This window comes from Urtica dioica, chromosome 5, assembly GCF_054948205.1.
Source record: "Urtica dioica subsp. dioica isolate 48M chromosome 5, U.dioica_male_clone48M_v1_H2, whole genome shotgun sequence".
NCBI classification, from domain to species: Eukaryota; Viridiplantae; Streptophyta; class Magnoliopsida; order Rosales; family Urticaceae; genus Urtica; species Urtica dioica.
In genome coordinates this window covers 31,060,294-31,132,382 of record NC_142760.1, presented here as the reverse complement: position 1 = coordinate 31,132,382, position 72,089 = coordinate 31,060,294, and the positions used below count along the sequence as shown (strand labels likewise).

Below are 72,089 nucleotides of genomic sequence, written 5' to 3'. Positions count from 1 at the left end.
ACAATATCTTATTTTCATTTAATATTATTCTCTTCTAATATTCATGAGAGAAAATAAAGGACAATATCTTATTTACTTTTAAATATTATTTTCTCATAATATTCATGAGAGAGAATAAATGACAATATCTTATTTCCTTTAAATATTATTCTCTCCTAATATTCATGAGAGAGAATAAATGACCATATCTTATTTTCTTTTAAATATTTTTCTCTCTCCTTTATTTAAACTAAAGAGAAAATATTGGTAACTACCAATAATGGCATGTACGAATTTCTACCTCTCGGCCAAGGAGGATTTCGCGTAAATCTTGTGCCGGGATCCTGAAAAATTCGTGCACCTCATGTACAAGCCTCAATTGCTTAAAACTCAATTAATTATTTATTTACTTGGTCCAACAATAAACAAATAAGTAATTGATTAATTATATACTTGATTAAATAATAAATAATTAATAATACCATAAATAATTATTTAATTATGCAAATACTCAATTTCAGAATTGATGTTGTCAATCACAATTACAGCTAGTGAGATTATAATAATGAAAACATTATTATTTGAAAGTTCTTATCCGCCTTTATCAAAGCCGAATCGGAGACTATGGACCTAGTATTAGAAGATTAACAAATCCGATAAAAAGACAAAAAAAGTTCTTTCTCTTTTATGCATCAATTTTTATAATCTTGGTCAGACTCCACCTTGCAAGCCAAGACTGAATCCTCCTTGGTACTAGAATTATATTTACTCATCGTGACAAGTGTCCACTGATATAGTCAGTTCGTGATCAAGATCCTCCAGGTTCAACTCGTGTCGAGAAAAGTCAATTATTCCGTTATACTTTTCTTGACACCTATAAGCCCTAAGCATTGTTGCTTCCCCAGCGAAAGATTATTCTGAACGTACAAACTTCGGAAGTGCGCGCAATCTATCGATTTTGGAATCAACCCTTAGGTGAGAGAGCATTTACCATCTTTCAGGAAGGCTAGATTCCATATCTGTAAATCATTTCCTACTCGAACCATGTTCCGCAATGCTCTCAAGACATAAGCTGTAACTAGCATTGAAATTCTGTTTAGTCACAAAGGCAAGATGTTGCACACAATGTTTTGACAATGTGTCCGACAACTTGATTGAACACAAAATGGATAATCAACAAACAGTGCGACAAATAAACGACACACAATATGGTTACCCAGTTCGGTGCAACATCACCTACGTCTGGGGGCACTCTGCCAGTGGAAAGGATTTCACTATATAGTAGTCAATAGTACATAACCCAAATCACTCAAACACTCAATCTTTCTGGAATAGTATTTGGTGAATGACACCGCTCTTATCAAAACACAAAGCCTCCCAATCCGCCGGTCTTGCACGTCTAGGAGCTCTAAGTATTTTGATAAAGCGTCAAGACTGCTAATGGGGTAGCGCGGGGCTTTTATAGCAGCTATACAATTACCTGGAAGTGTATCTAGGGTTTCCTTACCCATTCTCGCAAGAATATCACACAGTAAAGTCACCAGCGAGGCAATCTGGAAAAACCGAAAACTTGCAAGAAATACTGTCTGCGCACAAGAGGAATGATGTCTTACTAGAAGCTAGAGCATGAAGACCGACATCTTCATAGTCAATCCCTTCTTGTTGGGTATAACCCTTTGCCACAAGTCGTGCTTTGAATGTCTCGACGTTCCCATCAGGACCCCTTTTCTTCTTGTATATCCACTTACACCCTACGGGTTTAATCCCTTCAGGAAGGTCTACAAGTTTCCCGACTTTGTTGACATACATCGAGTGCATTTCAACTTTCATGGCGTCAAGCAAAAGGTTTGATTCAGAACAAGCCATCGCTTGGCTATAGGAAACAGGATCATCCATGTCAGAGACGGCTACAAGAGAGTCTCCATAAGACATGTACCTGTCAGGCTTTTGAGTAGCCCTCCCACTATGTCTAAGTACTACTTGACGAGATTCTGATGAGTTAGGTTGTGTTTCAGTTGGGGTAAGAACAGTTCTTACAGATGAGGTAGAAGCTTCTCACCCAACTTTTCTTCAAGCACAATTTTGCTTCTAGGTTTTGCATCTTTCATAAAGTCCTCCTCAAAGAAACGAGCATTCGTGCTAACGAAAGTCTTATCGTCCTCGGGACTATAGAAGATGAAACCCTTGGTTTCCTTTGGATATCCCACAAACAAGAACAATTCTGACCTACTAGCCAACTGTTGGAATTGATCTAGGGTTTAAGAGAAAGATTAAACGCTTCGGGAAGCGGCGGAATTTTAAAAAATTTCTTTTCAAGTAAAAACAGTTTTTACTAACCTAGACAAAGAAGCAAGTACATGTAATTAAAAATAAATATGAGCTAAGAGTTTACTAACCTTTCTTGAAGCTTGAACTTTGAAGAAGCTTTTGGAAAGTTTGCAACGCTCGTCTCCCCTCACAGCACGTCTCTCTTTCTTTCTTCGGCACCTCGAGCAACCACGAAAGTTTCTATCACTAAATCACTCGAAAAGAAGGAATCAGTGAGTGGGCACTTTTAAACACTACGACTTAAGAACGAGTCTCGAAGTCGCAGAGCTAAACACTAGGTTGAGTGAGGACCTAGGTGCCAAGACAAGAAAAAATCGAAAATAAACTAGAGAGAGGGAGAGAGGATTTTCGGCCACAATGTCTAGAGAGAGAGTCTCTCAATCTCTAACTTGTGTGGAATGAATGGAATGAGAAGAATGAGGCTCCTATTTATAGGAGAGGTCTTACCTTCAATAAGGTAGTTTCCTCTTCTATAGAATATCACATATTCATGAGCAAAATAACCCTTATTTCTTATTCCATTTGGGCGCCCAAGGCAGCCTTCTAGAAGGCTAGGATTTGTTTCCTTTTTTGTTCCTTGGCTTGCCTATTGCTCTCTTGGCCGAAATACCTTGTGCATCCTTATGCAAATTTGTTTCCTCTTTTTCTTTTGGCAAGTATCTAAATACATTTATACACAAAATAATTTCCCTTCCTCTTTGGGTAGTGGGCGCCTATTATGTCTAGAAAAAGGCTTCTAGAATTTTCTTCACTTGTTCATGACAACATAAGAAAAGGCCCATTTAGAATTTTCAATAAAATTCTTATGAAATGAAATTAATTCACAAGGCCCAATGATCAAGTCATGGCCGAGTGACATTAAGTCATCAAATGAACTTGTCAAAAAATTTATTGACATTCATTTCATCCTTTATCTCAAAAGACAAAAATACCCTTTTAACTATTTTCGTTCTTGTTTTGACTTAGCTTCCAGTTTAACTATTCCTATCGATGTGATTCGTGACAGTGACCTCATGGACCCAAGTGAACAAAGCTTGAGCTAAACACTTGGACTCAAAAGTTCACAAACCTTTTCCAAGTTTAGCTTAATGCCAACTGACTCCACTAAAGAGCTGACACTGAAAATCTCTCGGTTCAAATGAATTTATTTTCTACTCAAGAATTCGACCTAATTATGATGAGCGGATCAACTGAATATTATCTATGTTTACCCTTCATGAATGTCATCAGCTAGTCGGGATTTACTAAATTACCATTTTACCCTTCTAGCTGTTATTTCCTCAACTCCTTTGTCGCTTGTGAATAAGTTAGAAACAATGTATTGACGAGGAGCTAACAAGTCACATTGTTTCATCCAAAAGAGTCAGGACTCAATTTGGACACTGGCCAGTTCATTTATTCACACTCCAAGGAACAAAGCATGAGGTGACATACATTGCATTTCAGCAATCTTGTACATGAATTCCATATCTATGAGAACTTCACAAAGTTACTCATGACAGACTCACAACTTAGTACTTCACCAATAGGCCTTGTTCGGAATCACATAGTGAGTCCGAACTTTGACTTTCTCAAATGAGAATACTAAGGTGTGAAATGGCATGTCTCATTTCAGGATTAAGGTAAGCATGATGCAATTCATACATAGTGACTTCGAGACATAAGAGGTTAAATGGTTTGTTCTTATATTGTCTCTAGAAGTGCACTGGTCAATTCAGTACCTTCGGAAGATACCTAGAAGAACTATAGAGTCCCCAACTCTCAATGCCTCATAACCAGACATCATAGATTCTTCTAACAATCATACTGAGGTCAATAGTCCTTTGACCCTAAGATTGCGAATATATCGTTTTAAGCAAACTACGAAGAGTTTGTTCATGCAAATCTACATTTGTCTCTTCGTAAGTTGTTAAGTTTGTTTATGGACTAAAAGACTAAGGTTTTATCATAAAGCTTCAAACAAAGAAAGAATGAATGAACGTTTCAACTTTATTAATGAATAGATAGGCAATTACAAGCAAGAGTCTTCGTGAGACTTTATTACATCAAATGTACAAAATAAAGACTACAACTCTTCTTGTGGGCACCATTGACAACACCAACTTGCTAGTCTTTCGCCTTAGCACGTGTGCAGGGCAACCCCAAATTCTGATGCGGCCAAGATTCACTTTACGGCCAGTCCATCATAAGGAGTACCAGGAACCGTTTTAGACGGAACTTGGTTCAGAATGTAAGCGGCTGTTTCGAGGGCATATCCCCAAAAGGAAAGAGGGAGTGATGAGTAACTCATCATTGATCTAACCATCTCCATAAGAGTTCGGTTTCTTCTCTCTGACACTCCGTTTTGTTTAGGTGTGCCAGGTGCGGTAAGCTGAGAAGCGATACCTTCTTCTTTAAGAAAGTCATCGGTGAAGGTAACGAAGTATTCGTATCCTCCACGTGCCTGTTGGTTGAGCGGACCACATACATCAGAATGTACTAGTTCCAGCAACTCAGTGGCTCTTCGACCCTTATCGGAGAAAGGTCGCTTAGTCAGTTTTCCTTCTATGCAGGATTCACAAGTAGGCAGTGAACCTATTGCAGAGGCTTGGAGTGGACCATCCCTCACAAGTCTCTTAATCCTATCTAGACTGATATGACCAAGTCTTAAGTGCCATAGGTATGTTGATTTTGTTAGATCGGAGGATTCAGAAAGTTTGATCCTTTTTGGCTCCCTAATTAGATCATTCTATTTCGGTGTCTAAAAGAGAAGGTTGAGTGGGATAGATGTAAAAAAGAGCATTCTTCATACATGCATCAGTGACAAAAGAATTATCAGGAAACGAAATACGAATTCCATTCTTAATGAACTTTAAACAATAATCTTGCTCAAGAAGACGAGCAACGGATATTAAGTTCTTCCCAAAGGTAGGAACAAAATAAACATTATTCAAGTTTAAAGTGCGGTCTTCAAAAGGCAGCGTCACGGATCCCACAGCCTTCGCAGACACCAGGCTCCCATCACCCCATTTGAAACAGAACTCGCCTTCCTCTAAGCTTTTGGTTTTCTTGAAACCATTCAAGGAACAACAAATATGGTTAGTAGCAGCGGAGTCAAGAATCCACGTTGATACATTATCAGCTACTAAGCATGCTTCGATAACTAGTACAATACTATGTTCCTTTGCTTTGAGATAGGCAGGACAGTTCTTTTTATCGGCCTTGTAAGGTCTCTTCACAGTTCCAGAGGCGGAGGCTTTTTGCTCAGTAGCATGTGCCTCTCCTTGATTCCTCTTTCTCTTAGTGAGACCTACAGCAGTGTGAAGTTCCTCCATAAGCTTGGTAACAGTGTACTCTAGCTTGTTAATGGAGTAGTCCATCTTGGAGGTATCAAGAGATGCGGGGAGAGTTTCTAAGATCACATCTATGACATTCTTCCCATCAATCTCAGATCCTAGGATTTCCATTTTACTCAGATGACTAATGATGAATATCATAAAGTCTCCAACAGGAGTCCTAGCCTTCATGTGACAGTTCATAAATTGTCGGACTGCTTTTTGCCTTGCTTAACGCATTTGCCCTCCAAACATCTCATGGAGATTGGTGAGCATGTCGACGGCAGTCTCGATGTCACGATGTTGTTGTTGCAACACATTGTTCATTGATGCTAAGATATAGCACCTCACAATCTCATCGGAGCAGAGCCAGGCCGTCAAGGCGTCCTTGTCCTCTTGAGTTGAATCATTATTCGTCAGAGGAGGACACGGGGTGGTGAGTACCCATTTGTGCTTGGTAAGGATTATGTCGAGGTTATGTTTCGAATCTACGTAGTTTTCGTTTTCGAGTTTGTTCGAGTAAAGGATGAAAGAGAGAGAGTTTGGAGACATATTGCCTATAAAAGTTGAAACAAGTTTATGATTAGTCTTTGGTTTAGGATTTAGGTTTGTTTAAGACTTTATAAAATCCAAAGGTGTTATAAACCAAACGATAATTTACTCCTTCGAGGGAAGGCCGCAAAAAATCTCCATTTATAAGTAAATGACACATCATTAATGCTTAGCCAAGATGTCAATACATCTATTTTGACTAGCCACCTTTTAAATTAGTTTGATCACTCACATCCTTTCGCAGAGCCTCAAGGGAGGATTACTAGGGATTGAGCCTAAGTGTGCAACCAACCACTTAGTCCAAAAGATCAACTTTGAAAAACAATCCCCCAAGGGGAGGCCTTGCCATCATCGTCTCACTCTCGGACGTAGCTCATTGAGCAATGATCGAAGCAATAACGCCTTGGAGTACTCCCATTTAAGTGAGGGTCGCAAGAGCGGCTCTTAGTCCCACGTTAATTGCTTCTTTCATTAGTGTTGGGGATCGTGGGTTACAAACAACAAGTATAACCCTCCCACTTAGTTTTTGGAGTTGGTTCATCGACTCTTATAAGTTCGGAAACAGATTTCCTAGTTAGAGAGCGACATAGCGGACAACTAGAAGAGAATCCTAGATCGACATGTTCAGAGCAGTATTAGTGCATAAAGGCACAAGGTACATACTCGATCTTTTCCTATTTTCTATTTCGGGAAAGTGCGTGAGGGAAGTGTGAACTTCAACTCACTCGAACACTTGAAAGTTTGAGATTACACATCTTTTTATTTTTCGGCTTGTCTACAAAGAGACCTCCCACTCAAATTTTCAAGAGCATATAGATTTTGAACATATGTGATATAGATATAGTTTTGAAAACATTTTGAAAACTTATTTGATTTGGATGACAAAATATTTTCAAGTTTGAAAGTGAAAACGGTTTTTCAAAATTCAAACTAGTTTTGTAAAAACTCAATTTCAATTAAACTTTTCAAAAATCAAAACATTTTAATCTTACACATCATGTTTATAATCATATGAAAAACATTTTTGCTCAAGAAAATTTTCTCATTAGAGTTCTATAACTCATGGTAGTGGGGTTTAAAAATCCGGATTTCTAAAAAACTGGAGTTTCAGTACAGCCGCGCACCTCGGAGTAAAATCACCATATCTGGCGGCTCCGATGTCCTTTTGAGCCGAAACCGGTGGCATTGGAAAGAGGACAGACAGAGCTTTAATTTGATTCAAGAATCATTAAATTCCAATTTCAGATAAGAGAGTTATGCCACTTTTAATGCGGGTTTACTCCAGCTCGAAGAAAAAGAAATAATTAAAGCTTGGTCCTTTTTAGGTGCGAAAAAGAATCGAGTGTAACAGAACGTTTTATGAAGGTTGTTAAAGCTTTTATTTGTGTTTTATCAGCAAGGTAATAACAAGGCATAAAAGAAATAACAACAAGCATAAAACGATTCAAGTAAAAATAAGAAACTAGTAAGACAAGGAAACTAGTCACAAAATTTTACTCGAAATTTCTCAAACCTTTAAAACACGTTTTTCAATATAAAAAATTAAAAACTTTTAGAACTGATTCTAATGTGTTTTAAAAACATCCCAAACTCATAGAAAATCAACATGATATTTAATTTAAAGGCAAGAGCAATAAATTAAAAAAAATCTAAGATCACAATTCTAACTTTTCACAAAATTAGTTAACTTTCGAAAACGATTTTCAAGCTCATAATTTTAAATACATGTACATGCTAATCTTTGACCATAGCTCTGATACCATTTGTTGGAATCGATCTAGGGTTTAAGAAAATAATTAACGCTTCGGTAAGCGGCGGAATTTTAAAAAATTTCTTTTACAAGTAAAACCAGTTTTTACTAACCTAGACAAAAGAGCAAGTACACGTAATTAAAAACCATTATGAGTATAGAAGTTTACTAACCTTTCTTGAAGCTTGAACTTTGAAGAAGCTTTTGGAAAGTTTGCAACGCTCGTCTCCCCTCGCAGCACGTTTCTCTTTCTTTCCTCGGCACCTCGAGCAACCACGAAAGTTTCTATCACTAAATCACTCGAAATAAAGGAATTAGTGAGTGGGCACTTTTAAACACTACGACTTAAGAACGAGTCTTGAAGTCGCAGAGCTAAACACTAGGTCAAATGAGGACCTAGGTGCCAAGACAAAAAATTGAAAATAAACTAGAGAGAGAGAGGAGTTCGGCCACAATGTCTAGAGAGAGATTCTCTCAATCTCTAACTTGTGTGGAATGGAATAGAATGAGAGGAATGAGGGTCCTATTTATAGGAGAAGGGTTGGCCTTGGAAAGAAGTAGTTTCCTCTTATTTTCCAAGCCTTTATGAGGAAATCTTATTTCCTATTTTTCCCTTGCTTTGCACGTCCAACATGTGCTTCAATAAGCCTTGGATTTGTTTCCTCATTTAGTTTGTCTCTCTCTTTCCCTTGTGTTGGCCGAACTTATGCTTTCCTCATAGAGGAAATTTGTTTCCTCTTTTTCTTTTGGCAAGTATCTTGATACATTTATGCACAAAATAATCTCTCTTTCTCTTGGGTATTTGGGCGCCCATTTCACATCTAGAAGGAGCTTCTAAAAGCTTCTTCATTTGTTCATGACAACATGTGAAAGGCCCATTAAGAATTTTCAATAAAATTCTTATGAAATGAAATTAATTCACAAGGCCCAATGATCAAGTCATGGCCGAGTGACATTAAGTCATCAAATGAACTTGTCAAAAAATTTATTGACATTCATTTCATCCTTTGTCTCAAAAGACAAAAATACCCTTTTGACTATTTTCGTTCTTGTTTTGACTTAGCTTCCAGTTTAACTATTCCTACTCGATGTGATTCGTGACAGTGACCTCATGGACCCAAATGAACAAAGCTTGAGCTAAACACTTGGACTCAAAAGTTCACAAACCTTTTCCAAGTTTAGCTTAATGCCAACTGACTCCACTAAAGAGTTGACACTGAAAATCTCTCGGTTCAAATGAATTTATTTTCTACTCAAGAATTCAACCTAATTATGATGAGCGGATCCACTGAATATTATCTATGTTTACCCTTCATGAATGTCATCAGCTAGTCGGGATTTACTAAATTACCATTTTACCCTTCTAGCTGTTATTTCCTAAACTCATTTGTCGCTTGTGAATAAGTTAGAAACAATGTATTGACGAGGAGCTAACAAGTCACATTGTTTCATCCAAAAGAGTCAGGACTCAAGTTGGACACTGGCCAGTTCATTTATTCACACTCCAAGGAACAAAGCATGAGGTGACATACATTGCATTTCAGCAATCTTGTACATGAATTCCATATCTATGAGAACTTCACAAAGTTACTCATGACATTCTCACAACTTAGTACTTCACCAATAGGCCCTGTTCGGAATCACATAGTGAGTCCGAACTCTGACTTTCTCAAATGAGAATACTAAGCTGTGAAATGGCATTTGTCTCATTTCAGGATTAAGGTAAGCATGATGCAATTCATACATAGTGACTTCGAGACATAAGAGGTTAAATGGTTTGTTCTTATCTTGTCTCTAGAAGTGCACTGGTCAATTCAGTACCTTCGAAAGATACCTAGAAGAACTATAGAGTCTCCAACTCTCAATGCCTCATAACCAGACATCATAGATTCTTATAACAATCGTACTGAGGTCAATAGTCCTTTGACCCTAAGATTGCGAATATATCGTTTTAAGCAAACTACGAAGAGTTTGTTCATGCAAATCTACATTTGTCTCTTCGTAAGTTGTTAAGTTTGTTTATGGACTAAAAGACCAAGGTTTTATCATAAAGCTTCAAACAAAGAAAGAATGAATGAACGTTTCAACTTTATTATTAATGAATAAGCAATTACAAGCAAGAGTCTTCGTAAGACTATATGACATCAAATGTACATAAATAGACACTACTACTCTTCTTGTGGGCACCATTGACAACAAACTCCCACTTGACTCAAAGAAGATGTGAGTAGTCCTACATGCCTAATCCCTCTCGAAGTTGGTCGAAGACCATGTTCGCTAGGGCCTTGGTGAATAGATCTGCCAGAGATCTACTTCACCTCCACGTCTCCGCGTTGCGCGATCTCTCGAATCAAATGGTATTTCCTCTCAATATGTTTAGAGCGCTTATGGCTTCGAGGTTCCTTTGAGTTAGCGACAGCCCTACTATTATCACAATAAAGGGTCGTGGGCTCGTCGACGTTTGGAATAACTTCCAAATACTTAAGGAATTTTCTAAGCCATACAGCCTCTTTGGATGTTTCACAAGCAGCCACATATTCTGCTTCCATTGTGGAGTCAGCAATGCAAGATTGCTTAATACTCCTCTACACAACAGCTCCACCATTAAGGATGAACACAGATCCCGAAGTGGATTTCCTGGAATCCTTATCCGCTTGAAAATCGGAGTCGGTATATCCCGTCATAGTCAGGTCAGTACCTGAGTATGTAAGCATCAAGTTCCTAGTTCTTCGAAGATACTTAAGAACATGATTAACAGCAATCCAGTGCTCGGGTCCAGGGTTGGATTGGAAACGGCTAACTACGCCAACGGCGAAACAGATGTCAGGTCTAGTGCAAAGCATAGCATACATGAGGCTTCCTACGGCAGAGGCGTAAGGAATTTTCCTCATGTCTTCAATCTCTTGTGCAGTCTTGGGAGAATGGTCCTTAGAGAGTGAAACTCCATGCCTAAAGGGTGTTTGGCCCTTCTTGGAGTCTTGCATCGAGAAGCGATTCATTACCTTATCAATATAAGATGCTTGAGAGAGCGACAGGGTCCGGTTTTTCCTATCTCGAAAGATTTGGATCCCCAGAATGTACGCGGCTTCTCCTAGATCCTTCATATCGAATTGTTTTGCCAGCCAGACCTTAACCTCAGATAACTTACCCACGTCATTACCAATGAGTAGTATATCATCGACATATAGCACCAGAAACACAACATTGCCTTCGTGTATTAACTTGTAAACACAAGGCTCATCTATCGACTGTTCAAAGCCAAAGCTCTTTACAGTTTCATTGAATCTAATATTCCATGACCTAGATGCTTGCTTTAATCAATAAATGGACTTAAGCAACTCACAAACCTTGGTCTCTTGACCTTCTTCCACGAAACTGTCTGGTTGAGCCATGTAAATGCGCTCGTCAAGATTGCCATTCAGAAAGGCTGTCTTGACATCCATTTGCCAAATCTAATAGTCGAGAGCTGCAGCTATGGATAGGAGTATGCGGATGGATTTAAGCATCGCGACTGGCGAGAAGGTTTCTTCATAGTCAATCCCTTCTTGTTGGGTATAACCCTTCGCCACAAGTCGTGCTTTGAACGTCTCGACGTTCCCATCAGGACCCATTTTCTTCTTGTATATCCACTTACACCCTACGGGTTTAATCCCTTCAGGAAGGTCTACAAGTTTCCCGACTTTGTTGACATACATCGAGTGCATTTCAACTTTCATGGCGTCAAGCAAAAGGTTTGATTCAGAACAAGCCATCGCTTGGCTATAGGAAACAGGATCATCCATGTCAGAGACGGCTACAAGAGAGTCTCCATAAGACATGTACCTGTCAGGCTTTTGAGTAGCCCTCCCACTACGTCTAAGTACTACTTGACGAGATTCTGATGAGTTAGGTTGTGTTTCAATTGGGGTAAGAACAGTTCTTACAGATGAGGTAGAAGCTTCCTCACCCAACTTTTCTTTAAGCACAATTTTGCTTCTAGGTTTTGCATCTTTCATAAAGTCCTCCTCAAAGAAACGAGCATTCGTGCTAACGAAAGTCTTATCGTCCTCGGGACTATAGAAGATGAAACCCTTGGTTTCCTTTGGATATCCCACAAACAAGAACAATTCTGACCTACTAGCCAACTTGCTAGTCTTTTGCCTTAGCACGTGTGCAGGGCAACCCCAAATTCTGATGCGGCCAAAATTCACTTTACGGTCAGTCCATCATAAGGAGTACCAGGAACCGTTTTAGATGGAACTTGGTTCAGAATGTAAGCGGCAGTTTCGAGGGCATATCCCCAAAAGGAAAGAGGGAGTGATGAGTAACTCATCATTGATCTAACCATCTCCATAAGAGTTCGGTTTCTTCTCTCTGACACTCCGTTTTGTTTAGGTGTGCCAGGTGCGGTAAGCTGAGAAGCGATACCTTCTTCTTTAAGAAAGTCATCGAACACTCCAGACATATACTCACCACCTCGATCAGATCGAAGGGTTTTGATCACTTTGCCAGTTTGCTTTTCCACTAAAGCCCTAAAGACCTTAAATACGTTAAAGGTCTCGGATTTGTGTTTGAGCAAATAGACAAACCCATATCGTGAGTAATCATCGGTGAAGGTAACGAAGTATTCGTATCCTCCACGTGCCTGTTGGTTGAGCGGACCACATACATCAGAATGTACTAGTTCCAGCAACTCAGTGGCTCTTCGACCCTTATTGGAGAAAGGTCGCTTAGTCATTTTTCCTTCTATGCAGGATTCACAAGTAGGCAGTGAACCTATTGCAGAGGCTTGGAGTGGACCATCCCTCACAAGTCTCTTAATCCTATCTAGACTGATATGACCAAGTCTTAAGTGCCATAGGTATGTTGATTTTGTTAGATCGGAGGATTCAGAAAGTTTGATCCTTTTTGGCTCCCTAATTAGATCATTATCTATTTCGGTGTCTAAAAGAGAAGGTTGAGTGGGATAGATGTAAAAAAGAGCATTCTTCATACATGCATCAGTGACAAAAGAATTATCAGGAAACGAAATACGAATTCCATTCTTAATGAACTTTAAACAATAATCTTGCTCAAGAAGACGAGCAACGGATATTAAGTTCTTCCCAAAGGTAGGAACAAAATAAACATTATTCAAGTTTAAAGTGCGGTCTTCAAAAGGCAGCGTCACGGATCCCACAGCCTTCGCAGACACCAGGCTCCCATCACCCCATTTGAAACAGAACTCGCCTTCCTCTAAGCTTTTGGTTTTCTTGAAACCATTCAAGGAACAACAAATATGGTTAGTAGCAGCGGAGTCAAGAATCCATGTTGATACATTATCAGCTACTAAGCATGCTTCGATAACTAGTACAATACTATGTTCCTTTGCTTTGAGATAGGCAGGACAGTTCTTTTTATCGGTCTTGTAAGGTCTCTTCACAGTTCCAGAGGCGGAGGCTTTTTGCTCAGTAGCATGTGCCTCTCCTTGATTCCTCTTTCTCTTAGTGAGACCTACAGCAGTGTGAAGTTCCTCCATAAGCTTGGTAACAGTGTACTCTAGCTTGTTAATGGAGTAGTCCATCTTGGAGGTATCAAGAGATGCGGGGAGAGTTTCTAAGATCACATCTATGACATTCTTCCCATCAATCTCAGATCCTAGGATTTCCATTTTACTCAGATGACTAATGATGAATATCATAAAGTCTCCAACAGGAGTCCTAGCCTTCATGTGACAGTTCATAAATTGTCGGACTGCTTTTTGCCTTGCTTAACGCATTTGCCCTCCAAACATCTCATGGAGATTGGTGAGCATGTCGACGGCAGTCTCGATGTCACGATGTTGTTGTTGCAACACATTGTTCATTGATGCTAAGATATAGCACCTCACAATCTCATCGGAGCAGAGCCAGGCCGTCAAGGCGTCCTTGTCCTCTTGAGTTGAATCATTATTCGTCAGAGGAGGACACGGGGTGGTGAGTACCCATTTGTGCTTGGTAAGGATTATGTCGAGGTTATGTTTCGAATCTACGTAGTTTTCGTTTTCGAGTTTGTTCGAGTAAAGGATGAAAGAGAGAGAGTTTGGAGACATATTGCCTATAAAAGTTGAAACAAGTTTATGATTAGTCTTTGGTTTAGGATTTAGGTTTGTTTAAGACTTTATAAAATCCAAAGGTGTTATAAACCAAACGATAATTTACTCCTTCGAGGGAAGGCCGCAAAAAATCTCCATTTATAAGTAAATGACACATCATTAATGCTTAGCCAAGATGTCAATACATCTATTTTGACTAGCCACCTTTTAAATTAGTTTGATCACTCACATCCTTTCGCAGAGCCTCAAGGGATGATTACTAGGGATTGAGCCTAAGTGTGCAACCAACCACTTAGTCCAAAAGATCAACTTTGAAAAACAATCCCCCAAGGGAAGGCCTTGTCATCATCGTCTCACTCTCGGACGTAGCTCATTGAGCAATGATCGAAGCAATAACGCCTTGGAGTACTCCCATTTAAGTGAGGGTCGCAAGAGCGGCTCTAAGTCCCACGTTAATTGCTTCTTTCATTAGTGTTGGGGATCGTGGGTTACAAACAACAAGTATAACCCTCCCACTTAGTTTTTGGAGTTGGTTCATCGACTCTTATAAGTTCGGAAACAGATTTCCTAGTTAAAGAACGACAGAGCGGACAACTAGAAGAGAATCCTAGATCGACATGTTCAGAGCAGTATTAGTGCATAAAGGCACAAGGTACATACTCGATCTTTTCCTATTTTCTATTTCGGGAAAGTGCGTGAGGGAAGTGTGAACTTCAACTCATTCGAACACTTGAAAGTTTGAGATTACACATCTTTTTATTTTTTCGGCTTGTCTACAAGGAGATCTCCCACTCAAATTTTCAAGAGCATATAGATTTTGAACATATGTGATATAGATATAGTTTTGAAAACATTTTGAAAACTTATTTGATTTGGATGACAAAATATTTTCAAGTTTGAAAGTGAAAACGGTTTTTCAAAATTCAAACTAGTTTTGTAAAAACTCAATTTCAATTAATCTTTCAAAAATCAAAACTTTTAATCTTACACATCATGTTTATAATCTTATAAAAAACAATTTTTCTCAAGAATATTTTCTCATTAGAGTTCTATAACTCATGGTAGTGGGGCTGAAAATCCGGAATTCTAAAAAACTGGAGTTTCGGAACAGCCGCGCACCGCGGAGTAAAATCGCCATATCTGGCGGCTCCGATGTCCTTTTGAGCCGAAACCGGTGGCATTGGTCAGAGGACAGACAGAGCTTTAATTAGATTCAAGAATCATTAAATTTCGATTTCTGAGCAGAGAGGTATGCCACTTTTAATGCGGGTTTACTCCAGCTCGAAGAAAAAGAAATAATTAAAGCTTGGTCCTTTTTTAGGTGCGAAAAAGAATCGAATGTAACGGAACGTTTTATGAAGGTTGTTAAAGCTTTTATTTGTGTTTTATTAGCAAGGTAATAACAAGGCATAAAAGAAATAACAACAAGCATAAAACGATTCAAGTAAAAAAAACGAAACTAGTAAGACAAGGAAACTAGTCACAAAATTTACTCGAAATTTCTCAAACCTTTAAAACACGTTTTTCAATATAAAAAATTAAAAACTGTTAGAACTGATTCTAATGTGTTTTAAAAACATCACAAACTCATAGAAAATCAACATGATTTTTAATTTAAAGGCAAGAGCAATAAATTAAAAAAAAATCTAAGAAAACAATTCTAACTTGTCACGAAATTTGTAAACTTTCGAAAACGATTTTCAAGCTCATAATTTTAAATACATGTACATGCTAATCTTTGACCATAGCTCTGATACCATTTGTTGGAATCGATCTAGGGTTTAAGAAAATATTTAACGCTTCGGTAAGCGGCGGACTTTTAAAAAATTTCTTTTACAAGTAAAACCAGTTTTTACTAACCTAGACAAAAGAGCAAGTACACGTAATTAAAAACTATTATGAGCTAAGAAGTTTACTAACCTTTCTTGAAGCTTGATCTTTGAGAAGCTCTTAGAAAGTTGCAACTCTCGTCTCCCCTCGCAGCACGTCCCTCTTTCTTTCCTCGGCACCTCGAGCAACCACGAAAGTTTCTATCACTAAATCACTCGAGAGAAAAGGAATTAGTGAGTGAGCACTTTTAAACACTACGACTTAAGAACGAGTCTTGAAGTCACAGAGCTAAACTCTAGGTCAAATGAGGACCTAGGTGCCAAAACAAAATCGAAAATAAACTAGAGAGAGAGAGGAGTTCGGCCAAAGTTCTAGAGAGAGAGTCTCTCAAATCTCTTAAAGTTGGATGAATGAATTGTGAAGAAAAGGGGCTCCTATTTATAGGAGAGGTCTCACCTTCTATAAGTTCCTCTTCTATAGAATATCACATATTCATGAGCCAATTACCTCTTTTCCCACTTGAGATGCTCGGCCAAGGATGCCTTCTAGAAGGCTTGGATTTGTTTCCATTTTTGTTCCTTGCCTTGCCTTGTCTCTCTCTTGGCCGATTACCCTAAAGCATCCTCATGCAAATTTGTTTCCTCTTTTTCTTTTGGCAAGTATCTTGATACATTTATGCACAAAATATTCTCTCTATCTCTTGGGTAGTAGGCGCCCAACATGTCCTCTAAAAGGAGCTTCTAGAAGCTTCTTTATTTGTTCATGAGAACATGAAAAAAGACCCATTAAGAATTTTCAATAAAATTCTTATGAAATGAAATTAATCCACATGGCCCAATAAGACTAGTATTGGCCGAGTGATGCATGTCATCAAATGACCTTGTCAAAAAAATTTATTGACATTCATTTCATCATATGTCTCAAAAGACAAATATACCCTTTTGACAATTTTCGTTCTTGTTTTGACTTAGCTTCCAGTTTAACTATTCCTACTCGATGTGATTCGTGACAGTGACCTCATGGACCAAAATGAACAAAGCTTGAGCTAAACACTTGGACTCAAAAGTTCACAAACCTTTTCCAAGTTTAGCTTAATGCCAACTGACTCCACTAAAGAGTTGACACTGAAAATCTCTCGGTTCAAATGAATTTATTTTCTACTCAAGAATTCAACCTAATTATGATGAGCGGATCCACTGAATATTATCTATGTTTACCCTTCATGAATGTCATCAGCTAGTCGGGATTTACTAAATTACCATTTTACCCTTCTAGCTGTTATTTCCTCAACTCCTTTGTCGCTTGTGAATAAGTTAGAAACAATGTATTGACAAGGAGCTAACAAGTCACATTGTTTCATCCAAAAGAGTCAGGACTCAATTTCGACACTGGCCAGTTCATTTATTCGCACTCCAAGGAACAAAGCATGAGGTGACATACATTGCATTTCAGCAATCTTGTACATGAATTCCATATCTATGAGAACTTCACAAAGTTACTCATGACATTCTCACAACTTAGTACTTCACCAATAGGCCCTGTTCTGAATCACATAGTGAGTCCGAACTCTGACTTTCTCAAATGAGAATACTAAGGTGTGAAATGACATGTCTCATTTCAAGATTAAGGTAAGCACGATGCAATTCATACGTAGTGACTTCGAGACATAAGAGGTTAAATGGTTTGTTCTTATCTTGTCTCTAGAAGTGCACTGGTCAATTCAGTACCTTCGGAAGATACCTAGAAGAACTATAGAGTCTCCACCTCTCAATGCCTCATAACCAGACATCATAGATTCTTCTAACAATCATACTGAGGTCAATAGTCATTTGACCCTTAGATTGCGAATATATCGTTTTAAGCAAACTACGAAGAGTTTGTTCATGCAAATCTAAATTTGTCTCTTCGTAAGTTGTTTAGTTTGTTTATGGACTAAAGACTAAGGTTTTATCATAAAGCTTCAAACAAGGAAGATTGAATGAACGTTTCAACTTTTTATTGATGAATAAGCAATTACAAGTAAGAGTCTTCATGAGACTATATTACATCAAATGTAGAATATAAAGATTACAACTCTTCTTGTGGGCACCATTGACAACAATAGGGTTGTGTATACAAAGTGACATTAGGGCAATGAATGACAGAGATTTCCCAAACAAGCAAAGGAGAGCAACTGGGCAAGAGCAAGTACAAAGTCCAAACTAAGAACCAAAATGGCATAAGAGCCCTGTATACGCGTCGAATGAGCCAACCAGATAAATGGGCCCATGAATAAAAAGAGAAGAAATTCCAATAATAATCATCCGTACAAAACACCTTATCATAATCAAGGGCCCTCATAAGACAATACTAGCCTAGACCCCGTAATTGATATTGAACAATAACACACAACTCAAGTGAGGACCGAAGATCATCAAATAGATCAGCATCCAAAACCTTAGCAAAAATGTCAGGTAGTTGATTTTTAGAGATAATCATACCACTGATGTTGTTGCAGAACAAAGTCTTGACATCTAGTCCGACACCATACTCAGCAATCATTTGTTTCAACCACAAGAGTAGAGTGTTGCTGCTGCCAGCTGCAATATATTCAGATTCTGAAATGCTTTTTCTATCAACTGCACTTCCTGCCCAGTCAGTCTCACAGTATCCCACAAGAGTAGAAGTAGCATCAAAGGAATATAAGAGCCCAAAGTCAGCAGTTCCAGAGATGTACCTTATAGTGCGCTTAGCCTGAGAGAGATGGCTAACTTTAGGATTAGCTTGATACAGAGCATACACACCAACAAAGTAAGTAGTATCTAGACGGCTGGCAGTGAGATATGAAAGGCTTCCAATAATACTTATGTACATGCTTTGATCAACAGATTCACCAAGATCATCTTTAACAGGGTGATTTTTCTAAGTTCTTGTAGAAGGAGCCCATTTTGAGGCAAAGCTTCAGTTTCCTTGTCAGGGAACGACTTATCAAGAGGAGAATCATCTTCAGACACAATATCGTCCACTGTGTCACCATCATCTGTCCTGACATCTGTGCTACTAGGTAAAGCTTCATCCTCATCATCAGCACTTTTAGAATCATCATAAACGTCATTAACAACCACATTTATAGACTCCATCATAGATTTGGTGCGGTTGTTAAAGACACGATAAGCACGACTGTTTTTGGAATACCCAATAAAGATACCTTCATCACATTTGGGATCAAGCTTACGACAAGGATCCCGATCAGCAAGGATGTAGCACACTGAACCAAAGACATGGAAGTACTTGACGTTTGGCTTTCTCCCCCTCCATATCTCATAATGAGTTACAGAATTACCCAGACGAATGGTAACTATGTTATGAATATGACAGGCTGTGTTGAGCGTTTCAACCCTTAAAAGAAGAGGAATGTATTTGGCAAGCATCATTACTCGAGCCATTTCCTGAGGAGTGCGATTCTTCCTTTCAACAATCTCATTTTGTTGTGGGGTGATGGGGGCAGAAGATTCAGGAGCTATTCCTTCTATGCTTTCTCCCTTTTCTCTTTGCACTTGCTTCCATAAAATTTCAAGCACAGCAAAAGTGTCAGATTTCTCACGAATAAAATCAACCCAAGTGTACCTGGAGAAGTCATCGACACAGTTAAACACATATCTCTTTCCACCGAGACTTTCAGTCTGCATAGGACCCATCAAATCCATGTGTAGGAGCTCCAAAACACGTGAAGTGGTAAGATGTTGCACCATCTTGTGTGACTTCTTGACCTGTTTTCCGATCTGACAATCACCACAGATTTTTCCTTCAACAATCTTAAGGTCAGGGAGCCTGACAATATCCTTCTCAGAGACAATCTTGTGCATGATTTTGAGATTCAAATGACCGAGTTTTTGATGCCATAGCTTAGCTTCATCTGCCTTGGACATGAGACACTTGGTGACTTGAGAGTCTTTGACCGGGGACCACATGTAACAGTCGTCCGGAGTCCTGGTTCCTTTCATAAGCTCATCATGTTCCTTATTTATCATAACACACTCATCACGAGTAAAATTAACACGTAAGTTCAAGTCACAGAGTTGGCTAATGCTAATAAGATTAGCAGTGAGGCCTTCAACAAACAAAGCCTCTATTAAGCAAGACAAACCATGATAATTAAGTTGACCTTTACCAATAATATTGGCCTTCACTCCATCACCAAAAGTAACATGGAAATTAGAGTAAGGTTTTATGTTGGATAAAAATGTCTGAACACCTGTCATGTGCCGAGAACAACCACTGTCAAAGTACCAATCGTTACCAGTGGAGGTACGCTGGGAGGTGTAAGCAATGTTGGCGCGATAGGACGCATTTTTCACTCTTCATTCCATACGAGATGGGGGGAACAACTTGGTTGAGCTTGTCTGTGGGAGGATTGATGCCGATGAAGATTCCTCCCATATAGGCGATAGCAAAATGGCCGAATATGACCCCTACGTCCACAGTGATGGCAGACCCAACGAGGTCTGTTGACAAGAGACCTGGTTGGTCTATAAGGATGTTGCTGATGCTGATTCTGGAACTTGTCACGACCAGATGTCTGAGACATATTTCGCGGCATCTGGGCAGCAGACTTTTGAGGGACAAAAGTAGTCCGAGACGTGGAAGCACCGTGAGTATACCCAAGCCCCTTCATGTTCTTTGCAGGCTTTCCAACTGTGAGAATTTTATCAAGACTGTCGGTGCCAGAGTACAACATCCTGACAGATTTTGTTATCTGGTCAAGTTCCCCATTTAAGCGGTTGACTTCACGCTTTAGATCGACAATGGTTTCTAGGAGCCTTGTCTTATCTTCAGTAAGAGCCAAGATGATAGCACTTTTCTTGTCAAGAACCTGAGACTCTTCAACCCATTTAGTATGTAAGACGTTATAAGCATCATTCATAGCATCATCAAAAAATTCATCATCAGTAACAATTTTCTTTGAGGAACCAGCAACTTCTCTAAAAGATTCAGAGATATGAATAGGAATAGAAGTTGTGAAAGCAACAAAATTGCTTATCTGGTCAGAGTTGCTATCTTTTTCTTCCTCATCAGATAGAGTGACATCGTAACCCTTCTCTTGCTTCTTTAAGTCTTTAAGAAGTTAGGAGACTCTTTCTGAATATGCCCAAAACCTTGATACTCATGGAACTGTATACCTCTCCCTTTTCCAGCAGTATTGTGAGATTGTTCACCACCTTTGCCATTTCTGTGAAAATTTCCATTCTTCTGAAACTTTTGCTGAAAGTTGTCTGCGACATCTTGAAGGACATTCTTCCCGGTCACCTGGCTGAATATCTTCATAACCATGCCATAGTTTTTGGCCAACATATCTATAGTATAATCAATCTCATTATCCGAGTCAGAGTATACCTGCTCCTTCTGATCAAGGATAGAGCTTTTGAGAGCCACTCATTTGTGTTTATTCTCGATATTAGGAAGAGATAGCTCGAAAGTCATGAGAGATCCCATAAGTTCATCAAACTTCAGCTTCTTAAGGTCATGAACCTCCTCTATGGCAGTGATCTTCATCTTGAATCTTAGACCTAAAGCTCTCAAGGTTTTTCTGACCAGGTCTTCATCCGTCATAGGTTTTCCAAGAGAGTAAGACTCATTAGTGAGATCTCGAATACGCACATTGAAATCGGCAACCGATTCATCTTCAAACATGGTGATCGCTTCAAAATTCATAGTGATATATTGAAGCTTCTGCTCTCGCACTTTAGTGGTTCCCTCATAGGCAACAGAAAGGATTTCCCAAGCTTCTTTGGCACTCGTGCAGGTGTTTATAAGCCTGAAAACATTTTTATCAACCCCGTTAAAGATAGCATTGAGAGCACGAGAATTACCCAAGGATGCCTCATCTTCTGTAGGACTCCAGTCCTTCTCTGATTTGGGACCGGTCACTGCCCCTTTATCATCAACAGTTACGGGAGCTTCCCAACCTTGGATCACAGCTTTCCAGGTCGTGTTGTCGAGGGATTTCATAAAGGCGCTCATTCTAGCTTTCCAATAACCATAGTGGTTCTAGCAAGAACTGGAGGACATAGACAGACCCTCCTTCTCTGGAACTATCTATCTCTGATAAACAGAATAAAATACCTAGGAAACCACCCAAAGATCTATGAACCTGGCTCTGATACCAATTGAAATTCTGATTAGTCACAAAGGCAAGATGTCGCACACAATGTATTGACAATGTGTCCGACAACTTGCTTGAACACAGATAATGAATAATCAACAAACAGTAAGACAAATAAACGAAACACAATATGGTTACCTAGTTTGGTGCAACATCACCTACGTCTGGGGGCACTCTGTCAGTGGAAAGTATTTCACTATATAGTAGTCAATAGTACAAGCAAGGTCTTATATGATTACAACACAAAATCAACGCCCTAGAGACTATTACCACGAGTGAATACCTAGACCAGGGACTCCCCCTGAATTTGAGATCCTCCTCAATTCCACTCTTCGAGGAAGCGCCTATGCTTGGATGACTTCAGTCTTCAAACGCACGTGAGTCTTCAATCACGTAAACACAGAACCCAAATCACTCAAAGACTCAATCTTTCTGGAATAGTATTTGGTGAATGACACCGCTCTTATAGCAGCTGTACAATTACCTGGAAGTGTATCTAGGGTCTCCTAGCCTTGCACGTCTAGGAGCTCTAAGTATTCTGATAAAGCGTCAAGACTGCTAAGGGGGTAGTGCATGGCTTTTATAGCAGCTGTACAATTACCTGGAAGTGTATCTAGGGTCTCCTTACCCATTCTCGCAAGAATATCACGCAGTAAAGTCACCAGCGAGGAAATCTGGCAAAACCGGAAACTTGCCAGAAATACTGTCTGCGCACAGGAGGAAGGATGTCTTACCAGAAGCTGGAGCATGAAGACCGACATCTTTCCATACAACTTGCACTAAAAAATAAAGCCAACATATAACGTAACAACAAGCATGATAGTGGCCTTTTAGCGAATGACTCAAAGAGTGCGGTAACATAATCCAGTGTCCATGATCACTTCATAATTTAGATCAACTCTCATTGTGATCATCATTTGTGATCTCGGTTAGTGCGTCGTAACGGTCTTTAAACAACACATCTACAAGCAAGATCTGTCTGGTTCGTACACTTACCACAAGTGTAGAATGCTCCCACTAAGTGATCAACCTTCACTTCTGTTCCACATATATGATTTCAGATTCAGCTACCCAGGCATGAACCAATCATCGACTAGTTTTAGTTCACTGCCCGAGCTCAGATGTCGTGCATGTGACTCATTTCGATACGGAGATGATGGGTTGATGAATATTTGATAAATCTTAATATACAAGAAATAACGATTTCGATTCGAATAATTTATAAATGTCAAAAATTTATTTTATTAATATTTCAGTGAAAATTTACAAAAGCATCTTCTCGTGGACAAGAATTCCTTACAGATAGAGCCACAACTGATTGTAGATCATAGTTCTTCCAGCTCACTACTCCACCACAAATAGTGAACAAGTAACCTGTAATAAGAGAGTTTCTGGTATCTATGCTTCCTGCATAATCTGAATCCACAAAACCCTCAACTTGGAATTTTGATGAGTTATTGCAGCTATAGATAATACCAGTGTTCACCGAGCCTCTGATGTATTTGAGGATCCATTTTACTCTTGCCAATGAGCTTTTCCAGGATCATTCATGAATATGCTCACAAGACTTATGACATATGCTATATCAGGTCTTGAGCAAATCATAGAGTACATGAGACTCCCCGTTGTGCTTGCATAAAGAACACTGCTCATGTGGGACCTTTCTTCTTCAGTCTCTGGTCTTTGACTTGTAGAGAGCTTGAAATGTTGAGGAATAGGAGTGTTGACAGGCTTTGACTCCAACATATCAAACCTCTCCAGTACCTTGGTCAAGTACTTCTTCTAAAAAAGACCAAGTCTCTTGAGAGCATTCTATTTCTTTCAATTTCCATACCATATATCACTTTGGCTGGTCCAAGATCCTTCATCTGGAATCGTTTGCTGAGAAGACTCTTGAACCTTTGAATATCTTCCTTTTCCATGCTCACTATCAATATATCATCTATATACATTAGAAGATATATCCAGCACCCTTTTATCTCTTTGAAGTATACACACCAGTCATATTGGCTTCTTAGAAAACCAATCTCCACCGTGAACAAGTCAAACTTCAAATACCATTGTCTAGGTGACTGTTTTAAGCCATACACAGACTTATGAAGTAGACAAACCTTCTCAGTCTTGTTTCCAATCTCATAACCCTTAGGTTGTTGCATGTATATGACTTCATCTAAATCTCCATATAAAAAAGGTGTTTTCACATCCATTTGTTGTAGCTCCTAATCAAACATAGCAACCATAGAGAAAATGATTCGAATTGACATGTGTTTAACCACTGGTGAGTAGATTTCATTGTAGTCTATTCCTTCTTGCTGAGAGAACCCTTTGGCTACAATCGAGGCCTTGAACTTGGCTTCTCAACACCTGGAATGCCTTTCTTGATCTTTAAGATTCATATCGAGCCAACAATCTTCTTGTCATTTGGTTTATCAACCACAGTCAAGGTCTGATTTTCCTTTAGAGATTTCAGTTCATCTAACATGGCTAGACTCCGTTGCTCTCTATTCTTACTGAGACAAGCTTGCCTGTAGGTTCTTGGCCCATCCTCCAGAATATCATAACCTATCATGAGAGCATATGCAATGAGATCATAACCAAACCTCTGAGTAGGTTTAGGTACTCTTTTAGCGCTATCTTTAACAAGGTTGTAGTTGGTCTAATCATTAGATTGATTCCCTACTTCACTTGCTTCTTCATTCTCATGATCCTCAACCTGTTGATGAAGTTGTTGGAGTTGACCTTCAGCAGTTGTCTCTTGTTGATGATGATGTTTGTCTTCAACCTCTTCATGTGCAGTTGGGAGTTGGCCACCTTGAGTAGTTTCATCTTGAAGCTCTACCACAATTGAAGATTGAAGTTGATCATCTTCTTTAGATAAACTGTCAAGATCTGTAGCAGCCTTTCTTTCACCAAAGTCTTCTTCTCTTAAAGTTACATCCATGCTGACTATGAATTTATTGTGGCCTGATTCAAGGCACCAAATCTTGTAGCCCTTGTCACCATCTAGATAGCCTATAAACACACATTTGAGTGCCCTTGGTTCAAGTTTTCCCTGCTTGATATGAGCATAGGTTGTGCATCCAAAGACTTTGAGTTTGTGATAATCAGTTTCATGGCTTGACCATATTTGCATGGGGGTCTTCAAGCTGATGGTTATAGATGGACACCTATTGACGAGATAGGTTGCAGTTTTAACAGCCTCGGCTCAGAAAGTCTTTGGAAGCTTGGCGTGTATTAAAAGACACATCACTCTCTCCATGATGGTCATGTTGAACCTTTCAGTAAGGCCATTCTGTTGTGGGGTGTGAGCCACGGAGTGATGCCTTTGAATGCCATTCTCTCTGTAGAAATTGTCAAAAGCCTCATAACAATATTCCAGTGCATTGTTTGATCTCAATTTCTTCACCCTTTACCACTCTATGTCTCTGCCATTGCCTTCCAAGCCTTGAAAGAACTCAGGGCTTCATTCTTGTGCTTGAGAAAATACACCCATAACCTTCTTGAGTAGTCATCAACAATGCTCATGTAGTACCTGCTTCCTCCAAGAGATAAAAATTTTGCTGGACCCCACAGATCAGTGTGGATATAGTCTAAAACACCCTCAAATCTGTGAACCATTTGCCAAATTTGACCCTGCAAGCTTTTCCATACACACATTCTTCACAAAAATCTGTAGTGGTTATGTTAGTGGAACCAAGTAACCCTTGTTTAGCCATTTCAGACATTCCTTTACCACGAACATGACCCAGCCATAAGTGCCAAAGCCTTGAGAGATTTTCCTTTGAAACGCTAGCAGCTAAACTAGTTATAGGTTCACCAGTAAGAAAATATAGACCATTTCTCTGAACACCTTGAAGAACATCTCTATTATCCTTAGATACTGTCAACAACTAAAGATCAGCAAAACGTTCTCCTCGTCATCCAAAGGCCAACAGCCACGTCGAAGCAGTCAACTAGAATTTAAAGGGCAATCTAAAAAAGAAGCTCAAAGACAAGAAAGGCGCATGGGCCGAAGAGCTACTATTCATCCTATGGACTTAACGGACGACTGCCCGGAATGCCATCGAGGAAACTTCATTCTCCCTTGCATACGGGATCGAAGATGTGGTGCTGATCAAATTCAAAATCCCCACATTCCGAGTTGAGACTTTCAACGAGGAAAACAACGACGAGGTCATGTGCCTAGAGTTGGACTTAATCGACGAAAAGGGGTCAGAGGCACTCACCCGCCTCGCTGCGCAAAGTCAAAAAGTACTACAACTCCAAGATCAAGAGGCAAACCTTCTCCATCGGAAGCCTTGTACTCAAGCGAGTGTTTCAAAACACCAATGTATAAGACGTCGGCGTCCTTGACCCAAATTGGGAATGGCCCTACAGAATCCGCCAAGTCATACATGACGAGACCTATGACATCGAGTACATGAACAGGACCCTGATCCATCACCCATAGAATGTGGAACACTTGAGGCGGTACTACCAATAGTGGATGAGATACTAAATATGCTCGATGTTCGATCTTTCTCTTCCATAGATTAGTCCAGATTGCTATAAGGATTAGCAGCGAGCAGGGAGAGCTTACGTGGATTAGGTTATACGTGAAGTTAAGAAAAACCCTTTTTCTGGAAGAGAAGATTTTAGGATTCGAATAAATCATATCCGGGTAAGTGGATTTTAGGCACCTATAATATCAAGAAATATTATATATATATATATATATATTATATATATACATATATTGTACGTGCATCTTTATGTGCTTTCTAGTAAGCAAGAGTAGGATAAGCCAAAAGATAAGTCACTATCAAGAATAAGGGCTTTAAGTCACTGACGAATTGGAAAACGATATTAGTCCGACTAACAAAATTGGCTAGAGGTACTAGGAACTCAAGCCTTTGTTACGTGTTTAATTAGCCTCCCCCAAGAGATCCAGTCCTAGTGAACTAGGTTATGAGAGACTGTGGTTAAGACTCGTATTCAAAAGCGATGATATTTATGTTAGGATCTCTGGGAGTCACATCCTAAGATCTGATAAGTCACGAGTTAATAAGAGAAAAGAATATATGCTAAGGTCGGGATCGAACCCGAACAAAGCAGTCTCTCATGCTAAGCTAATTAAAGAGAAGACATGGAATGGTACCATCTCCGACATATACCCCATGTTAGCAGGTACCTGTTATCCTTCGTAGTGGTACCACATGGGGATTAGGCAGGATATTGTGACCCTCCTGTCCGGCGCCAATAAGACATGTGTCGTGCGGATATCATTAAGGGATCCCGAGCAGGACATGTATTGTATGATGGGAATTGTCGAGACCTAAGCAGGCAAATTCTCAAGTAAGTAAGAGTTACAAGGACCTAAGCAGGTAATTCCATAGATTATGATAAAAGTAAGTATGTTATGATGTGAATCACCGGGAACTAAGCATGTGGATTCTTATAAGATGAATCTATCGGGACCTAAACCGATTGATTCTTAAGAAAGGTGGATTTATCAGGACCTACGCCGATACTTCTGCAAGTTATGTTAAGATATGAACTCTATGTTATGTATTGCTTATGTGTTATGTGCACGGTGCATTAGTTACATAGATATCCACTTACTGAGTCTTTCGACTCACGGTTATTATCTTGATATTATGGATAAAGGCAAGACTAAGGAGGACTAAGCAGAGCTTCAGCAGAACTCGGTAAGTAAGTAGGCGTGTGCATGTACGGTTGCCGACATGTGGATAAGTCAAGGGCGAATTGGTTGCTTTGTGTTTGAAAGTCGAGTCTTTTTGTTTGTAAAAGTTTTAAAAATTGTAGGAAAAACGAAAAATTCGCTCGTATTTTTGAGACGTTTATGTAAATATTTTAAAAGTTTTCTATAAAATATTTTCCGGAAGCGCTTCCACCATGGTTTTCATGTATTTTATTTAATGATAAGCAAGATACGAAGATCTCTGCCGCGGGTCATGACAGAGTCGCTTCGCTTTGCACGTTTCTTGAGATTACTTGATACGTCCTGGAGTACGTTGAAAAATTAGAATTTGTAGTTGAGATTCCGTAAGTTACTCGATTCGGGAATGTGGAAGAGTTTCAGGTTCATTATCGGAATTTTTCGCAAGTCCGTTTAAGGTTTGAGAATTTAATTTATTAATTCCCGGTCTTTCGAAAATTAATCCTCACTTAAGATCCGTAAGCATCCCTACCGAAAACACTAAACTTAAATGTCGTTGAGACAATAATAACTCCAGCTTCCTACAATTGGTTCACTCTAAGAACTAGCGACTATTAAAGCCCTCTCTCATTTTAACCACATCCATCCCATGACTTGAGCGCTGTGAATGAAATTTTATTAGTTTATTTTTCATGAGTCTTAAATAAAAAATCAGGAACCTCACAACCCAAGATTTCCAGATTATTAAGTGAAATTAAATTCCTGAACGTTTATGAAAATAAACCACAGTTAAGTTAATAGAAAATATGACTTCTAGATCTACGACTTAACTTTAGAGTACTAAATGCTACTAAGGGAATGACGATACTCACAAGTTAGATCGTAGTTTACTCTTCTGTATCTCCGCCCTCGACAATTTCGATCACGTCGGCTTTTGCAAGTCTAGACTCGATTTGCAAAAACGATGCAAGTTTCAAACATGGACGAAAATCATACTCGAGTTCAAGAACAAATAAGGACCACTCAATACTCGACGGTACTCGAGAAATCTTGCGATTTAAGCGAACTTGCCACTCAAGGCCGGAACGATTGCTAAACCGAGGAACCAAAACCAAAACAACACAACACAATTACGTATTCTCATATTTAGCCAATTCAATCAATTCAGTGACTCAACTAACAACACAAGATTCAACCATAATCTTATATTCAAGCTGCTCAAACAATATGATTTCAAAAGCAAATCCAAAGTTACAAATTCAATCAGCAAGCCAAACAATTCCAGATTCAAGACATAAATTAAATCGGCACATAGCCTTAATGCTCACGAGAATCGTCACTGAACTTAAACTACGTCCATACCAATTTTGAATCAAAACTTCGAATTTAATTCCAGATAACCCAAAATCAGAAATAATCACCCAATACACATAACAAAATGAAAAAGTAGTCGAACTAAGCCACCTGAAACGTTGAAATTGTAATCTAGCCAACGTTTCGTCCAAATTTTCACTCTAGCAAAATATGATAACGTGTCTTAATTATGTAAGATGTTAATTACTATAATATCCTCTATTAGAATTTGCTTACAAAACTTGTAGTCCACGTTTGATCAACCAAAATTTTCGAAGTTAATACACGTGTATATATATAGAATCTAAAAAAAAATCCTATATTTGGCAAAGTTTGTTATTGAGCGTTTTCTTATTTTTTTCTAATTTTTTGTTAATCTCCGCTGCTTTTTTAATTTCTGTTAATTATCGTAAATTTACATATGTGCAGGTAGAGGTCGATGGTGTTATCAATTGATATTTCTTTCCTTTCCTTTAATACGCATTTAATACTGTGTTATTCACAAACCGATCAAATTTTCAATACGAATTTTCGAAGTTAATACACGTGTATATATTTAGAATTTATAAAAAAATTCTATGTTTGGAAAACTTGGTTATTGAGCATTTATTTCTTTCTAATTTTTTGTTAATCTCCGATGCTTTGTTAATTTCAATTAATTTTCGTTTATTTTACGCACGATAAACTTCAGCTGGCTGAAACGTTGACTAGTATTTGGTTTCTATGATTTATGTTACATAATGGTATTTTCAATATTTTCTAACCGTTTATTTCTGTAAATGGCTAGATTACAAAATTTACCAAACGTTGGCTACATCCTTAAAACCATGTTTGAAAATGGCTACGTTGCTAGATTACCCTAACAAAATTTTGGTTCTCATATTCACATCACAACGGTAACCACGGCACAAGACAAAAATTCACGCTCGTCCAAGACAAAAACACGAGAGGAAATCTCGGAAAAATTACAAATCATCATCGAATCGACATAGAATCCAAAATTAATGAAATTAACTAGAAAATAGCTTTCAATTTCAAAACCAAGACCAAAGAAATCTGAAACCCTAGCTTTAAATTCATATTTTCGAACTCAAATCAAGATAAATTTGAAATTAATCCCATAACATAAATCCAACCAGATTCAACTACAATTTTAGACCAAAACAAGTCCAATAACGCTTCAATTGCACGAATCAAGTCCATAAATTAAAAAGCCCCTAATCTAAAAAATGAACCCTAATCTCGGATTCAAAATTGAGAAAAATTCAATTCCTCACCTGATTCCGCAAGATAGAATTTATGGGTGGAGATTCTCTTCTTCTTTTCCGTCCAAACGTACGCCGGATATCCTAGAGCACACGACCGAGAAGAGAAGGAGAATAAGGGCTCAAACCCTAGAACTCTCTTGAAGATTTTCGGAGAGAAAAATGAGAAACTGAACCCAATCCTTACCTCCAATGGCTTCCCCGATGTTCTCTCTCTCTTTTCCGGTGGTTTTCCTCGGTCCGACGTCTCTGGCTTACTCGCGGTTGTTTTTCTCCTCGGTCGGAGCGCGGGCATGGTCTTGTGCTTGAGGTTGCGCGAGAAGATGGGGTTTGTGGCTGAGTTGGTCGTGCAAAGGAGGTGGTTTGGTGGCTGGGTTGGTGGTTGTTCGCGAGCTTTGATTCTGTGGCGTGAGAGTTCGCTTGTTTTTATTTCTTCGATTTACTTTCCCTATTATTTCTCTCGTACTTTGACATCTCTTTCTCTATTTCTTAATCGCAAAATTGCTTTATTTCATTCCACCGACGGTCTTATTCTTACTTCATTTCACCAACAGTCATTCTCTCATCGTCGCCACTGCCAGCCTTAAATGGCTCCTCCTTCGTATTTGTCTCCTCCATATTCCATTTTTTCTCTTCAACCTAATCAAATTCTAGGCATGTCTGTTGCCGGTATATTGTAGCCGTCACTTTTGTCTGAGTGTGGAAAACAAAAAGAGAGAAAAGTCGATATATATATATATATATATATATATATATATATATATATATATATATATATAGAGAGGGAGAGAGAGAGAGAGAGAGAGAGAGAGAGAGAGAGAGAGAAAGAAAACGATTGTAAATGTCATCCTATATTGATTTATAGAAATATTTGCAGCTACAAAGTGGACATAGATCTCATCAAGGTTTGAAATGCCGTTTTCGACACCGTTTCGAGCCTCCTGATTTATGGAAAATTGACATGCCGATGAAAAACCGAACGGAAAAAATGTGAAAAAGGGTAATTGATATGCCGTTTTCAAATGCCTTTTTCCATGAAAAAAGACATGCCGATGGAAAACCGAACGGAAATAATGATGCCCATATAATAAAATATATAAATGCATACATATATACATCTTTTAATTTTTTTTTAACTTTGTAATTTACATAATATTTAAATTTGAAGCTATAATAATATCTATAGATCTAATATATAGACTTATACATAATGGTATTTATGTTTCTTTTTCTAGTGTATATTTACACTTTCATATTGAAATTTCCATTTCAATTATTTTTATATAATATTGTATTGATGTATATGTGTATTTATATAATCTTCTATTGATACGAGTCATAGATTAACCTTTAACTTAAAAATTATGGAGCCAATTAATTGTGGTTGAACAAAATAAATAAAGTCAATTAATGAAATTAAACGAAATAACCGATATGACATAATAGCCTTTTCTCAGAATAAGACTTAATTGTATTTTTTTTTAATTATCGAGCCGAAAAAGACTTAATTTTATTAATTTTAATTATCGAAGTTTAGAAAGGAATGTCCACTTAAATGTGCTATAGTAATTTGCAGTTTTGTTACAGCGATCATTTACATTTATTTTTTATCAAAACTTTATATTGAATGCATATATAAATGCATGCTTTTTTATTGGTTTTCTTTAAATAAAATAAAGAATAGTTGTTATTTTTTATCCGAGAAGTGTGCATTGATTAGTATTGTAGGTTTGAATTCATTGATTACGAAAGTCATTAATAGCATAATCAGTATTTACAAAAAACCAAGACTACAATTCTCTCTCTCTCTCTCTCTCTCTCTCTCTCTCTCTCTCTCTCTCTCTTCTTCTTCTTCTTCTTCTTCCACCACCATTTTTTTCCAAACAACTAAGCTTTAAAGTCTTCAAACTGGAAAAGAGAAAAAATAAAATAAAAAACATTTAGAAACGAAAAAAAAACGTCTTCGTCGGAGCGAAACGGCACATCGTTTCGACGAATACCGAACGACATTCAACGAAGAAACGAAAAATAACGTTTTCGTCGGCCCTTCACGTCCCGACAGCGGCGCTGTCGCCGAATTTCGTCGACATTTAGAACACTGGATCTCATTTTCAAATAAAACCACTATAAATCTTGTTATGAATTTTGCTATTTGTTTTATTACATTTTTTTATTTGAGCGGATTTCGGTAGTGAAATACCTATAGTCCCAAGTCCATGTAATAGTGTCATCCTAAGTCAAACGACACGGCCATCCCATGTCAAGTGGCAGGGCCGTCCCAAATGAAACAAGGATCATCGATGTTAATCCATCAAGTATTAAAAATAAAAATATAATATAATATAAATAAAATAATATAAAATAAAAAGAAACGCAGACAGATTGATCCGTCTTGAGGAAACCATCGAATTCACTATTTATTCTATAAACAAAATATGTTAGTATTTTGATTGTTTATTTGTGATTCAGTAACTAAAATGTTAAAAATCTTTTAAAATATTCACATAGCAATCTACAATGATAGATTTTCATAACCAAACGACATATTATCAACCCTACAATGATAAATTTTCAAAACTAGACGACATATGATCCACAAAGAAGTTGTTTTTGTTGTTGTTTCTAAAGAAAGAAATCTATAGACATTTCACAGTTTCTGCTTTTTGCTTTTAGGGGTAATTTCAACACTGCCATCGGAACCCCAACTCTTGCTGCCATCGCTGCCCCCACTCTTGCTGCTGGGCCGAGAAACACTGTCTTCGGAACTATCACTATTGCTGTAAATAAAAAAGAAACACAATGCAAACAGAGTAACCAATCAAATAGCATATAGAAGAACCTGCAATATTATTATCACGAGATTGATAGATTATTTTTTCCCTTCTGCTTTGCAAAGCAATATAAAGTACAGTTTGCTAGACAACAAAAGGCTATCGAAGCTAGAACAAACAGATGTTAATCGTTTATATAAGCTCTTCCCTTTATTCACATACCAAGACTATGTGACATCAACATGTTAACGTACATATTTATCTTTCATCAACTCGAACAACAATTCAACTTGACCATCGCCAAAAAAAAAAAAGGAACCCTTGCCTTGAGAGTTTAGGTATCAATCAGACACACATGAATCAAGGAGATAAAAACACATGGAGAATGAAATACCTTGGATAGTGCTTTGCAAGCCTGAATATGTACAATTCCCATGGGTTCGAAAAACGTCTATAGACCTTGGCTTCGTAAAAACATCCATCGGTGCACTGCAATGTCATGTACGCGAGTGTACCGACCATCAGCTTTGAGGTCGCCCTTACAAGTCTGTGAAACCTCAAATTAGTACCCTGCAATGCAAATGTGAAATCAGAATTATAAAAAATCCACATACGTGTGTTTGTTTGGGGAATATTCAACCATATTGTCTACACAAACAATTATCCTTACATTATTACTATTTGAACTTCAATAAGTAGTATTTATTGTCTTGATCGATTAAATTCTAAATATACTAATCATAGATTATTCAAATTCTTTCTTATGATACGAACTCATATTGGTTTCACTTTTCATCAGTCAGAATATACAATGAGACAAATTATTCGGTCAATTTTGACAATATGTCTACGTTGAGAAATTATCAAAAACAAAATACTCCAAATTAACCAGAGATATATTTAGAAACACACCTTGAGTCTATTGAATTCTTCAACAGCAAATGTGGCTTGACAAACATAGCGTTCACTAGATAAGGTCTTGTCGGTGCAGCGTTGAAGACACCCAAACCAGTCCTCATCGGGTTCGTCACAATCAAAACCCTAGAATCAATTCATGAATAACGATTATCGGCAATAAACTTACAAATTATCAAAATAATTAAACGAGGGGAATCAAATAAGTAACCTCGGAAGCCTGGACACTTTTCAAGTATTTGTAATGTTTGGGGTCACAAACGTAACGCTCCGGGTCTTCCAGATCCGAGTCCTCATCGAGATCAATGTATTCAATTTCCTGAGTTTCCATGTCTCGATGTAATTTGTGTTCCTAAAATAAAACAGAATCAGAGTTGAAACAGGCTCAGAGAGAGAATGGATACAAGTTAAACTACATACCCGAAATCGGATTTCTCGCGGCGATTGAGGAATGGCTGAAACTCATTGTGTAAGGATCAACTTGAAGCCCTTTACTATATATAAGGCGGAAACTAAACTATTAACTCAGACCAGCCCAGATGACACTTGTATCGGTTGGATTCCGGGAATGGGTGAGAAAGTATGATTTTATCCTTTTTTATGACCCTTATTTTTTGAGAAAATTAACTTAATGCATTTATAAAGAGAAATTTCATTTTCTAAACCTAAAAGTTATGGAAATATCTTAATTAAACCCGTTAATTAAAAAATATCCAAAATTGGACTTTTGTACCAATTTTGGACAAAAATGCCCTCAATTCAAAATAAACTTCATCTCACCTTCATTCTCACTTTCTCTCACACAAAGCGAGAACATGAAGACGTTCAGGAAGAAATGGTCGACGGACCTATTTTACCAATTAGAAGAGCGATGATATTTATTAAATATTAGGATATCTCTAGTTTTATTTCATTAAATATTTTGGATATTTCTAGTTTGATGTCATTAAATATATTGGATATCTTTTGTTGTCGCTCGTTTTCGGACAGAGCCCGGGCGAGCAGAGGTTGAGCTCGGGAGGCCGAGTGGAGGCCGAGCCCGGGCGGCCGAGTGGAGGTCGAGCTCGGGCGACCGAGTGGAGGTCGTGCCCGGGCGGCCGTGTGGAGGTCGAGCTCGGGACGTGTGGAGGTCGAGCTCAGGCGTGTGGAGGTCGAGCTCAGGCGTGTGGAGGTCGAGCTCGGCCGTGTGGAGGTCGAGCTCGGCCGTGTGGAGGTCGAGCTCGGACGGCCGAGTGGAGGTCGAGCTCGGGCGGCCGAGTGAAGGTCGAGCTCGGCCGTGTGGAGGTCGAGCTCGAGCGTGTGGAGGTCGAGCTCGGGCGGCCGATTGGAGGTCGAGCTCGGCCGTGTGGAGGTCATGTCATTAAATTCATATTTAATTATTTTAAAGTAATAAATAAAAATATAAACATAAACATAACCACAAACATGTTCAACTCAAACTTAAACGTAAATTGTTCAACAAAATAAGTTTTAAAAAATAAACATAACGATCAACTTAATAAAAATAAACAAGTTTTCACTCTCTCCATGTGCATGTCTTCCTGTTATGTCCCATACCACCACATTTACCACATTTTCGATGAATAACAACTTTTTCTCCTTGAGATGGGTATCGATTGACTCTTCGCCTTCCTTGTTTACTTTTCTTCGGCCGACCGGCTTGTTTCTTTTCAACTGGTGCCAACACCTTCATGTTTTTTATGTCATCCGGAACGTTCCACTGTTTTTCATTCCCAACAGGATATATAGACTCCTTGTACATCTCAATCCATATCTCTTTCGAATAGAAAGGACTGCATAACGAATAAATGTCCACACTCCTGTGTTGTGCGGATGCGATGGCATGCTCTCACGGGATTCCAAGTAGTTGTGGTAGTCCACAAGTGCATGTGTTATTCATCAAATTCACATCAAAGTCACCTCTCTCGTCTCTAACATTACATTCAAACATCCCGAGTCCGTAGGTATTCACGTATTGTGCTTTGCCGTTCAGATGTTCGAGATTATCTTGAAACTTCGGGGACAGTCTTGTATCACATTTTCTAGCAATTTCTTCTCGATTAAAAAACCATGTTTGAAGTGTGAATCTAATGAACTCAAGCAAAGTGGTGATGGGAAACGTTCTAGCATTCCTCGTCTTATTGTTGAAGCTTTCTGCATTATTGTTTGTCATTATATCATACCTATAGAAACAGTTACATATTAGCGACGTTCTGGTTAAAACACTTGTAATGACAAAGGGAAAAGTTTTAGTCTTACCGTTTTCCAGGAAAAAATGCTCTTGCCCACCGATCAAAACCGACTTCCTCGAGATACTTAGTCATCTCGACATCTTTTCTCCTCAATTGTTGAAAATGAGCTTCGAAAGCCCGCTTATTGAAGGCATAAGCGGCATCATACAGTTCAATTCCACAATGATCAGTCTTGAATTTGTGCTAGACATTTAGTTTGAGATGATGGAAGCATGCTCCATGAGGGATACCGGGAAACACCACTTTGACGCCATGTATGATGCTAACATGTCGATCGGATATGAACACCAATTCTTCAACGTCTTCACCGATAGCTTCTCTCAACTTTCTCAAAAACCAAATCCACGAAGCATGACACTCGCTATCTACTACCCCGAATGCAAGTAGATACAACTGAGAATTAGCATCCATCGCAATTGCGCATAGCAACTGTCCACCGTATTTTGTCTTCAAAAATGCACCGTCTAATGATATGACGGGTCGACAAGACTTGAACCCTCTACGACACGCCCCAATGGAAAAGAACGCGTATTTGAATCTATCGCCATCTTTCACAAACGCCGTAAGAGTCCCTGGATTCTTCTGCTCCAACATGTATAACCAAGATGGTAACTTCTGATAAGATTCTTCTGGCGTACCCCTTACGTAAAAAATTGCTTTCTCCCTTGTTCTCCAAGCTTTCAAGTACGATATGCCAACACCCCATCTTGTCTTGACTTCCTCTCTTACGTTATGCGCTGAATATTCAGCCATAGAGCTAATGTTGTACTTATATTTGAAGACGTGCCCAATAACCCAAGGTGCAACTCCTCTATGACCTTTTGTTCGAACCACACGCGCGCAAGAATGTCTACTCTCATACGACGCTATCTGCCACATGTCAGACCACTGCACAACACCCTCAGCTTCCAAGTGCACATCTCATTTTTGCATATGACATACCATCTCTTTTTCGAAGACGATTTCACTCTAAACTCATAATTATTTTTTAGAGCAAAAACATGAATCTGTTGCTTCATCTGTTTCTTTGACTCAAACTCTTTCCCAAGGTATATATCTTCTGTGCTACCTATTGCATGTAATCAATGGTTATAAAATATATAACATAACATTTTCCATATTATAAGTAGATCTCATTATTTTTATTACCTGTGGACGAATGTGACAACAGAGTTGGACCTTCATTACGTTCTTCTTTGATAACATCATCCGCTGTGAAGTCAGGGGCTTCCCATGAATAACGCACGAAATCCGTTTGTGAAACATCTTTACGAGGGTCACGTGACGGTTCACCTTGTTTTGATGGTTCACCGTGTCCTGATGGTACTGCAAAATGTTTAACAAAATCTTTATATTCTTCATGATTCGCAAACTCTTCGAATTATGTTTCTTTGTCACTGTTCTGTCCATCTTCTCCCTTGTCACTTTTATCTTCGTCAACTTTATTATTTTGTTCTTCATCATCTTCTTCCTCGTTGTTGTGATAATTATCTTTGTCATGCACGTATACTTCATCAAAATTCTTTCGTCTCTTGTTGAGTTCAACACGAGGCAACTCTTCATTGATAACATTTTTTTCTTTATCTACTTTGTTTGCACTGAACGCTGTGATTTCTTTCGATATCAAAGTTACACAAAGTGCATATTTTCTACGACTTTTGCACTTCGTATAATACTTAACATCAATATCGTCCTTCAACAAAGCAGGCTCAATCGGCATATTACCCGCTTCATATGGAACTTCTAACTTTAAGTCATACTTTGATCTGTCTATATCGACTCTATTGTACACCTTGTCGACCTTGTCGACTAACCCCGTGTACGTCGTCTCTTTCGAAACTTCAAGCGGAAATGTTCTTGCATTTTTGAACACGTATAAGTGTCCATTTCTCTCCCATGTGACGTTAACCATCAACAAAACTGCAAAAAATATCACATAAAAATAGATTAAATAAAAAAAACAAGATTTTTTTAATTTTCTTGGTACACTGTCGGATCCGGCATGATCCGGTCGGATCCTGCCGGATCCGGTCGGATTCTGGCAGTTTGTCGGATCCGATCGGATCCGGTCGGATCCTGCCAGATCCGGTCGGATCCTGCCAGATCCGGTCGGATTCTGACCTTGCCAGATCTGGTCGGATCCTGCCAGATCCGGTCGGATCCTGTCCGAATTTTAGCTTAAATTTCATCGAAAATAGTACTTAAATTTCATCCTAAATTATCGGATTTCATCGGAAATAACGTTTAATTCCGGGTTATTTGACCTAAATCTACCAACTTTTTTTTTCTACACAAACTATATCAACATAACTATAAAAGATGAGTGAATGAGCATACTAACCCATTTCGACGAGATTGAACGAAGTGGATACTCGAAAATGATGAAACGAGAGAAAATGAGAGAGAATGAGAGATGAAAAGAAGTAGGGAATGAAGTGAAGATGGTTATATTACCTTGAAAGGGTATTTTTGTCCGAAATTGGTACAAAAGTCTCATTTTAGATATTTATGAACTAGTGAGTCTAATTGAGATATTTTCATAACTTTTAGGTCTAGAAAATGAAATTTCTCTTTATAAAAAGTTGGTTTTAATTCTATACCCTCATCTCATTTTTATTTTATTTTCTATTTATTTTTTCAGTCCAAAACATCAAAATTACTTATATGCCCAATTTTTTTTTATTAAAAATAAAATAGAAAACTTGAAAATTCCAACTCTCCTCCCGCTCAGACATGTGACCCTAGCGAACTTGAGAAGGGTTCTCACTTGAGAAAGAGGAGAAACCACAGAGAGAACCCGACCACAGGAAAAAAAAAATCCGGCCAAGTTAGAGAGAGAGAGGCATGGGGTGAGTGAGCGGAGGGAGAGAGGACGTTGAGAAGATTTAAAGGGGGACGAGAGACACCGGCGGCGCTCGGAGGACGAGGTGAGACACCGGCGCGCGCGGAGGACGAGGTGAGACACCGGCGCGCGCGGAGGATGAGGTGAGACACCGGCGCGCGCGGAGGACGAAGGCTGCGTGGGAGGACGAAGGCGGCGCGCGGAGGACGAGGTGAGACACTGGCGGTGCGCGGAGGACGAGGGCGGCGCGCGGAGGACGAGGTAAACTTATCTTGAACGAAAATTGTTTCTGCTCTGTCTGGACGAAAATTGTTCATTATTTCATCGTACACAGAATATTTCAATGTGGATACGGACATCGTCTTGAACAAATTGCTTGGTTCGCTATATCCCATTAGTGGAGACTTTTTCAGCAAGATCGATGCTAACCCTGACTTTTGATTTCAGTTGTTAACATTTATCTGAATAAAATAGTGGTATAGACATTCTGTGGCAAGATTGTACTTAAAGATTGGGGGCCTCTTTTATTTCCTACCCTTAATATCTAGGAAAGCATAAAGTGTTACAGATAATGCATTGAGAGAAGGAGAAATAGAGCGCGCTAATGATTAAGCTTTAGAAACTAAAGTTAAAGAATGCATGATTTTTTTTCCTTCTTCTCATGTGCGATCGTCAAAGTGATTTGAGTGGTTGGTTGGTTTTGGAATATGATGGATTTGTTACCAATAAGCGTTTTAACTTTTTTAGATAATCTACTAGTCGGTAGATCAATTAATCGTGGCCAGTAGAGCCACATTGAATTGATCTACTTACCAGTAGATCAGCTCTAATGGCCACAATTAATTGTTCTACTGACCATTAGAGCTGATCTACTGGTCAGTAGATCAACTAATTGTGGCTCTACTGACTATTAGAGCTGATCTACTGGTCAGTAGAGTAATATGAATTATTTTGAATGTTGTATTAAAATACACTTTTTTTTGTAGATATGGATATATGAGATGGTACCTGCAATGACGGACAAAGCTCAAGATGTGAATTACAAATGTGATGAAGGTTTGCAATCTTATTGGGTAACGACTCTCGGAAACGGATATCTCGGCTCTCGCATCGATGAAGAACGTAGCAAAATGCGATACGTTGTGTGAATTGCAGGATCCCGTGAACCATCGAGTTTTTGAACGCAAGTTGCGCCCGAAACACATGAAAGCGGTATACATTATTCATCTTGTAAATGGTAATCATTGGGTGGGGGTTAAAGTAGATTTACAAATGTGTGAGATATTTGTTTTTTTATTGCAACATGAAATTGTGTGATGAATTTAATGTTGGAGCTTTCATGGAACCGCTTTGCACAATGATGCCAATCATGCTTAAGCAAAGCGGTATGTTTGATGAGCTTGGTGAAAAATTAAGAAGTCCATGGCCGTGTAAGCGGGTGAAAAATTTGCCACAAAATAAGAAGTAAGTGTGTAGATGCTATTTACAATGTCTATTTGTTAGGTAATCAACTTTGTGTTATTTTTTAACTTTTGTTTTTTTTTTTTTTTTTGTAAACAGGGGAACGGATTGTGGAATATATGCAATCAAATATATCGAGTTTGATTCCGCCGGAGTAGGCTTTGAAGATATAAACGATGCTAACGTTCCACTCTTTAAGAAGAAGATGGCCGTTGATATTTTTTACGGCAATTGGGAACCTTGACTTATATTCAATATATGTACTAGTTAAGTATATTATGTGCCTTGATACTTATTTTTTTTAGAAATTAATATGATGAACAAGTCCTTGAGAAGGTATTTTGAACGCATTAACGTTTTTATAGAAATGCAAGGTTCTATCGAGCGGTAGAGCTACTCTATTGATCAGTAGTTTTAGTGGTTCTACAGAACATTAGAGCTACTCTACTGGTCAGTAGATCAATATTACTAGTGGTTCTACTGAACATTAGAGCTACTCTACTGGTCAGTAGATCAATATTACTAGTGACTCTACCAAGCATTAGAGCTACTCTACTGGTCAGTAGATCAACTAATTAAAATTAGATTCATCTATAACATTAGTGACAAATTTATTAATATTAATTAGTTTCATGTATAATAACAAAGTTATATGAATAATTTAAAATTAATGAGCTTCATCTATAATATGTGTCCTATGATATATTTGATTAAAATTACTGAACAATTAATTAGAATTAGATTCATCTATAACATTAGTGACAAATTTATTAATATTAGATAGTCTCATGTATAATAACAAAGTTATATGAATAATTTAAAATTAATGAGCTTCATCTATAATATGTGTCCTATGATATATTTGATTAAAATTAGTGAACAAATAATTATAACTAGATTCATCTATAACATTAGTGACAAATTTATTAATATTAATTAGTTTCATGTATAATAACAAAGTTATATGAATAATTTAAAATTAATGAGCTTCATCTATAATATGTGTCCTATGATATATTTGATTAAAATTAGTAAACAATTAATTAGAATTAGATTCATCTATAACATTAGTGACAAATTTATTAATATTAGTTAGTTTCATGTATAATAACAAAGTCATATGAATAATTTAAAATTAATGAGCTTCATCTATGATATGTGTCCTATGATATATTTGATTAAAATTAATGAGCTTTATCTACAATTAGAATTAGATTCATCTATAATATTTTTTAAGTTTTATATGACTGTACTAAGCAGTAGAGCTACTCTACCGGTCAGTAGATCACAATTACTAGTGACTCTACTGAGCATTAGAGCTACTCTACTGGTCAGTAGATCAATATTATTAGTGGTTCTACCGAGCATTAGAGCTACTATATTAATCAGTAGATCAATATTACTAGTGGTTCTACAGAGCATTAGAGCTACTCTACTGATCAGTAGATCAATATTACTAGTGGTTCTACCGAGCATTAGAGCTACTCTACTGATCAGTAGATCAATATTACTAGTGGTTCTACCGAGCATTAGAGCTACACTACTGGTCAGTAGATCAATATTACTAGTGGTTCTACCGAGCATTAGAGCTACACTACTGGTCAGTAGATCAATATTACTAGTTGTTCTACCGAGCATTAAAGCTACTCTACTGATCAGTAGATCAATATTACTAGTGGTTCTACCGAGCATTAGAGCTACACTACTGGTCAGTAGATCAATATTACTAGTTGTTCTACCGAGCATTAGAGCTACTCTACTGATCAGTAGATCAATATTACTAGTGGTTCTACCGAGCATTTGAGCTACTCTACTGATCAGTAGATCAATATTACTAGTGGTTCTACTGAGCATTAGAGCTACTCTACTGGTCAGTAGAGCAATATTACTAGTGGTTCTATTGAGCATTAGACTTGCTCTACTGACTAGTAGATCAATATTAATATCACTACAATTTAAGAAAATGAAAGCAATAATGCATGATAACATACATCCATGGACATACGATAAATAAGCCAATTCAAAAAATACATATAAGCATCTTTTTTTTTTTATCAGTTCTTGCATTTTTTTTGTTGGTGTCGACCTAGCTTCTCCTCCATTCAAAGGGCATCTTGATATGTTATGTCCAAATTGATTGCATTTTGAGCATCTATTCTTCCGCATCTTCTCTCCCACTGAAGGAATTCTCTTTGTCTTATTCCACTTTCCATTGTAATAAAACGTTATCGTAGTCTCCGTCGTTATCTACAAAAATGAAAATTAAAAATTAGAACACTAATAATACATTTACTATATAAATCTACTTTGTTCTACTGATATAACTATGTCACTCTACTGGTCTACTGATCTAACTCTCGAACTCTAATGCTTAAATCAAGCTCTACTGATCTACCTCTGGAACTCTACTGCTCTACTGATCTACTGATCTACCTCTGAAACTCTACTGCTCTACTGATCTACTGGAAATTACCAGTATCAGTAGAGTTCGACGATCATCTTCAACATTCGAAAATGTTTTCCAATCAAAGTTTCATTGAGTTGGATACATATTTTTCTGGTTCAAAACTAACAAAGTTTTCAATCTAACACAACAAAATAAGTATCAAACTCGAAATAAAAAAAAAATTCATTGATGAAACTACCTAAACACAAAACCCTAATTTGTTTAGGGCTTGAGTTTTTGCACTGCGTCGCCGTCGTCGGAACTCGACTTCGCCACCGGATGTCTTCCGCCCGAATGAAGCTTCACTCGATGATTGGTGTGGTGTGCAAGCGAGAACCTTGTGCCAAGCACGTACACTGTTTTTTATTCAATATGCGTTCAAGAGTAGTTGTTTTGTTTTAAAAAAAAAAAAAAAAAAAAGAGAAGGGTATATTGATGAGGTATTATTTATTTAAGAGAAGTACTCACCTAAAGTTGAAACTTTTAAGTGCATGAAACAAAATGTTACAATTTTTAAGGGCACAAACCAAAATCACCCCTTATTTTTTGCCGATATAAAAAAAAAAGTTATTTAATTTTCAATAAGAGACAGTAAACTTAAGCCTATGATTCACAAACAAGCTATTATAAATTTGTGATCTTCACCGTCGTCGATGAGTTCATATCCGAAAACGAGCTCTTCCACGTAATAGGCCTGAGGCAAGTTCTCGTTCATCGGAGCAGACCCGCCAAACTAGCGCGAACCGTAGCCTCCTCCTCCGACGGCCCTGTGATTGGGTCCGGCGAGCCTCGGCAACGGATTGTTCATGTGAGGGTGAAACTCTTCGTCGTGGAAGAATCGCACCGCCGCATGTCGCAGATCTCGATGATCCGCTCGTCGTCTCCTTCCTTCCTTCTCATCACCGGAATTGTTTTTGTTCTCCTCCCTCTCGCGGTGGCTCTTCCTCATCGCTCGCTTTGATCGTGGCATGATCCACATGAGCGAGGTCGATTTAGGTCTCGCTTTCTGTATTACTTCTCGGTCCTCATGCGCGCCAGGATCGGAGATGTGGCGGTGCCGCGGGAGGAGGAAACACTTGAGAGAGAGAAAACCTGGGGAAAAAGTGAAGGGAACCCAATTTTTTTTTCTTATTTGTCTGACCTACAGTAAGTGATTTTGGTTTTTGCACTTAAAAATTGCAACATTTTGTTTAATTTCCTTAAAAGTGTGAGTATTTCTCTTAAACAAATAATACTTCATCTCTCAAATATACCCTTCTCTTTTTCATATTTTTATTATTTTTTAAATCAAAACAGCCTAATAAAAAAAGGGAGCACTCTTTCTGAATGCATATTGAAAAAAAAAACAGCCTACGTGTTTGGCACAACACATCAATCATCGGGTGAAACTTCATTCGGGCGGAAGACATTTTGGTGACGAAGACGAGTTTCGGCGACGACGACGGTATTGACGGTGCAAAAACTCAAGCACTAAACTAGTGCTTTGTATTTAGGTAATTTCCTCAATGAAATTTTTATATTTCGAGTTTTATACTTATTTTGTTGTGTTAGATTGAAAACTTTGTTGGATTTGAACCAGAAAAATATGTATTCAACTCAATGAAACTTTGATTGGAAAATATTTTCGAATGTTGAAGATGATCGTCGAACTCTACTTATACTGGTTAATTTGCAGTAGATCAGTAGAGTAGTAGATCCCCCTATAAATCTTCTCAGCGCCCTCTCTCTCTCCGCTCACTCACCCCACGCCTCTCTCTCTATCTTGGCCGGATTTTTTTTTCCTGTGGTCGGGTTCTCTCTGTGGTCTCTCCTCTTTCTCAAGTGAGAACCCTTCTCAAGTTCGCTACCCTAGGTCTGAGCGAGAGGGAGAGTACGAGTTTTCAAGTTTTCTATTTTATTTTTAATAAAAAAAACATTGGCATACACACACTCAATAGTTTAACTGGTTTACCTCGGATATTATGGCGTTTATTATATTTTCTCCTCTAATAGGATAGTGTTCGTCTCTCACTATCATTTGCTCACGTATATAGTCTATTGTCGATCTTGGATGATATTCTTGAGAAAAATCCAAGATTTGTTGCACCGAGAATCGAACACGAGCTTTAAATTGTCTCTTATATTCTATTTCCACGATATCGACTACTCTTGGATTCTTCTCAAGTGCATCATCCAAGACCGACAGTGGAGTATATACGTGAGCAAGGAATAATGAGAGATAAGCACTATCCTCTTAGAGGAGAGAATATAATAAACGTCATAATACCCGAGGTAAACCTCTTAAACTATTTTGTGTGTGTATACAACATAAATTCTTTTTATTAACGACTTGTAACAGTATCCACGACTGAGAATTGAGAATTACGGATTAATGAATAACTTCGCTACTTTGTTGAAAGACATCAGCGAGCTTCTTGTACAACGTCCTTTGATCATTCACGCATTGGTTGATAAAAATACTGAAGATATCAAAGGTGAGCGAGGATGAGAGATATACGATCCCGGTGATGCAGAGAAGCAGAATCATGCATGCATTGTACTCGGGCAAGGGTTGAAGAATATGCCACGTGGTCTTCCACCCCTTGCCCGACTGTAAAGAATGCATGATTGTGCTTCTCTGCACCACTGGGGTCGTATATCTCTCATCCTCGCCCATCTTTGATATCCTCAATATTTTCGTCAACCAATGCATGAACGATCAAAGGACGCTGTACAAGAAATTCGCTGATGTCTTTCAACAAAGTAGCGGAATTATTCATTACTCCGTAATTCTCAATTCTTAGTCGTAGATACTTTTACAAAATAAGTCTTTAATATAGACAACTTATGTTGTATACACACGCTCAATAGTTTAACTGGTTTACCTCGGATATTATGGCGTTTATTATATTTTCTCCTCTAATAGGATAGTGTTCGTCTCTTACTATCATTTGCTCACGTATATACTCCATTGTCGATCTTAGACGATACCCTTGAGAAAAGTCCAAGATTTGTTGCACTGAGAATCGAACACAAGCTTTAAACTTTCTCTTATATTCCATTTCCACGATATCGACTACTCTTGGATTTTTCTCAAGTGCATCATCCAAGACCGACAATAGAGTATATACGTGAGCAAGGAATAATGAGACGAACACTATCCTCTTAGAGGAGACAATATAATAAACGTCATAATACCCGAGGTAAGCCTCTTAAACTATTTCGTGTGTGTATACAACATAAATTCTTTTTATTAACGACTTGTAACAGTATCCACGAGTGATAATTGAGAATTACGGATTAATGAATAACTTCGCTACTTTGTTGAAAGACATCAGCGAGCTTCTTGTACAACGTCCTTTGATCATTCACACATTGGTTGGCAAAAATATTGAAGATATCAAAGGAGGAGCGAGGATGAGAGATATACGACCCCGGTGATGCAGAGAAGCAGAATCATGCATTCATTGTAGTCGGGCAAGGGTTGAAGAATATGCCACGTGGTCTTCCACCCCTTACCCGATTGCAATGAATGCATGATTGTGCGTCTCTGCATCACCGGGGTCGTATATCTCTCATCCTCGCCTACCTTTGATATCCTCAATATTTTCGCCAACCAATGCACGAACGATCAAAGGACTCTGTAGAAGAAGTTCGCTGATGTCTTTCAACAAAGTAGCGGAATTATACATTACTCCGTAATTCTCAATTCTTAGTCGTAAATACTGTTACAAAATAAGTCTTTAATATAGACAACTTATGTTGTATACACACACTCAATAGTTTAACTGGTTTACTTCGGATATTATGACGTTTACTATAGTTTCTCCTATAATAGGATAGTGTTTGTCTCTCACTATCATTTGCTCACGTATATACTCAATTGTCGATCTTAGATGATACCCTTGAGAAAAATCCAAGATTTGTTGCACCGAGAATCGAACACGAGCTTTAAACTGTCTCTTATATTCCATTTCCACGATATCGACTACTCTTGGATTTTTCTCAAGTGCATCATCCAAGACCGAAAATGGAGTATATACGTGAGCAAGGAATAATGAGAGATGAACACTATCCTCTTAGAGGAGAGAATATAATAAACGTCATAATACCCGAGATAAACCTCTTAAACTATTTCCTGTGTATACAACATAAATTCTTTTTATTAACGACTTGTAACAGTATCCACGACTGAGAATTGAGAATTACGGATTAATGAATAACTTCGCTATTTTGTTGAAAGACATCAGCGAGTTTCTTGTACAACGTCCTTTGATCATTCACGCATTGGTTGACAAAAATACTGAAGATATCAAAGGTGAGCGAGGATGAGAGATATACGACCCCGGTGATGCAGAGAAGCAGAATCATGCATTCATTGTAGTCGGGCAAGGGTTGAAGAATATGCCACGTGGTCTTCCACCCCTTTCCTGATTGCAATGAATGCATGATTGTGCGTCTCTGCATCACCGGGGTCGTATATCTCTCATCCTCGCCTACCTTTGATATCCTCAATATTTTCGCCAACCAATGCACGAACGATCAAAGGACTCTGTAGAAGAAGTTCGCTGATGTCTTTCAACAAAGTAGCGGAATTATTCATTACTCTGTAATTCTCAATTCTTAGTCGTAGATACTGTTACAAAATAAGTCTTTAATAGAGAGAACTTATGTTGTATACACACACTCAATAGTTTAACTGGTTTACCTCGGATATTATGGCGTTTATTATATTTTCTCCTCTAATCGGATAGTGTTTGTCTCTCACTATCATGTGCTCACGTATATACTCCATTGCCGATCTTGGATGATACCCTTGAGAAAAATCCAAGATTTGTTGCACCGAGAATCGAACACGAGCTTTAAACTATCTCTTATATTCCATTTCCACGATATCGACTACTCTTGGATTTTTCTCAAGTGCATTATCCAAGACCGACAATGGAGTATATACGTGAGCAGTGAATAATGAGACGAGCACTATCCTCTTAGAGGAGAGAATATAATAAACGTCATAATACCCGAGTTAAACCTCTTAAACTATTTCGTGTGTGTATACAACATAAATTCTTTTTATTAACGACTTGTAACAGTATCCACGAGTGATAATTGAGAATTACGGATTAATGAATAACTTCGTTACTTTGTTGAAAGACATCAGCGAGCTTCTTATACAACGTCTTTTGATCATTCACGCATTGGTTGATAAAAATACTGAAGATATCAAAGGTGAGCGAGGATGAGAGATATTCGACCCCGGTGATGCAGAGAAGCAGAATCATGCATTCATTGTAGTCGGGCAAGGGTTGAAGAATACGCCATGTGGTCTTCCACCCCTTGCCCGACTGTAATGAATGCATAATTGTGCTTTTCTGCATAACCGGGGTCGTATATCTCTCATCCTCGCACATCTTTGATATCCTCAATATTTTCGCCAACCAATGCATGAATGATCAAAGGACGCTGTACAAGAAGTTTGCTGATGTCTTTCAACAAAATAGAGGAATTATTCATTACTCCGTAATTCTCAATTCTTAGTCGTAGATACTGTTACAAAATAAGTCTTTAATATAGACGACTTATGTTGTATACACATACTCAATAGTTTAACTGGTTTGCCTCGGATATTATGGCATTTATTATATTTTCTACTCTAATAGGATTGTGTTCGTCTCTCACTATCATTTGCTCACATATATACTCCATTGTCGATCTTAGATGATACCCTTGAGAAAAATCCAAGATTTGTTGCACCGAGAATCGCACACGAGCTTTAAACTGTCTCTTATATTCCATTTCCACGATATCGACTACTCTTGGATTTTTCTCAAGTGCATCATCCAAGGCCGACAATTGAGTATATAAGTGAGCAATGCATAATGAGACGAGCACTATCCTCTTAGAGGAGAGAATATAATAAACGTCATAATACCCGAGGTAAGCCTCTTAAACTATTTCGTGTGTGTATACAACATAAATTTTTTTTATTAACGACTTGTAACAGTATCCACGACTGAGAATTGAGAATTACGCATTAATAATAACTTCGCTACTTTGTTGAAAGACATCAGCGAGCTTCTTGTACAACGTCCTTTGATCATTCACGCATTGGTTGGCGAAAATACTGAAGATATCAAAAGTGAGCGAGGATGAAAGATATACGACCCCGGTGATACAGAGAAGCAGAATCATGCATTCATTGTAGTCGGACAAGGGTTGAAGAATATGCCAAGTGGTCTTCCACCCCTTGCCCGACTGCAATTAATGCATGATTGTGCTTCTCTGCATCACCGGGGTCGTATATCTCTCATCCTCGCCCACCTTTGATATCCTCAATATTTTCGCCAACCAATGTATGAATGATCAAAGGACGCTGTACAAGAAGTTCGTTGATGTCTTTCAACAAAGTAGCGGAATTATTCATTAATCCGTAATTCTCAATTCTTAGTCGTAGATACTGTTACAAAATAAGTCTTTAATATAGACGACTTATGTTGTATACACATACTCAATAGTTTAACTGGTTTACCTCGGATATTATAGCATTTATTATATTTTCTCCTCTAATAGGATTGTGTTCGTCTCTCACTATCATTTGCTCACGTATATACTCTATTGTCGATCTTGGATGATACCCTTGAGAAAAATCGAAGATTTGTTGCACCGAGAATCGAACACGAGCTTTAAACTGTCTCTTATATTCCATTTCCACGATATCGACTACTCTTGGATTTTTCTCAAGTGCATCATCTAAGACCGACAATGGAGTATATAAGTGAGCAATGAATAATGAGACGAGCACTATCATCTTAGAGGAGAGAATATAATAAACGTCATAATACCCGAGGTAAGCCTCTTAAACTATTTCGTCTGTGTATACAACATAAATTCTTTTTATTAACGACTTGTAACAGTATCCACGACTGAGAATTACAAATTAATAATAACTTCGCTACTTTGTTGAAAGACATCAGCGAGCTTCATGTACAACGTCCTTTGATCATTCACGTATTGGTTGGCAAAAATACTGAAGATATCAAAGGTGAGCGAGGATGAGAGATATACGACATCGGTAATGCAGAGAAGCAGAATCATGCATTCATTGTAGTCGGGCAAGGGTTGAAGAATACGTCACGTGGTCTTCCACCCCTTGCCCGCCTGCAATGAATGCATGATTGTGCTTCTCTGCATCATCGGGATCGTATATTTCTCATCCTCGCTCACCTTTGATATCCTCAATATTTCCGCAAACCAATGCATGAATGATCAAAGGACACTGTACAAAAAGTTCGCTGATGTCTTTCAACAAAGTAGCGAAATTATTCATTACTCCGTAATTCTCAATTCTTAGTCATATAAACTGTTACAAAATAAGTCTTTAATATAGACAATTTATGTTGTATACACGCACTCAATAGTTTAAGTGGTTTACCTCAGATATTATGGCGTTTATTATATTTTCTTCTCTAATAGGATAGTCTTCGTCTCTCACTATCCTCTGCTCACATATATACTCAATTGTGGATTTTGGATGATACCCTTGACTAATATCCAAGATTTGTTGGATCGTTAATCGAACACGAGCTTTAAATTGTCTCTTATATTCTATTTCCACGATATCGACTACTCTTGGATATTTCTAAAGGACATCATCCAAGACCGACAATGGAGTATATACGTGAGCAAGGAATAATGAGAGACGAGCACTATCCTCTTAGATAAGATAATATAATAAACGTCATAATACCCGAGGTAAACCTCTTAAACTATTTCGTGTGTGTATACAACATAAATTCTTTTTATTAACGACTTGTAACAGTATCCACGACTGAGAATTGAGAATTACGGATTAATAATAACTTCGCTACTTTGTTGAAAGACATCAACGAGCTTCTTGTACAACGTCCTTTGATCATTCACGCATTGGTTGACAAAAATACTGAAGATATCAAAGGTGAGCGAAGATGAGAGATATACGACCCCGGTGATGCAGAGAAGCAGAATCATGCATTCATTGTAGTCGGGCAAGGGTTGAAGAATATGCCAAGTGGTCTTCCACCCCTTGCCCGACTGCAATGAATGCATGATTGTGCTTCTCTGCATCACCGGGGTCGTATATCTCTCATCCTCGCCCACCTTTGATATCCTCAATATTTTCGCCAACCAATGCATGAATGATCAAAGGACGTTGTACAAGAAGTTCGTTGATGTCTTTCAACAAAGTAGCGGAATTATTCATTACTCCGTAATTCTCAATTCTTAGTCGTAGATACTGTTACAAAATAAGTCTTTAATATAGACAACTTATGTTGTATACACACATATCAATAGTTTAACTTGTTTACCTCGGATATTATGGCGTTTATTATATTTTCTCCTCTATTCGGATAGTGTTTGTCTCTCACTATCATGTGCTCACGTATATACTCTATTGCCGATCTTGGATGATACCCTTGAGAAAAATCCAAGATTTGTTGCACCGAGAATCGAACACGAGCTTTAAACTGTCTCTTATATTCCATTTCCACGATATCGACTACTCTTGGATTTTTCTCAAGTGCATTATCCAAGACCGACAATGGAGTATATACGTGAGCAATGAATAATGAGACGAGCACTATCCTCTTAGAGGAGAGAATATAATAAACGTCATAATACCCGAGGTAAGCCTCTTAAACTATTTCGTGTGTGTATACAACATAAATTCTTTTTATTAACAACTTGTAACAGTATCCACGACTGAGAATTGTGAATTACGGATTAATAATAACTTCGCTACTTTGTTGAAAGACATCAGCGAGCTTCTTGTACAACGTCCTTTGATCATTCACGCATTGGTTGGCAAAAATACTGAAGATATCAAAGGTGAGCGAGGATGAGAGATATACGACTCCGGTGATACAGAGAAGCAGAATCACGCATTCATTGTAGTCGGGCAAGGGTTGAAGAATATGCCACGTGGTCTTCCACCCCTTGCCCGACTGCAATGAATGCATGATTGTGCTTCTCTGCATCATCGGGATCGTATATCTCTCATCCTCGCTCACCTTTGATATCCTCAATATTTTCGTCAACCAATGCCTGAATGATCAAAGGACACTGTACAAAAAGTTCGCTGATGTCTTTCAACAAAGTAGCGGAATTATTCATTACTCCGTAATTCTCAATTCTTAGTCATAGATACTGTTACAAAATAAGTCTTTAATATAGACAATTTATGTTGTATACCCGCACTCAATAGTTTAAGTGGTTTACCTCAGATATTATGGCGTTTATTATATTTTCTCCTCTAATAGGATAGTCTTCATCTCTCACTATCCTCTGCTCACATATATACTCAATTGCTGATCTTGGATGATACCCTTGACTAATATCCAAGATTTGTTGGATCGTTAATCGAACACGAGCTTCAAACTGTCTCTTATATTCTATTTCCACGATATCGACTACTCTTGGATATTTCTCAAGGACATCATCCAAGACCGACAATGGAGTATATACGTGAGCAAGGAATAATGAGAGACGAGCACTATCCTCTTAGAGGAGATAATATAATAAACGTCATAATAACCGAGGTAAACCTCTTAAACTATTTCGTGTATGTATATACAACATAAATATTTTTATCAACAATTTGTAACAGTATCCACGACTGAGAATTGAGAATTACGGAGTGATGAATAACTTTGCTACTCTTTTTAAAGACATCAGCGAGCTTCTTGTACAACGTCCTTTGATCATTCATGCATTGGTTGGCAAAAATATTAAGGATATTAAAGGTGAGCGAGGATGAGAGATATGCGACCCCGGTGATGCAGAGAAGCACAATCATGCATTCATTGCAGTCGGGCAAAGGGTTGAAGAATATGTCACGTGGTCTTCCACTCCTTGCCCGACTGTGACGAGCGCTACTTCTACAGGCGGCATCGTAAAAATCACGAGTTACAGCTGTTCGTTATCGAGCCCGACGAGGATGTGCCTACCATTAGCGAGTTCTTAGACCGAGCTCATTAATTCACGAGGAAAGGAGAGTGCCACGTGAAAACGGTCAAGATCTTTTTGAACTGGATACCGAACGCCGCCTCCACGAAAGATGAAGGTCGACATTTCAGTACAAGGACGTGACTTGAAGTCTTTTGTCGATTCCGGGGCCACCCATAATTTATCTTGGCATCATTCTTCACGATGGCAGAAGAGCGATGAGTGCGAGGCCTTACCGATACTCGCATGCTTAGAAAGACGCAATCGAGGAGTTGGTGATAAGGAATAATATAGGAGGGCACCAACCCCTTTCTCCATACCTGTTTTCTTGGTTCGAAGGAAGGATAGAAGTTGGAGATTCTGCGTCGATTATCATGCCCTTGAGTGGGAAACGGTTCCCGAAAAGTTTCTGATCTTGGTCATCGCCGAACTCCTTGATGAGCTTCACATGATGGTGTGGTTTTCAAAGCATGATTTGAGGTCTCACCAATTCCAGGTCCGAGACAGAGATGTGCGCTGCTGCTTTTCGGACTAACGAGGGGCGTTATGAGTTCTGTGCCATGCCTTTCAAACCAATGACCTTGCCACCTCCCAATCACTCATGAACTCTATTTTCAAGTCCTCGTTGCGGAAGTGTGTGTTTTTTCAACGATACTCTAATTTATAGCAACACGTTGAGTGAACATGTGCAACACCTAGAGAGCGTACTGAAGATCTTGACAGTGCACAAGTTGTCCGTAAATTAAAAGAAGTGTATCTTTGGTCAGCCACGGCTTGAATACCTCCTCGATCACATAATATCGACCGAGTGGGTAATGGTTGACGGTCGCAATGTCGTGACGGTCGTGAAATGGTAGACTCCACGCACGATTAATGAGTTCTGGGGCTTCCTTAGCTTGGCGGAATACTACCTCAAGTTCATTAAGGTCTACAAGAAGATCACTTGGCCGCTCATTGATTAGCCCAATGACTCGTTCAGGTGGAAAAAGGTCTCCAACCAGGCTTTCAACAAGCTAAAGCACGTCCTCACAACCACACTGGTTTTGGGGGTCTGCGCTGCGGTGGTACTAAGGCTGAGCCAAAGGTGCTTATCGAGTGGAGAGGCTACGGGTCTCCGATGCCACCTAGGAAGACTTTCTCGACATTCAACGTGAATTTACCAAGTTTCACCCTAAGGACAAGGTGAAAAGGCGGGCAAATGAAATTGATAAGTTGCGACCTATTACGTATGGGAGAAAGCAGAAGGGATTCAAGAAAGGTACAGGTCTAAAATGGCTTGCCTTAGTTGGTTGGGGTCAAGGGAAAGGCAAGGGCATTTAGGAGGATAACTGTTGGGTAGGAAGTAGGGCGGTGCAAAAAAACCGTAAAAACCGTAAACTGGACCGGACTGGTGATTTTTAGACCGCCGGTCCGATTTAAAACGGTTTTTTTTCCCCGGTCCGGTCCGATCCGGTCTACTCACTTCAAATGGTCCGGTCCGGGTTTTTTTTTTAACCGTTAAACCGGACCGGACCGGTTTATTTAAAAAAAATATAAAATAAATAAAAATAAATTAATGTCCAATTAGCCAAATTAGATATTCGTGCATGTATTTCCCTCCCATACATGACTATATGTTTTTGTTTTGGTGGAAAATTAATGGTTTTTTTTAATTTTAATTATGTAAAACGGTTCAAAACGGTCCAAACAGTCCAAAACGGTCCGGTCCGGTCTAAACGGTTCAAAATGGTCCAAACGATTCAAAACGGTCCGGTCCGGTCTACACGATTCAAAACGGTTCGGTCCGGTCCGGTTTTTACAGTTTTTTGGTCCGGTCCGGTTTGGGTTTTTTTGAACCATTTTGATTGGTCCGGTCCGATTTTTTGGCCGGTTTTGGACCGGACCGGACCGTGCACAGGTTGTGTGACTAGAGGAGCTGAGTCAGCAAAGTTAATTAGACGGGAGAGAGGATGTGGCACAGAGAAGAGTCTTGTAATCTGAGTACTGTAGAGAGGGAGAGAATCAAAGAGAGAATGTGGCACAGAGAAAGAGTCATCTTGTAGTCTGAGAGAGACACAGAGAGCATTTTGGGGAGGTCACTATGTACCTCTAGTGGCGCATCTAGCCCTAGTAGGCTTGTACTAGATAGATATAATGATACAAAAAAATCCCATTCCCTATTCCAGTGTTTTTGTTCTTGACTAATTGATCGAATTAAACAAATTAATTCATAACAGACTCATTGGCCAGTTGGCTGGTTGAGGAATGAATCGGTGTGGTTAAAAAAAAAGACTGCTCGTAATCACCAATCTGACCAACTAAAATACAATAATAAATATTGTAGGATATATAAATAAATTTGAAAACAAAAAAACAACTTTCATTTACCTTTTGTTTGCATCCTTACTTCCGTCATAGTCTTTTCCCTCTTTTCTCCAATCTACATAAAAAAAAATTGAAATTCTGTCCAAAGTCCACGCAACCATGTATTGAGTTCACAGTAGAGATTCATAAAATATATTTTGCTAATGTTGTCCAAAGTCCACGCAACCATGTATTGAGTTCACAGTAGAGATTCATAAAATATATTTTGCTAATGTTCACCTTGATTGTAGTTGGCAGTTCCACTGGATTTTGTATCAGCTACATTTTGCTCATGTTCACCTTGATTGTAGTTGGCGGTTCCACTGGATTCTGTAGGCATAAAATATGAAGAAAAAAAAATGTTATCGAAAGTTCTTGTTTTCTTTAAAATAAAAAATAAATTAGCCTACCTCCACGTTCATTCTTTCTCTTATTCTTCGGCATCCCAAAGAGCAGAATAGGGCGTATGAGACAATCTGATATTTTACAAAGAAACTGACATGTATTATTAAAAGTTGAAAGAAAATATAATAGAAACGAGACCGTTGCCAAAAACAAAATGCAAACTGGACCAAGATTTATATTGATAATTTTAACTGATTAGACGAAATCCAATTGTAAGAAATTAGTATAATGTCCTATTAATCGTTGTCTTCGATGTACTCAACATGGCCAACGTGTATCCACTTTCGTCTCCTTCGGTTCATTAGCTATTCCACAAGCAAGTTTGCTTCTTGTGGTGAGAACCGAGGCGAGAGTGGGTCCCTTCTTCCTCGACGACAACGATTTTCAGAAGCCTCAAAAGCCTGCTTTACGAGTATCCACTACACTGTTTTTTATTCCACTCACCCCTTTCCTCGATCATCTCTTGTTCAGAACCAGGCTTTCTTGAAGTACAGAAATAGTTCGTCATAAATTCCGCCAATCAGCCCTAGATCAGCCCTAATTAGCCTTTCTTGAGGCCATTTTTCAGTTCGTTTGATTGTTCAAATTGAAATTCAGAAATAAATCTTCAAAAACTCAGCCAATCAGTCCTAATCAGCCTTTCTTGAGGCCATTTTACAGTTCGTTTGATTGTTCAAATTTAAGTTCAGAAATAGTTCTTCGAAAACTCAGCCAACCAGCCCTAGATCGACCCTAATCAGCCTTATTTGAAGCCATTTTTCAGTTCGTTTGATCGTTCTTTGAACAATCAAACGATATTCAGTTTCAATTCCAAACTCGAACCCTAACCAGCTAAGAACACCCCAAACTCGAAACCTAACCCACAAAACTAGATTCTCACCATTCAGACTCGCATACAAACTAGAAAGGACTCGTAGAAGTATATGATACTTCACATAAATCAGAAAAGAGAGAGAGAGAGAGAGAGAGAGGACGAACCTTGGGAGGAGAGAGTCTTCCCAATTTTTCAGAAACCCATTTCTGATTGTTTCTTTTCTATTTTCTCTTTTTCTTTTCTTTAATTTTCGTTTTATTGTCTTATCTTACCTAGCCTTTCAAAGCAAACGCTATTTTATTTTACTTTTTAAGAAACTTAATTAATTTTTTGTTTTTTTTTTAATACTGGTTTAGAATTAAAATTTTAAAAAACAGAGTGGCAAAAATTGAGCTTAATCCATAAACTAAGCACACGAGAATTCACAAAAGTACCCATTTCAAAACAAGCCCAGTCATTGCCTTAGGCAATTTAGGCAATTGCCTAAGGCCTCTCCTCTTTGAAGAAAAATAAAAGCTCTCATAAATTGTAGTTTCTTGGCTCAATAAATTTAAAGACTTAAATATTGAACATCCAAATAATTAACTATCAAACTGATGATGATTGGTTGTGACCAAAACTGATTATGACGCTCTGTCATATAGTATGGGTGCAAGTGGGCTTTTATATTATGATTTTTAGGCCCACAAAGAGAAGTAACAAAGAATAGATTTTAAAACAAACGAACTTGAAACGTCAAAGAAAATCACAACGTTATTTGATTTTTTTTTCACAGAAGTTATTCTCAAGCAAGAAAGTGAAGAGAAAAAAAAATTAACTTTAAAGCTTGAAGTTAGAGCAATTTGTTCATCACTTTCCAGGTTCCATCTTTCTAATTAAGTTGTTTTGTTTTAGTCTTTGAGATTATTATTGTTAGTTTTTTTTTTGTGTGTGTTTGTGTGCTTGTGTTGATTTTTCTTTGTTAGTTATGTCTTGTCGAAAATTTGCTTCGGGTTATTACAAATTGAAAAAAAAAAAATAGAGAAGAAGATTTGGTTAACTCTCAAAGAGGAGCTCTTGATAAATTTCTCATATAAAAAGATTTAGTAACCATAGTTGATGAATAAGTGAGCGCACATGGAGATGATGATACGAGGGTAGAAAAATCTAGAGAGACTAACGATAAGGAAGAACCCGAAAATGATTTTATTGAAATTGAAATAGAAGGAGAGGTTAAAAAAAACATGAATGAGATGCCAATAAATGTTTATGATCCAGGACGATGGAACAATATTGATAACAAGTTTAGAGACATACTAATTGAGAAAGGTCCTATTAGAGAGAGTGAAATTAGTTTTCCAAAAGATGAAAGTTCTAGGCATTTTGCTTTTTCTTACTACTATAGGAAACTACCAAATGGCGAAATACATGATAGAAGATGGTTGGTATATTCAAAGGAATTTGATAAAATATATTGCCTTTGTTGTAAATTATTTAATGTCAATCATACCAAAAATCAATTAGGTGGTGAAGGGACAAATGATTGGAAGAATCTTAGTGTAAAATTAAGGAGTCATGAGATAAGTAATGATCACATTGTATGCATGACTTCTTGGTTTGAATTAGAGCTAAGATTATCTAAAAAATTGACAATTGATAAACATGCTCAAGAAAGAATAAACAAAGAGAAGAAACATTGGAGAAATGTCTTAATAAGAATAATTGCATATCGTAAAAAATTTAGCTAAAAATAATCTTGCATTTCGTGGAAGTAATGAAAAGATTTATCAAGAAAATAATGGAAATTTTTTTAGTCTCGTTGAAATGCTAGCTGAATTCGATCCAATAATGCAAGAAGATGTTCGACGTATTCAAAGTGGAGATATTCATAATCATTATCTAGGACATCGGATTCAAAATGAGCTTATACAAATACTTCTCGGTTCTACTTGATTGTACTCCCGATTCAAATCACCAAGAACAAATGTCTACCATATTAAGGTGTGTTTGTATGGGAAAAGATCCAATAACCATAGAAGAGTATTTTTTTGGGGTTTTTACAAGTGGACTATACATCGGGTAAAGGTCTTTTTGATACACTTGTCAAAGAAATTGAAAAACTAGGACTTGACATACAAGATATAAGAGGACAAGGTTATGATAATGGATCTAACATGAAAGGAAAGCACCAAGGTGTTCAAAAAAGATTGTTAGGTGTAAATTCAAGAGTATTTTATACACCTTGTGGTTATCATAGTCTTAATTTTGTGCTTTCCGATGTAGAAAACTCTTGTGTTAGAGCTATATCATTTTTTGGATTTTTTCAATGCATCTATTCATTGTTTGCTTCTTCGACTAAGAGATGGAAAATACTAAAAGATAACATATCGGATTTGACTGTTAAATCATTGTCACAAACTCGTTGGGAAAGTCGAATTGATAGTGTTAAGGCAATTAGATATCAAGCTCCAAAAATAAGAGATGCCTTGTTTGAACTAGGAGAAACATGTGAGGATCCTAAAATCAAGAGTGAAGCTAAATGTCTAGCGGAGTATGGATTAGAGAATTTTGAATTTTTGCTAGGCATGACTATTTGGTTTGATATATTATTTGCTATTAATTCAGTGAGTAAAAGCTTATAAAGTGAAGATATGCATATTGAGATTGCTATAGATCAATTAAAAGGCCTACTCGCTTATTTTAAAAATTATAGAGAAAATGGTTTCACATGTGGTATGATTTTAATCGAAAGAGATTGCAAATGAGATGGATGTAGAACCAAAATTTCGAGAAAAACGTGTGATTCGTAGGAAAAAAAAAACAATTTGGTGAAAGTGTTGATTGCGATAAAAACCAAACTCCCGAAGAATCATTTCGAATTGAATATTTCCTCTACATTGTGGATCAAGTTATTTAAGTAGATTTGAGCAATTTCAAGCATATGAAAATGTTTTTGGATTTTTATTGAATTTCAGAAAGCTAAAGTCGTTAGATGAATGTGATTTGAAAAAAATCTTCATTGAATCTTGAAGACGTTGAAATGTAATGGACTTTCGGACATTGATGGCTTAGATTTATTTTCTGAATTAGAAGTGCTTAGAGAAATTTTGAAAGAAAAAAGTAGTCCAATGGAAACGCTTCGATTATATAAAAAATGTGGATTCTTTTCCCAAAGCATACATTGCTTACCGGATTTTATTGACAATTCCAGTAACCGTGGCTTCCGCAGAGAGGAGTATTTCGAAGTTGAAATTAATAAAATCTTATCTAAGATCAACTATGTCACAAGAGCGGTTGAATGGATTAGCTATGTTGTCCATTGAAAAAAATATGTTATACAAGCTTGAATTCGATGATCTCATTAGTACTTTTGCATCGCACAAAGTGAGAAAAGAAAAGTTTACATAGATCTTTATTTTTTTTAACCTTTTTTGGTTTGTATGTTTTGTCTACTTTTTAGGTGCATGGATGGATGGTGCATGAATGGAAACTAGAAAATTTGGAACAGAAAGTGATAAAAATATCAATAGACATTTTGTTTTTATTTATTAAGAGTATTGTATTCTCTTATCTTTATTAGAAATAGTGGCTAATTAACTATTATTCTTCTTGTATTTTATATTTTGATTTCTTATAAGTTTTTTCTTTTGTATAAAAAAGGCCTCATTTTCAATTTTTGCCTATGGCCACAATAGTTATCAGGCCGGCCCTGTTTCATAAGGTAGACTAATCTGATGCCAATTTCATTCCAAATGTAAAGCTAATGGAAAATGAAATTACATTCATTTAGACAAGAGCCTAAATTCATAGATGGCTCTCGGGTTGGGAAAGAGCTTTTCTTTCCAAAGGAGGGAAGCTTACTCATTTCCACATATTTCGCTGAAACCGCGTACGATATGGAAAAGCTCATACAGGATTTTCTTTGGGATGGTTTTGACGGGGACAAGAAGCATCACCCAGTGGGCTGGGATGTTTGTTGTTTGCCTAAGTCTAAATGTGGCTTTGCTATCGGGGAAATGGCATAGTGTGAATAAGACGATTTATGGTCTTCAGCATAACGGTTGGGATCCCGGGGATACTACGAAACGCACATTCCAAAATCCATGGAGATCAATTTTCCGTCCAAGGTGGTTTTCTATAGTAGATGTTGGTGGAAATCGAACAACGGCGAGACCATTAGATTATGGGAAGATGTTTGGATCGGCGATCAGCCTTTGGCGGACATATTTCCTCTTCGGAACGCACTAACCGCCAGACTGTTTTCAGGAAGCGAGAGTATATCCAAGCCTTTTCTATGAGGTACCTGATCAAATCAAATTTTGCTTAATGATTCAGAAGGGTTTTCAGTGAATTCTATGGTTGCAGATCTGTCTTCTTTTTCGGGAGTGATAGATGTCCCCTTTTTCGAGGTGGTATGGAAGGTGGCAGGCCACTCCTAAGGGCTTCTCCAGCCTAGCCCTCAAAACTTCAAAAATGAGGGTCTTCTTGTCTCCAATCCAGCCCATATATACTCAAAATGAGGGTGTGCTACAATGTACCCTCAAATTTGAGTATGCACTGTAACACCATCAAATAATTTTTTTTTAGTCCTCATTTTTTGTATGGGTTTTTAAAATTAACCCCGCTTTTCAAAGTTTAGTAAAATATTTTTTTTTTGGTACATAAAGATAAATATAATTTAAATATATCCTTTTTTATTCAATAAATTGAAATATTTTACTACTTGATCAATAAAAAAAAACATAACACACATGCTATTAATATTAAAATTTAAATTAACAAACTAAAAAAAAGAGTACAATACTAAATTACATTAACACCCAAAATTATAAAATAAAATTACATTAATACTCAAACTTGACACAAATTAAAATAAAAGTACAAACTATAAATTAAAGAAAATTAAAATCACAATAGTAGATGAGTACGAGACAACATTAAAACCAACTAATACTATAACAATAAAAGCAGTTACAAAATACTTCATAATATATTAGAACCGATTAATACTTTGGTAAATCAGACCATGAACCTCCAATGTCACTAAAAAATTGGCCATAATAATTAGGCGCAACTCAAGGTTGTTGTTGTTGCTGCTGAGTTCTCTTTTGTATGATTCTTGCTTGCTCGGATCGAATAAACTCACGTGTATTAGGATCAGTGATGGAATTCAAATCTGTTAACAAAATTTTATCATCCTCCTCAATTTCTTTTAGGGCTAATTTTTCTGTTTGATTTTGCAAACGTTGTCGAGCCATCTCATAATTTTTGCCCATACTTAACGAACTTTCTTTTAAGAAATTAAGAATTTCTTCACTAGATGGTACCAAATTATTAACGGATGAATTATTATTTTGGACCATTTTTCTTTTTAATTTTTCTTTCTTAACCCCTATGAACATAAAACCGGAGATTGCGGTGTTGGAGACTCGGGCGTAGGACTCCCAACAGTATGAGTATTTTGTCTTGAAGAAGCTGAAATACCAATGTTGACATTGTCTTTGAATTTTGGAATATTCTTCATCAAAATAATGTTTATATATACATGTGTATAGACATATATAAATAGGAAATGAAAATAATATATACATAAACATTTATATATATATATATATATATATATATATATGCATTGAATTTGTACTCACAATATCTTGTTCGGATGCCCCACTTGGATGCATATTTTCCACTTGGATCATACAGCTCTTTAACTTCCTAACTGCATAAAGAATAGCATTCATCTTGCCTTGACAAGATCTATCACTTGTACTTTCCCAGATCTCTCTTTTTTGTTCATTGCAATTTTTTTCAACTTTTTTCCAGAAGTTTTCTCTAGACTGGTTTATGCCTACGATTGAGTCTTGTGATATTTCTAAATACACATGACATAACAATCCATCTTCTTGATTATTGAATGATGTACTACGAGATAAAGACATTTTTTTAGAAGATGGGGTAGCTGGAAGTGTGAAGAATTGATATCAAAGTTTGCTATTTATAGACAATTTAAAGTTACAATCTGACGACTAGAGATAGATGTGATCTGATGAATGGCCAAGATACAACTTCAAAAAAATTTCTTATCTAGAATGTTGGATAATGGTATATTGAATAAAGTAGTAAATAAAATAAAATAAACAATCCAACGGATTGGGGATAGATGAAATCTGATGAATGACCAAGATTCAATTTCAAAGATTTCCTTAGGAAAACTTGATAAACCAAGCCTTTTGTGACGCCACATTTGAAAATAAAGCCATTTTTTGGTACTCTTAGGAAAACCAAGTATTTTACTTATGAAAAGTCAGAAATACCATTACCTTCCATCTTCTTCCTTCAGTAAGAATTAAATGAGTGTATAAAATCGAAATAAAAAGAGGGGGAGCAAAACCCAGGGGATCCCATCCCAAACCCACGCACGGCGAGAAAGGACGAAGCCCGAAACGACGAAGCCCGAACCAGAGCGCCGAACGGAAGAAACCCACGCGAAATCTCAGCGCCCAAGCCAGCCACTTCATCGCGAGTCAGTCCAGCCATCCTCATCGCTACACAGAACGCCCACGATGCCCACGCCCTAATTCCTTTAAAATCAAATTTGTTGGGCCTTCTATGTAGTTAACCACTTGAGAGAAGAAAAATGGATAATTTTCGATCCCTAATTCGATGATATTTTGTAAGAGATTTGTTTGATTTGCTGGAAAAATGAGTTAGGGTTCGTCATTTGGGATCCTGGAAAAAGTTCGAATTTGTTGTCTGTAATTTCGAACTTTATAGCTGAAAAGTCTGAAATCCATTACATAAAAGAATTGAAATGTCTGAAATCGAAGACATAAAATAACTGAGAAGTCTGAAATCCATTACATAAAAGAACTGAAATGTCTGAAATCAAAGACATAAAATCCAATACTACTGATGAAAAGTACACGTCTTCCTATTATGTCCTCAGCTTCGAGTGACCAGAATTCTCTAAAATAAATGTTGTCACACTAGCGTCTGATGACAAAATGAGAGGAGGCATTGGTCTTCCAGCTCAAACATACGCAGCTTCAAGTTTCAAATCGTATAACGACTCATCGACACAAAAAGCTTCGTACATAGCGATTAATAGCTCTGCCCGAGATATTTCTTTCGCTAGTGCACGCAGTTCGAATTGCGATTCATTAGTATATTCCCATTTTGTACCTTTGTTCAACCAAGTACCATCAAATAAACAACATATATTAACGTTTGGACCTGTTAAGAAGTTAAAAAGTATACACTAGAAATCAAATCTGTACAAGTTAAAAAGTTCGAAATGCAATCGTAATAACAGCTATAAAGTTCGAAATTACAGACAATAAATTCGAACTGTTTCCCGGATCCCAAATGACGAACCCAAACTCGTTTTTCCAGCAAATCAAACAAATCTCTTACAAAATATCATTGAATTAGGGATCGAAACTTACCCATTTTTCTTCTCTCAAGTGGTTAACTACATAGAAGGCCCAACAAATTTGATTTTAAAGGAATTAGAGCGTGGGCATCGTGGGCGCTCTGTGTAGCGACGAGGAGGGCTGGACTGACTCGCGATGAAGTGGCTGGCTTGGGTGCTGAGATTTCGCGTGGGTTTCTTCTGTTCGGCGCTCTGGTTCGGGCTTCATCGGTTCGGGCTTCGTCCTTTCTCGCCATGCGTGGGTTTGGTATGGGATCCCGTGGGTTTTGCTCCCCCTCTTATTATTTCAATTTTATAAACTCATTTAATTCTTACTAAAGGAAGAAGAAGGAAGGTAAGGGTATTTCTGACTTTTCATAAGTAAAAATGCTTGATTTTCCTAAGAGTACCAAAACATGGCTTTATTTTCAAATGTGGTGTCACAAAAGGCTTGGTTTATCAAGTTTCCCTTTCCTTATCTATAATGTCGGATAAAGTAATAAAAAATAAAAATAATAATCCAACGATTGGGGATGGATGAGATCTATTCTGTGGTCAAGATTTATTTTCGAAGGTATCCTTATCTAAAATGTCGGATAAAGAAATTAAAAATTAATAGACAAACATGATTCTAATCTAACGATTACAAGTAGATGATATCTAATGAATGGCCAAGACTAGATTTTCAATGTGTTGGAGTCATCTAGTTTATTATCAAATCTTGCTCAAGCTATTGCTCCTCCAGTTAATTACGTTATTCAAGGGAAAGAGTATAATATGGGTTATTATTTAGCTGATAATATTTACCCAAAATGATCTACTATTGTTCAAACTATACATGATCCCTGAGGTCCAAAGAAGAAATTTTTTGCAGCAAAGCCAAGAAGCATGTCGAAAAGATGTTGAACGTGCGTTTGGAGTTTTGCAAGGGAAGTTTAGTATCATAGCGAGATCAGCACGTTATAGGAAGAAAGAAGTATTGTGTGACATAATGACAGCATGCATTATAATGCACAACATGGTAATTGAGGATGAACGTGATGTTAATGCCCCAATCAGAGATGCAAGGCCAGGGCCACAACCAACAGTTGAAATGGTGATGGATGAAAATACTCAATTTCAAGAATTTCTTGCTCGAAATCGACAAATCAAAGATAAAGAGGCTCATATATCACTTCGATATGTATTAATTGATCATATATGGGAACATTATGGAAATACTTCGCTAGAGGAAATAGGCTTTTTAGCTGTAATTTTAGACTTTTAATGTATGTTTTATAATTATTCGTGTGTGACTTTATACTTTCATGTATGTGTTATTATTATTTACAAGTAAATTTATGTTATGTATGTTTTATTAGTTTTTATGGAAGTGTTATATTATCGATAATAAATTTTGGAAGTGTTATATTAATATAATGTTCATTTTATAATATAATATTTAATAAAAAAATTATAATTTGTTAATTTTATAATATAATAAATAATTTTATTACATCATGTATGTTGATTCTATATATAGATATATTATATTTTGTTAAAGTATAACAATGTTTAATAATATTAAATATTGAGGACCAATATGTAAAATATAGATTTTTTTAGAGTTAAATTTGAAGGTGTGGGTTGGAGTTGAGTATGAAAATCTGTATTTTGAAGGTGCAGGACCCTCAAAATGAGGGTCCTGGTTGGAGATGCCCTAAGAATGTTCATTTCTTTGGATGGGTTTTTTTCTCTAAGGAGGGTCAACAAATGGATCTATTTCAAGGTCGTAATCCTTGTATTCATAGTCATGGAGTGTCGGTGCGCCTCAGAAGTGTTGTCGTTGTTCTTCGCTGAAGCCTCTCCTATTAGTCTCCTTCTAGTTTAGACGAGTTCTTCAGTTTCCATCGCACACAGGGAGAAACATCAAGTGGATCGAGGCGGTGAAGACGTTCTATTCATTTCTCTTTTTCCTAGGGTTCGGAGTTCTGTTTTCAGTGTGAATGTAAACAGCATTGTGTTGTAATAACACGGCATATAGCCTTTTTTATTATATATACTAGCTTAGGTTTCTTTTTCTTTTTTTAAGAGAATGAAGATAGTGAATAGCACGGATAAGCTGGTGCCAAAAACATTTTGCGAGGAGAGCGTTGTACCTCTTCACGGGGCTACTGAAACCCAAGCCCCCTTTAATTTTGGGGAGGCGGCACGGATCCCAAGAAACACCGTTCGAGAACGATCGGATCCCAAAAAAAATGCTACATGATATTATCTTAAAACATGGTAATCATAATACCACCAATAAGGTAGCTTTCACATTCCATTAACACGTTAATATTTGATTTTTTTAAATTCACGTTTTCATCTTTTTTATGATATATAAAAAAAAAACTACGCAGCCAACAAAAATCAACCTAGTCTCTTGGCTGCGGTTATGTAACACGTTCTTCAACAACAATATTGTCAATCAATATTTCATTGTGAAAATCCACATCAAGCACTATAACCTCGTCGGCATCGAAATTTCAGCCCAAGGTCAGTGCAGAGTTTTTTTTCGTTGGTCCCTTATGCAATTACATAGAAAGGTTGTACAATATCCGTGGTCTATGCATAATTTTTTTTTCCTCCACGTCAAGCCCGATAACCTGGTTCGCAGGTTTTTTTTCGCTCCCTTGCGAATTTGTTTGATTGAATCAGTACATGTACACTCAGTTTGATTGAATCAATGGTTTTTTGGGATAGAATAAAAGTCTGAAACACAAATGGTACTAGCTTAAATATTGACAACTATGTGTTTGACAGAAAGTCTGAAAGAGATTTTTTATTAGTATTTTGTGATGAGTAAAACAAAATTGGATTCTGAGACTTATGGCTAGATCATAAATACCCTATGGCTTATTCTCTCTTGAGTTTAAATCCTTATGTCGTTGTTGCTCTATTGTTGAAGAAATTCTATGCTATTTTCATGTTGTACGGCTGCTCATATTTACTTTGTTTCTATTCTTGTTGATATATAATTACAGGATGACCAGAGCTTGTAAATTATTTATTGGTGTGATTTCAAAAGCATGTCTAAACTACTTGGATTAGAATATGCTTTGTTGAATGTAAAGTTTACACGTGTTTACTGTCCTTCATGTACCAAAAATAAAGTAAAATAAAGTTCTACAATATGTATATTTTTATGTGTCAATTAACTGATGAGATAATAATTTAAAGTTTGTAGATGAATTCTGGTGAAACTTCTTCCAAGCATCAGTGGAATGCAAATGAAGATGGAAAATTGGTTGAGTCTCTTTCAAACATCACAAATAGTGGAAGATGGAAAATTGCAATGACACGTTTAGATCTGGATATCTACAATAATTAGAAATTGTGGAATTAGAGGAAACCCTCACATTGATTCGCGAATAAAATTGTGGAAAAAACATTATCACACTATTGCCGAAATGCTTGGGCCTAATGCTAGTGGGTTTGGTTAGAATGACACCGACAAATGCATTGAGGCTGAAAATAGGTGTTCGAGCTATGGGTAAAGGTTAGTATTAATTAACTTTTTTTTTTATGTTAGCATGTCATTAATTTATGCAATTTTTAATGTCTTAAGTAATTGTAGAGTCATCCAACGGCAAAAGGATTACTTCGCAAACCATTTCCATACTATGATGACTTATCCATAGTATTCGAAAAAGATCGTGCTAGTGAAAATGCATGTAGGCCACCAGGATCCATTATTGACGATCTTGATCGAGAAATAGATAGAGACAGGTGAAACTAATTTGGAGGATTACATCATTGACAATGAATTGACACCACCGACTGAAGATCTAGATACGACAACTAGAGTAACAACTTCATCACAGTCTGGTAATAAAAGAAAGCGACAAAAGTCAGCAAGTGGAGATGAATTAGTTGCATCATTGTCTGAAAGTATCAACAAAATTTCAGATATGTATGCTGCTTCTTTTGAGAGTTTGAAAGAAATTGCCCAAAGCTTTCGAGGTGAATTTGACGCTCAAACAGCTGCCGATAAGAGGAGAATGAGCATTAACGAAGAGATTAAAAAGGTTGAAGGTTTGATTGAAGAGCAAATGATAGAGGCCGGATATCATCTTCGTCAAAATCAGAAAGACATAGACTACTTTTATACATTAGATGATAAGTATAAATATAAATTTATTATTATGTCATTGAAAAAAAAAAAATTCGGGCGGTCAAAAATAGATAAAGTTTATATTTTTTCGAGTTATTTTTCGTATGTTTTAATTATTATTTAAGAACCATTATTTATGATTTTATGAAGTCTAATGATTATTTTATTTTCACCTTTGTCTATTTTATAAGATCTTTATTATTTATATGTTTAATTTGTATAAAAGATATATACTATAATAACGAAGCATAAATATCATAGGGGCGTATATGGTTTTTTCACAATAGACACTACGTTCCTTTGTCAAACCAAACACAGTAATGCAACATTCCCAGGAATCTATTTAAAATATTAAATTTTTGAATCAAACACTGTAATCTTTCATTCTTGGGAATCTGACTACTTTAATGAGATTCTTGATAATGTGATAGACATTACCTCCAATCAAACACACCCTAAAAATATTAAAAATCTATTAATCTGACACAAGTACAATCTATTTTAGTTTTTTTTTTTTAAATGACAATCTATTTTAGTTTGAGTCTTTGAGTTCGGTCCTACGTGTTGTGCTTTTTTCTTTTCTTTTTTTTTACTGTAAATGAATATTGTTCAATATTTTATCTATTCCACACAAAGCAAAATAAATTACTTTAATAGTTATTTTGACGTTATTTTTGTTTCTGTGAAAAAAAACATTTTTTTTAAATTGATAATAATTATTGTGAAGTATCATTTTTTAGACTAGTTTATCATAATAAATAGGTAACCATTACTTCATTTGTTATGTTTTACTTTTCTTTTTCATCTATTTTCCTATTTTCTTCACACACAAAAAACTGCATATCTCAATTTTGAATTTTTTTTATTAAGTCTATTAATATATATTCTTCAATATTATAATTTGAAATAATCACTTGGAATATGAAAACTCTATTGCAAGATTTTTACCTAAATCTCTTCGCTTGAATTAAGCATCAATCTTTTCATAGTTAATTAGAACTCAAAGGCCCCCAAGAACATTCAATATTACATGTTGCGTTTGCTTTCTTTGTGGTTCTTTGTACTCTCTACCCATGGGAGGAGCTCGAGATGGGTCGCCACTTCTCGATTGGGAATACCAGCGGCAGCAATGGGTATTATGGGGAGTGCGGAACAAGCAATTTTTTTTTTCTAGAGCACGCCCATTCTTCTATTGGAATCTTCAAAGATATTAATAAATGCCTTCAGTGGTGGCCCACTTTTTCTTGTATCGATTTTAAAGACTCCTTGATCACGGATCTAGTTAGAGAATGGATCGGCGTTTTTTAGGTGTAGCTTGCTGATTTTTACACATTTTATCTATGTTTTGAGGGAAAATATCAACAGTATCCATTCAGTTTAATCAACATGTGCGATATATACCCCAAGTTTTTATAAATATCAGACATATCATTCCAGTTTAATATAAATGACATATATCTCCCATAAAAATATGTTATATTTCAAATATCACCCTTTTCGTTTATTTTTTTACAAAAAATAATTTGAATTCTCCAAAATACCCTTAATAGAATAAATATTTATTTACTATTTTATTAAAAAAAAAAAACTTCTCTTATAAATAAAAATCCTTAACTTTTTATAAAGAAAGTTTTTAATTCAATTTTTTTATATATAAAATAGAAAATAAAAAATTATTTCACTAAGGGTATTTTGGAGAATTCAAATTTTTTTTGTAAAAAAAAATAAACGAAAAGTGTGGTATTTGAAATATAACATATTTTTAGAGGAGATATATGTCATTTATATTAAACTGAAAGGATATTTCTGATATTTCTAAAAACTGATGGTATAAATCGAACATTTCGATTAAACTGAAGGGATGCTATTGATTAATAGTAGTTCATGGATCGGTAGTGCTTTTTATTTTTAATTTGAATTCAGTATTTATTTCTTTTCTGAAATCTTATTAACGAAAATTTAAAAAATAAACAAATAATGAAATGTATCCTCTTGGTATTAACCTAATTAAATTAGTATTTGTTGAATTAAAATTATTAAAAAAAATAGCAGGTGTATAATTTATTAATTTCGAGTCAAACCAAACGTTAGCCTTGCAAATTCTGACACATTGCTAAATCCCTAAAAACAATCATGAAAATGCCACACCGTTGGGTCTTTTCAGTTTTGGCGTTTGATTAATTGTTTCAAACATGGCCAATAATATGGGTAGACAAATCTAGAATAGAAACATGGCTGGGAAAAAAAAACAAAAACAAAAATAACAAGAATCTCATAAACGGCTTGGAATTAAAATCCAAGATGAATAATTTCTCCAGTTTCCTTATACAGGAAGAGCACATATTCTCAATTTTGTTTTCTTTTTTAACCAACCGAATCAGCCCCACTACACCTCAAAATATAAAAGCCAAAAAAAAAAAAAAAAAGGTGGGCCTCAGCTCTACTACCCAAAACAACAGCCACACCACCTATTAATGAACCTACATATGAAAAATTTCAACAAAAGAAAGAAGAAGAAAAAAACAAGGGAAAAAGAATTTATTTGTGAATTGGACTATATATGTTACAAATCCTCCCCCGTAAAGGATTGCTGATCTTCTAAACTAAATGCAATGGTCGATTACGATTAACAAAGCCAGACCCGAACCAATCAATCAAGACGATTTATTTAACGCCACTCCACCACCGGAGAGAAATGCGACCCGACCACAGTTTTTTAAATTGACGAGAGCCTCGTGGGACTTACCGAGCTTCAGATCGACATAAACCGCTGTCAGAATCGCCTCTACGCCGCCGGGCTTCAGAGCCAGCGCTTGAGACACGAACCGGTGAGCTTTTTCGAGCTCGCCTTGCTTCGCAAACAAGACCGCAAAGTTGACATAAACCGCGGCTCGAGCCTCTTCCGGCCTGAGGAACGCCACGCCTTCCGGCGGGGACGATGACAGGGGATTCTTGGCGTTTGCGGGCCCGAGATTGGGCTCTTCGTAATCGACGGCTCTGTCGGCTTGGCGCTTTTCCCAGTCCTCTTGTGTGAATGGCAATACGACGGTGCTTTCGGATAAGTAGACTGACAAGTACTCGATCGCCTCCTTTTGCCTGTTCAGCAAACAGAGAGCCTCGGCGGCGAAGACGTGGCCGAGGAAGAGGTAGATTCTAGAGCATTCCGGGAGCTCGATCAGAGACCGAGCGCTCGAAAGGGCTTTCACGGGATCGTCGAGCTCGAGATCGACGTACGCCAGGTCAGCGAGAACGGCTTGCTTGATCGAGAGATTCTCCTTCTTGCATTGGTCTTCGTAGAGCGCTAGAGAGTTCTGGACGAGTTCCACGGCCGCTCCGCCTTTCTGCTCTTTCGCGTCCCCGTTCGAGTTAGCCTGTCCCGACTCTGTGTTCTGCGAGCTCTTGTGGTTAGGGTTCTTCGACGGTGCCGTTTCAATGGCCTCGTTTTCTTCTGAGGTGGGATTCGCGGAAGGATGACCCGACTTTGCACGCCTTATCTCGGACTGGTTCAACAAGTACAGGGCGTTGTGAAGACACTGCCGGGCAAGAATAAGCGACAGTATCGGCTGTTTTTCACTACCCAACAACAAATCACTCTTCTCGAGATCCGAGTTATTTCCATTTCTCAACATGCCGTCTTCCAAGACTAGGTGTCTCCATTTTCCTCGCCCGACGACACAGATTCGGACGCCAGATCTCTCCGCCGGCGAGGCCGGGTTGTGTTTCAGAAGACCTTTCCCCAAAGCCATGAGACAGCACTCGGCGACTCTGAGCCACAAAAGAGGCCGGTTGTAGAGAATCAAACCCGCCTTTTGAAAACACCGAGCAGCGAGAAGAGGTTTCCCACAGGCTAAGTACTGCATTCCACAGTTGTATATTATGAGGAGAGAGTTGTCCTGAGAAAAAGTCGAGAGCTTTTGAGGCTTGTCCTTCCGAATAGACGAACAGATGGTCAATGCCTTGGAGAAGAAGATTGACGAGGTCTGGTATTTTCCAAGCTGATAGTAAATGCAACCCATGTTGTTGTGGAACGCACTCAGAGCTCCCACGTCCGTCCGATTACTCGATGCCATCAGCAGTTTGATGGCTTTTCGATAGTTGCCACGAGAGAACTCGAGCTGGGACTTGAGGAGA

General features: G+C 37.5%; 4 protein-coding genes, 1 long non-coding RNA gene and 1 other non-coding gene across 9 annotated transcripts in view; 2 read left to right on the top strand and 4 right to left on the bottom strand.

Annotated features, from left to right (window-relative positions):
* Nucleotides 1-21,217: 21,217 nt before the first annotated feature.
* LOC149397871 (uncharacterized) lies at nucleotides 21,218-21,805 on the bottom strand. The gene has a single exon (XM_089614374.1). The coding sequence runs from the start codon at nucleotides 21,803-21,805 to the stop codon at nucleotides 21,218-21,220; it is 588 nt and encodes a 195-aa protein (XP_089470500.1).
* Nucleotides 21,806-27,586: 5,781 nt separating this feature from the next.
* LOC149397870 (uncharacterized) lies at nucleotides 27,587-29,594 on the top strand. The gene is made up of 2 exons (XR_016297293.1): nucleotides 27,587-27,634; nucleotides 29,389-29,594. It is a non-coding gene; the product is annotated as an uncharacterized LOC149397870 (long non-coding RNA).
* A 3,022-nt stretch (nucleotides 29,595-32,616) lies between these two features.
* On the bottom strand, nucleotides 32,617-34,467 carry LOC149397869 (uncharacterized). Its single transcript, XM_089615444.1, has 5 exons — nucleotides 34,331-34,467; nucleotides 34,122-34,262; nucleotides 33,908-34,036; nucleotides 33,390-33,565; nucleotides 32,617-33,001 (listed from the first exon to the last, which is right to left on the bottom strand). Exons 2-5 carry the CDS (start codon nucleotides 34,239-34,241, stop codon nucleotides 32,872-32,874), a joined length of 555 nt encoding a protein of 184 aa, XP_089471570.1. The 5' UTR covers nucleotides 34,242-34,262; nucleotides 34,331-34,467; the 3' UTR covers nucleotides 32,617-32,871.
* A 5,615-nt stretch (nucleotides 34,468-40,082) lies between these two features.
* Nucleotides 40,083-40,236, top strand: LOC149397868 (5.8S ribosomal RNA). The gene has a single exon (XR_016299339.1). It is a non-coding gene; the product is annotated as a 5.8S ribosomal RNA (ribosomal RNA).
* Nucleotides 40,237-42,419: 2,183 nt separating this feature from the next.
* Nucleotides 42,420-56,706, bottom strand: LOC149397867 (uncharacterized). Of its 3 annotated transcripts, XM_089615474.1 has the most exons (6): nucleotides 56,598-56,706; nucleotides 55,625-55,690; nucleotides 55,455-55,544; nucleotides 55,239-55,290; nucleotides 43,111-43,248; nucleotides 42,420-42,712 (listed from the first exon to the last, which is right to left on the bottom strand). In XM_089615474.1, the coding sequence occupies exons 2-5, from the start codon at nucleotides 55,656-55,658 to the stop codon at nucleotides 43,134-43,136; spliced, it is 291 nt and encodes a 96-aa protein (XP_089471600.1). In that variant the 5' UTR covers nucleotides 55,659-55,690; nucleotides 56,598-56,706; the 3' UTR covers nucleotides 42,420-42,712; nucleotides 43,111-43,133. The 3 variants fall into 3 exon arrangements, 2 of the variants coding, with proteins under 2 accessions (XP_089471600.1, XP_089471601.1); XR_016297110.1 differs by lacking the exon at nucleotides 43,111-43,248; XM_089615475.1 differs by lacking the exons at nucleotides 42,420-42,712; nucleotides 43,111-43,248 and adding an exon at nucleotides 43,864-44,003.
* A 13,503-nt stretch (nucleotides 56,707-70,209) lies between these two features.
* Nucleotides 70,210-72,089, bottom strand: part of LOC149397866 (Tetratricopeptide repeat (TPR)-like superfamily protein) — a 6,799-nt gene continuing 4,919 nt past the window's right edge. For both annotated transcript variants that reach the window (XM_089615189.1, XM_089615187.1), the window contains exon 6: nucleotides 70,210-72,089. This exon is cut by the window's right edge and continues 443 nt beyond it. In XM_089615189.1, the coding sequence (XP_089471315.1) occupies nucleotides 70,613-72,089 (1,477 nt within the window). In that variant the 3' untranslated portion in view covers nucleotides 70,210-70,612.

What these genes read in the sequence shown, in the direction of transcription:
- LOC149397871 (XM_089614374.1), bottom strand. Translation starts at nt 21,805, where the DNA reads ATGAGCGCCTTTATGAAATCCCTCGACAACACGACCTGGAAAGCTGTG.
- LOC149397869 (XM_089615444.1), bottom strand. Translation starts at nt 34,241, where the DNA reads ATGGAAACTCAGGAAATTGAATACATTGATCTCGATGAGGACTCGGAT. An exon ending in AAGAATTCAATAGACTCAAG is followed by an intron (nt 33,566 to 33,907) that starts GTGTGTTTCTAA and finishes TTTGCATTGCAG; the next exon opens with GGTACTAATTTGAGGTTTCA. An exon ending in CTTGCAAAGCACTATCCAAG is followed by an intron (nt 33,002 to 33,389) that starts GTATTTCATTCT and finishes TTTTATTTACAG; the next exon opens with CAATAGTGATAGTTCCGAAG.
- LOC149397867 (XM_089615474.1), bottom strand. Translation starts at nt 55,658, where the DNA reads ATGCCGAAGAATAAGAGAAAGAATGAACGTGGAG. An exon ending in GAGAAAGAATGAACGTGGAG is followed by an intron (nt 55,545 to 55,624) that starts GTAGGCTAATTT and finishes TTATGCCTACAG; the next exon opens with AATCCAGTGGAACCGCCAAC. An exon ending in AGTAAGGATGCAAACAAAAG is followed by an intron (nt 43,249 to 55,238) that starts GTAAATGAAAGT and finishes GCTTGGCACAAG; the next exon opens with GTTCTCGCTTGCACACCACA.